The sequence below is a fragment of the Pristis pectinata genome, chromosome 13, assembly GCF_009764475.1.
Source record: "Pristis pectinata isolate sPriPec2 chromosome 13, sPriPec2.1.pri, whole genome shotgun sequence".
Taxonomy (NCBI): Eukaryota; Metazoa; Chordata; class Chondrichthyes; order Rhinopristiformes; family Pristidae; genus Pristis; species Pristis pectinata.
This window is the reverse complement of record NC_067417.1, coordinates 44819754-44891842: the sequence shown is the minus strand read 5'-3', so window position 1 is coordinate 44891842 and position 72089 is coordinate 44819754. Positions and strand designations below refer to the sequence as shown.

At 39.7% G+C, this 72089-nt stretch overlaps 2 protein-coding genes across 6 annotated transcripts; both read right to left on the bottom strand.

Annotated features, from left to right (window-relative positions):
• Positions 1-13730: 13730 nt before the first annotated feature.
• LOC127577176 (natural cytotoxicity triggering receptor 3-like) lies at positions 13731-34338 on the bottom strand. 3 transcript variants are annotated; one of them, XM_052028132.1, is made up of 6 exons: positions 34050-34325; positions 30861-31523; positions 30265-30576; positions 26165-26455; positions 20915-21025; positions 13731-15727 (listed from the first exon to the last, which is right to left on the bottom strand). In XM_052028132.1, exons 2-6 carry the CDS (start codon positions 30913-30915, stop codon positions 15522-15524), a joined length of 975 nt encoding a protein of 324 aa, XP_051884092.1. In that variant the 5' UTR covers positions 30916-31523; positions 34050-34325; the 3' UTR covers positions 13731-15521. The 3 variants fall into 3 exon arrangements, with proteins under 3 accessions (XP_051884092.1, XP_051884093.1, XP_051884094.1); XM_052028133.1 differs by lacking the exon at positions 34050-34325 and adding an exon at positions 33835-33848; XM_052028134.1 differs by lacking the exons at positions 13731-15727; positions 20915-21025 and adding an exon at positions 29427-29524 and having other exon boundaries at positions 26319-26455; positions 34050-34338.
• A 4484-nt stretch (positions 34339-38822) lies between these two features.
• ogfod1 (2-oxoglutarate and iron-dependent oxygenase domain containing 1) lies at positions 38823-64826 on the bottom strand. 3 transcript variants are annotated; one of them, XR_007957339.1, is made up of 14 exons: positions 64575-64804; positions 61438-61586; positions 60524-60570; positions 59338-59438; positions 57667-57783; positions 56511-56602; positions 55517-55645; positions 49751-49864; positions 47300-47379; positions 46355-46665; positions 44499-44627; positions 44091-44299; positions 42809-42867; positions 39540-39594 (listed from the first exon to the last, which is right to left on the bottom strand). XR_007957339.1 is itself a non-coding variant. In XM_052028130.1 (13 exons), exons 1-13 carry the CDS (start codon positions 64723-64725, stop codon positions 39433-39435), a joined length of 1641 nt encoding a protein of 546 aa, XP_051884090.1. In that variant the 5' UTR covers positions 64726-64826; the 3' UTR covers positions 38823-39432. The 3 variants fall into 3 exon arrangements, 2 of the variants coding, with proteins under 2 accessions (XP_051884090.1, XP_051884091.1); XM_052028130.1 differs by lacking the exon at positions 44091-44299 and having other exon boundaries at positions 38823-39594; positions 64575-64826; XM_052028131.1 differs by lacking the exons at positions 44091-44299; positions 61438-61586 and having other exon boundaries at positions 38823-39594; positions 60524-60566.
• Between the last annotated feature and the right edge of the window lie 7263 nt (positions 64827-72089).

Here is a 72089-nt window from a genome sequence, read left to right as displayed (position 1 = left end):
AAAGTCCATGTAGACAACGACTACCACCCTGCCTTGTCAATCTTCCTCCTTACTTCTTCAAAAAACTCAGTCTAATTTGAGAGGCACAATTTCCCACCTATGATGACTATCCCTTATCAGTTCTTGCCTTTCCAAATGGAGGTAGATCTTGTCATTCAGAACCCCCTCCAGTAACTTCCACACCACTGATGTTAGGCTCACTGACCTGTAGTTCCCTGGATTGTCTTTGCAGCTCTTCAGAAATAAAGGCAAAAAACTAACCATCCACCAAGTTTCCGGTACATCACTAATGGTTAAAGATGATGCCATGTTAGAATGGTCAAAGTTAGAATAATACAGCAGGGAAACAGGCCCTTTAGACCAACTGGTTCATGCTAACCAGACATCCTCCATGCTAGTCCCAGTTGCCTGTGTCCGGCCCATAACCCTCCAAGTCCCTCCCCTCCATGTACCTACCCAAATGCCTCTTAAATGTTGCAGATGTACCCATCTCGATCACTTCCTCTGGCAACTCATTTCAGCTACTCACTACCCTTGTGTAAAGAAGTTACATCAGATCGCTTTTAAATCTCTCCCCTCTTATCTTGTATCTGTGCTTCCTATTTATGGACTTACAAATCCTGGGGAAAAGACTATGGCTCTCCACCTTAACCATATCCCTCATGATTTTATAACTTCTGAGGTCACCCGTCATTCTTCTATGATCCAAGGAATAAAGATCCAGCGTGATCAACCTCCCCCTATAACTCAGGCCCTCCAGTCCAGGCAGTGTCCTTGTAAATCTCCTCTGCACCCTCTCCAGCTTGACAATGCCTTTCCTATAACAGGATGACCAGGACTATACACAATACTTCAAGTGCTACCTCACCAATGACTTATGCAACTGCAACATAATGTTGCTATTTCTAAACTCAGTGCTCCTGCTGATGAAGGCCAACATGCTAAATGCCTTCTTCACCACCCTGTCTACTTGCACAGCCACCTTCAGCAAACTGTGCACTTGTAGTCCCAGGTCCGTCTGTTCCACAACACTCGTCAGTACCCTGAAATTCACTGTACAAGTCCAACCTTGGTTTGACTGTCCAAAATACATTACGTCATACTTATCCAAGTTGAAATACATTTGCCATTCCTCAGCCCATCTCCCTAAATGATCAAAATCTCTTTGTAATTTATTACAACCTGCTTCATTATCAACAAGACCCCCTAATTTACTATCACCAGCAAACTTGCTAATCGTGCCATGTACGTTCAAAGCCAAGATATTTACATAAATAATGAATAACAGAGGTCCCTCTGGGGCACCCCACTAGTCACAGACCTCCAATCAGAGAATTGACTTTCAACCATCACCATCTGCTTCCTATCATTGAGGAAATTCTGAATCTACCTCGCTAGCTTCCCCACCCCCACCCCACCAGAATTCCCTCCAGTAACTTCCCTACAACTGAGATCAGGCTCACCAGCCTGTAATTTCCTGGCCTGTCCTTGCTACCCTTCTTGAACAATGGAACAACATTAACCACCCCTCCAGTCTTCTGGAACTTTGCCAGTGGCTAATGACAAAGCAAATATCTCTACATAGGCATCTGAAATTTCTTCCTTGTCCTCCCATAAGCTCCAGGGGTGCCCTTGGTCAGGCTCTGAGGATTTGCCCACCATAATGAGCATTAACGCTGCAAATACCTCCTTCCTCATAATATGCATATGATCCAAGACCTCACTACTGATTACCCTCATCTCTTTGGCATCCATGATATGCTCCTTAGTGAACACCAAGGAGAAATAGACATTAAAAGTCTCAGCCATCTCCTGTGGCTCCACAGATAGGCGGCCCTGATGGTCTTTAAGAGGACCTAGTCTCGCCCTCGTCACCTTTTTACAGTTAATATAACTGAAGAACTTCTTGGGATTATCTTTAGCTATAGAAACTATAGCTACAAGACCTACAGTATGGGAGTCCCAGTCAATATGTGGAAAGTTAAAACCACCTACTATCACAACCTATATTTCTTGCAACTGCCAGCTATCTCTTTTCAAATTCATTTCTCAAAACCCCACTGACTATTGGGAGGTCTATAATATAGTCCCATTAATGTGGTCATGCCTTTTTTATTCCTCAGTTCCACCCATCTTGCCTCAGTAGACAACCCCTCCAGTATGTCCTCTCTGTGCACTGCTGTGACATTTTCCCTGATGAGTAATGCCACCCCTCCCCCTTTAATACTTTCCTCTCTATCATGTCTAAAACATCAGAATCCCAGAACATCAAGCTGCCAGTCCTACCCCTCCCCTGCAACCAATTCTCACTAATGGCTACAACATCATAATTCCACATGCCGATCCATGCTCTAAATTTATGTGCCTTACCTACAATACCCCTTGCATTAAAATAGATGCATCTCAGAACATTTGTCACAATAATTCATTGTTACTTTCTCTGGAATATCCCCTACGATTGCAAAGTGCAATAAACAAGCAGCTCCAACAAGAGCAAATCTAATGGCCACCTTTTAAACTGCTCCAATAATATTATTGCACTCCTTGACAATATTTCTGATCTCTTCTGCATTGACGACAACCTCATCAGTGGCCTGGTCTCATCAACCTCCCAATCATTATAAGAAACAGGAGCAGGATTAGGCCACACAGCCTTTCTGCTCGTGCTCCACCAACATCCCAGAAATCACTGTTGAGTAGACGTTTGACTGGAACAGCCACCGAAATATTCTAGTTACATAGGCAGATCAGAAGCTGTGTATTTTTGGTCACAATATTCCTGCAAACAAGCTGACTGAATATTCACTGAAGTGCCACTTCCTTAATTTCACTTGATTTATTGATGTCCACTACAATACTTCTAACTACTTATCTTGCTGTAGCAAGATTACAATGATATTGATTTAAAACTGATATCCCTCACAAATTTCCCTTCAAGAACATTTTTCTATATTTATTCATGGAACACGTTGTGACTGGCAAGAATGGTATTTATCACCCATCATATTTTCGCTTGAACTGCTTCAATTACTGTCAGGGGTCTGTTTGGTTGGAAAGTTATTCTTTATCCCAGCAATGAAGAGAGAAACAACAATAAACTTCTAACTCTGAATGTTGGAACTTCGAGTGAAGTTTGGAAGTGGTGGTGGTGCAATGCACCTGATATTCATATCCTTCTGAACGATAGAGATTGCAAGCTGGGAGGTGGTGTTAAAGAAGCTTGATGACTTGCTGTGATGTATTTTAGATGATAAACAATGCAGATATAAAACGTTAGTCATGTAAGTGGTTAACCAGGAATGATCCCATGACTTGATAACAATGGTAACGTGGGGGATATGCCGGGCCATGTGGTTAGATTATGGGAGTGTACAGTTCTGCTGTTGATGATGAACAACAGTGCCTCTTGGATGCTCATTTTTGAGCTGAGTATCTATGCTCAACGCCAACAGCAAGACAGAGAGTGTTCCCAGGTACGATGTCAGGACGTTGTCATCATTCATTACTTCTATCAATGTTATCATGGACAGATTTACCTGCAACAGGAAGATTGAGGAGGAGAGCCTTACATTGTCAGACACAATCATACCTTAAAGACAACATACCGGACTCTTCCATCACAATCCCCGGATAGGCAGGAGAACACTTCAGGTAGGTTGGTAGGGACTAGGTCAAATATGTTTATTCCTCCTGTTGGTCATTTACTACCTGTCCTATGGGAACAGCTCTCCCTATTTAGATAGCACTCATCGGGCATTTGTGAAGAGGACTCTTCTATGTTGTCTGGGCTGGAAGTGCCTACATCCATCCAGTTTTATTCTTTTGTTTGAGTATAGAAGCAATAAAATAGCAATGCCTAGGTCATTGAAGAACACATGGGCTGGGTCCAACTAAACGGCAGTATTCCATTCCTGAAGGATACTGGGGTTCCACATGGACTTGCACAACATTTGCTTTCATGTTTATTAAGTAATTGTTTGTGATTTCTAGCTTGATTTAAATTAACTTAACTGGACTTAAATTCCACCGCTATGGTGGGATTTGAACTCATAATCTTTGAATTGTTATCTCAGGCCTCTGTATATCTAGTCCAGTAGCTTACCCACTGCACCGTCACCATACCCCAATACTCAACCATGAGTTATAGTAACTCAAGAAAATGAGGAACCCTGGCATGGACTCTCAGAGGATACAGCCATGTTCCTTCCTTCAGTCCATTGACAATCCATATGCTGTGCTTCACTATATAAGCATTCAGAACTCTTCCTGATTGGTCAGCAGAAAATGTATTTATTTGAATGTTCCAAACATGAGGGGGTTACTGTACAGAAGCTTAAAATATTGGCCGGGCTCAATGGATCCAAAAAGTCTTATTCATGTGTTAGTTGAAGCACACAAATACAAACTTTTTCTCCTGACAAATTAACAATGATCAGGTAAATTCTAGAACCTTGCAAAGTATCTAAGATGGTGAAAGGTGACCCTGATCTACGCCCTGACAATATGAATCTTGGATTCAACCTAAACCCAGCTGGGTGCAGCAGCAATGGTCACAGCTCACTATGCAGTGCATCTCATTTAGTGTGAAGGTAACTAATATTCTCAATGGTTCCATCATATACATTTCATACTGTAATCTGTTTATTTGTACTAAATGCTTTGTGCACACTCTTACTGGTACGCCACACAGCCGATACTGGCTTACTTCCACTTTGTATCTCAATGCTTCTTTAATAATGAGTAATTTACAAATTTGACACGAATGTGCTGATCTGCTGTTCCCTTTAAGATACTGTTCCCTTTTAAGTTTCAGTATCGCTCACACGTGCATTTCTCTTTCATGATTTTCAAACCCACCACAACTACATGGAGGGTTCTGTTCCCATCTCTGCAGCAGATTGATCCTGTCTGAGTTACATAGTAAGTGGTCAAAGTTTGCCTTGAACCTTACCAAAAACAAAATCCCCATAAATATCAATGTGATTGATGCATCTCCCCACCTTCAACTGCACCATCTTTATCTTAATCTTGCCTGCTTGCTGTCAGTCTGCGCAATGTATCAGTGTCCTAGTGTCCTCTGTTAGGAAGGGTGTTTGGCATGGGAAAATTCTTGGTTTGAAAGCATTTTAAATGTTACTGAATGGGTTTCATTTCAGCAATAATTGGAGAAGTAACGTTTTCAAAGGTAATTGGGAATGAATCCAGAATTCATGGAAACATAACTGCTACTTCCCTGTGCAACTGTAATTCTTGGAGACAAACAGATTATGTGATCTGATTACTCTGTTTCATGGCTCCCAGTGAAGTCCTTCTGGGTGGTCAGTGTCTGGAATTCATTGTCTGTAGTTTGGCAGAAGCAGGGACATTCATACATTAAAAAAATGCCTGGGTGTATGCTGGAACAGCACCAATTTGCAGAGGACCAATCAAGTGCTGAAAGTTGCAATTGGAAAAGGCAGTCCTTTTTTGACCAGTGTGGACACAATAAATTCTTATGTGCCATTAATTTCCCACAATATTGGTGCAAGGTACAAATGGGTTGATGAAGTCAGCGAGATAGTTTTGGCCTGCACTTTGAGGACAGGATGTATATGGGAAAATTTCCACATTGTCATATTTTAGCTGTACAGTAAAGGCTTGGCTACAGATGCAGCTAACGTTGAAGTATATATTTTCACTGGTATCATCAGGACGTTGTCCTGACCTACAGCCTTTGCTGCATCTGATGATGTCAGCTATTTCCCAATGATGTTGCCTGGATTGGAGAACTTTAGTCATTGGGTAGGCTGGGCTTGTTTTTTCCTGTAGTGAAGGAGGCTGAGGGATGGCCTGAGAGGAGTATAAAATATTATGAGGTAGAAATATCTAAAAGTCTGTGAATCTCTGCTTAGATTGAGGGAACTTATTGCATGGATGAAGCATCTGAAGTAGATATTGGCCTGTGGCATCTAGTTTAAGTCAGGAGGGGGAGCCCTGACAAACCATTTCATATCTTTATTTCTAAACTGATTGACATCTGCAGGAAAAAGACATCATGTGCAGCAGTTTGCCTTGACTCAACCATGAACTCCAGCCAATTCAATGTTTCTGGGGGTATCATGTTAGGCTGAAGAACTGAAGTTAAATTCTACATGAGCTTTGTTCACACATAATAATAAAGGGAAAATTGGACATCAGTAATCCCCTATCTATTCTCTGCAGTTGGCCTCTGATTTTACTGCAGTGAGGCTGCACTCAGAACATTTAACTGGCTCAGGATGGGAAATCCAGATGATTCTTCCATGGCTCCACCGTTCTAATGGAAAGTATAGTTTAAAAAAAGACGACTATTTGATGTTCCAAAATGCATTACTTCACACTCATCTGGATTAAATTCAATCTGCTACTGGTACAATGAAATCCTTCAGTGGACATTCGGCAAAATATGATGAAAAATGTACTTAACAGCATTTAGCCTGATAACTCACCTATCTGTCTCTCTAAATTTATAGATTCATAGAGTTTTGTACAGCACAGAAACTGACCCTTCAGCCCAACTCCATCCTGCTGACCACGATGCCTATCTATGCTAATCCCATTTGCCCCCATTACGCCAATGTCCCTTTATTATTTTCCTTTCCAAATTCCTGTTGTAATTGCATTTTCCAGTATCACTTCCTCTGGCAGCTCATTCCATATAACCACCACCATCTGCAGAAAAACTCCTTTGAATTTCTCCCCTCACACCTTAAACTTATGCCCTCTAGTTTTAGACTCATCTACCTCAGGAAAAGGACACAATGAGATCACTCCTCAGCCCATATGTTCCAGTGAGAGTAATCCCAACCTATCCAATCTCTCCTGCTAACTAAAGCCCTTCATTCCAGGAAACATCCTGGTGAATTTCGTCTGCACTCTTTCTAATGCTGCAGCATCCTTGCTGTAATGTGGCAACCAGAACTCTACACAATACTCCAAGTGCAGCCAGACCAATGTTTTGTACGACTGAAAAATGACATCCCAACTCTTATACTCACTGCCTTGGCCTTTGAAGGCAAGCATGCCGAATGCACTCTTCATTATCCTTTCCAATTGTGTCACAATTTTCAGGGAGCTATGAACTTGCACACCAAAGTCCTTCTGTACATCATCATTACATAGGTCCCTGCCATCCACTGTTAATGTCCTGTTGGTATTTGATGTATTTGAATTCCATCTGCCACTGGTCCACCCAACTTCCCAACTGATCAATGTCTAAGTCATTTCACAACCTTCTTCGCTATCTACTACTCCATCAATTTTGTTTTATCAGCAACATTACTAATCAGTCCGCCTGCATTCTCATCCAAATCATTTATATGTATGACAAACAACAATGGGCCCATCACTCATGTGTATGCAGCACCATTGGTCACAGACTTGCAGTCAGAAAAGCATCCCTTAACAACTACACTCTACCTCCTATCACCAAGCCAATTTTGAATCCAGTTTGCCAACACAGCTTGGATCCCACATGTCCTAATATTCTGGGCCAGCCTATGTGTGGGCTTTTGTCAAAGCCCTTTGCGAAATCCATGTAAACCATGTTATGGCACAGTATCCTGAGAGAAAGCCTCTGGAGAGGAAAGAGCACATTGTTGAGAGCATGACACATATGAGGATTTTTTTTCTGGATGATGAGCTCAATATGTCAGTACCATGTTCATTACAACCAATTATGAGCGTGGGGAAACACAATATCCAGTATATTCAGGTTGGTGTTTTTCTCGGTGAGGAGATCCCTACATTTAAAATCACTTTTTCACTTCGTTTTTGTATCTATTCTGCTTGCTGACAAGGAGCCTCATTCTATATTGTGTTGTCAAGGGCTCTTAGTTTAAAATTTCCTCAAAGAATCGGGTAGCATGCGAGTTTCTGGTACTATCAACATCAAAACTGTGGACATCAATCTGGCTTTGTCAATGGCTAGTGGAGGTGGTGTTGTAACATTTTCAGTTCAGCTTACCTTGTTAGTCTACAGGAGTGGGAACATGTGCACAAAGGTGAACATTTGCAAATCATTGCATGTATCACAGGGCAATGAAAAATATGGGATATTTTACTTCATACGCTGAGACAAAAAAGTTATGCTAAACCACTTCATACCACTGATTAGGCCTTAAATAGAGTCTTGTGCAGAAGAAAAAGTCAAGCTTTGGAAAAGGTGCAGGAGAGCTTCCAAGTATCATGCAAGGGGTGAGGGAATTTCACTGAAGAAAGGTTGGAGAAATTAGAGTCAGTCTCACCAAAACAGAGAAGGCAAATGGGAAACCAAGTAGAGGAAAGTAAAATTAAGAAACAATTTAATAAAGCAAGTAGGGATAGCCCTTTTCCTGGCAAGTAATTTGGTAACTAGTGTTTTAAGGTGAAGTGTTGTTAAGATCATAGGTGGGTGCACTAATTTATGGATCATCTGATAAAGTCATTACATGGGAATTTACAACAGGCAATTGATATGCACTTGGAGAGGATACCAATTTATTGCCAGTTTATTGACAAAAAGCTAGGCTCTTGAACTATATAAGATCGCTCTTTCAAAGGTCTCATGTGCACCCAGGATCAAGTGACCTCTGTGCTGTAATATTCATTGGTTTGGCTAGATCATAACAGCTGTATGTGTAGCTATTTCATTGCATCCAACAATTTTAAACAATGGCTTTTTTAATAAGGATGCATCCACTGGTACTTTCACCATTGTGCTAATCCATTTGGAAATGACGCAAATGATGAAACATGATATTTGGAAATATTCAAGCATTATGCAGTCTATAAATACATGAGTCCATTACTTTAACAATGCCAAGCCGGAAACCTGCCCTTCAAATTTTGCGCAGTAGCAGCTTTCATTCCATTCCCACTTTCTGTACTACATACAGATGTTGAACTAAACTAAAATTGTGGTTGTAATCAGTTTTTGCATATTTACATGAAAAAAGTGTGTTAGATAAATGGGTCACCCAAATTCTCAACTTGGAGTCAAGATAAATTTGCTTATATGTTAGATTTAAACCAATGATGGAGCAGCTTTCTTGACCATCTGACAGCCTGGCTGCAAATCAGTTACCAATACAGCAGCACAAAACAAAGAGGAAGATTTTGAAATACCTCTGTGTTTGTGGTCATGTGCAGTTTGGTTGCAAACCAATTATTTAACTTAAAAGATCACAGGTTCTGGGGATGTGAGTTATGTGTATAACTAAATTACACCCAAATCTCATCTGTAACAAGCATTCTCAATTCTTTTGCCTGAACATCCATAAAACTATCTGTCTCTCCAAGTCAGAAATCTTCAAGTAAGTTTCCTGCTACAATGGTTGTTCAACAGCAATCTTAAAACATGACCTGGTTTTCAGGTACAGCAGGGAATATGTTTGGTGGTGTATTGATATTTTTAACATCTTTCCTGATCCCCGTCTATTTCTGGAAATGCACATTTATACTGTAAGTATCAGCCATTATAGAAATTTAAAGCTCCTCTCATTGCATAATAGGCAGTACTGAATTGAAACTTCACTTTTCATACTTGAAGGAGGAATATATGATGTCATTTTAGTACTTCCCCTGTTTCACAAATGTTCACACCGATTATCTACATTTTGGAGGCGTATTCTAATTAGTGTAATGATTCCCCATTAATTAGAAGTATATTGTTACAAAGAAAAATCGACTTGTATTTAACCTGAAACAAAATAAAGGAGACAAGCATTTTACTGACTTGCTTTCTTTACTACTTTCTTGGAGACAAATCCAAGAACTCCCTGAAACAAGGTACCTAAAAAATACCCATGTGATCTCACTGCAAGCACTTGATGAAGTTATAGAAATCTTTCCAATATGATTTGCAGGGAATTTGAATACAACATCAGCTGCCAAGGGAACCCATATGTAACTTCTGAACTGTTCTCTGGGAGCAAATCCCAAGTTTCCAAATCCTACTTTCAATGTACCATTAGAAACGGAAAACATGTTAGAGAGATTGATGTGAATTCAAGGCCAGACCTAAATACTTTACACTTGGGAATTAGGATTGTAGTTCTGGGACTCCTTTACAACATGCCTTCTTGCTTAAGGTGGGATTCTATGTTATCTCATATGACGGTTGTTTAGATACTTATGCAGGCTTTGAGCATGGGTTTGGATCTTTGGGGTGCTCAGGGTTTACTTTTTTCATATTTTTGTTGGATAATTGCTGATTGATAATAAATGCTCCTAGTTTGTATCTGAGCAAAATAAATTGAACCACAGCTCTAAAGAGTTTGCTGCCCTCATTTCAATTTTGTCAATTCCTTTTTGCATGTTTTTCAGGGGCATAATAATAGCATTTTCGAAAAGGTCATTGAACAGGGAGTTTGTTTACTCTGTTTTGCAACACAGTAACCCACTTTGACCATCTTCTCAAAGCTGAGAAGGCATAATCATTTCCTTCCTTATTTTGAAACAATTCTGTGTGGTGTAGCAATGTCTCTAGAGCATACTAAAAACCACATTAATTGAAATAGACACTGCACTGGTTCATGTTTTTGGTAAATGTCAGTTTATTCAAAGTTGAAGGGTAAGGTGGCTTACATTTAACTCTTGTGAAATAATGATTAAAGTAATTCACGTATTTCAAAGTGTAACTGTACTGAGTTGAAACTTCACTTTTCATACTTGAAGGAGGAATATATGATGTCATTTTAGCACTTCCCCTGTTTCACAGATGTTCACACCGATTATCTACATTTTGGAGGCATATTCTAATTCGTGTAATGATTCCCCATTAATTAAAAGTATATTGTTACAAAGAACTAGCATTGACTGCTAGTGAGAATTTGTATTTTGATATAAAAAGGAGGAACTGATGTGCATTCTTACATTGATCACTCATGGGAGGTGGGCATTTTCTGGCAAGGCCAACATTTATTTCACGTGCCCACTGATGAAACTGAGTGGCTTGCTAAATCACTTCAAAGAACCGTTGAGAGTCAAACATGATGGTATGGGGCTAGAAACATGTATTGGTCAGTTCCATGTAAGGCCAGTTACTTTTGTATTTGAAAACGACAACAGTTTTAAGGTCAGCTACATTGATGTTGGCTAAAAATTCTTCAATTTTTTTCTCCTGTATTTATGTTGGCAATTGTCTATTAAATATAAAACAAATCGAGGCAGTAGTGGTGGTGGGTGGACAGGTATATTGGCAATGCCAAGTTGAAGACTTTGAGTTCTTTTTCTCATCCAGAATAGATGCCCTGAATGATCTCAGTGCCTTTGGACTTGATTGTATAAGTATATTGTTCTAGTGTCACGTACCAGCAACAAAAGAAACACACCAAGCCATGTATAAGTGTTAAAACTATTTTATTAATAACTACTTCTGATAATAAGAAAACTAATAATAAAAATGTTAGAATGTTAGAAGTAAAAATGTTAGATATCAAACACTAAGCCCAAAATCTCTAAACTCAATGTGTGTGTGTGGCAAATTCTCAAACTTCAAGTCCAGGAATAGCTCTCAAAGTTCAGTTAGGCAAGCCATAAGGTGAAACATGAGCAAAGGCTTTTGCAAAGCCACTGTTGACTGAAGAGGAAATGTAGAGAGAAAATAGAGAGTAATTACGAAATCCCAAATGTTCCACGATGGAACTCATTCAACACCTCAGTGTCTACTCAGCAGTGACTACTCCACTGCTTTGTTCCCCTGAAAGGCATTCGAGACGTGGCCGTCCACACAAATACCGGTTTCCTTCTACAGGTTAACGACAAAGTGGACTCCACTGGATTATTCCAAAAATCCATACGTGGATTGTACTGACAGACACAGTCATTGTTTTTCATCCATTGATACAGAGACCGGCAGGCAGGTGTCTCTCTCTCTCCCTCGCTCTATCTCTCTGACTGACTGCTCCAAAAACGTCATCATGTCCTTATCTCCTGTTGTTATAATCACATCACACACACTACTGTGCTATGTCTTAAAGGGATATTCACCAATAGTAACTTAACCCGTAACACTAGCAAATTCATACAAGAGACCAACACTTTTAATTCTATTTTAATACATTCTTCAAAATATTAATCACAAGAGAAAGTTATGCACTTTGTCACATAAGATAGGTAGATGGTCTCATTCCTCTGTAAATCATTACTTAGTTGTGTTTTTTGTGCCATTTACATTGGCTTAAAGGAAATTACCAACAAGCATAGTGAAAAGTGGTGACTCAATGTGAAAGATTCCCCTGAATATGTCAGATTCTTAAGGAAAGGAGACATGGTTTGGCAGGTGTTGAATTCCTCACTCAGTGGGGCATTTTCAGGCTGGAAGTGAAGTTCCCCAAAGATACACCCTTGACCCTCAATTATTTACCGTTTATATTAGAACCTCAAGGAGGGGGCAGAGTGAAAACTATCCAAGTTTGCCAATAACATCAAAATAGGTGGAAGGGGATGTTGCGATGAGAATATGAGGACTCTGCAATTGGGTATAGAGAGGTTGAGTGAGGGGGTGGAAACTTGGCAAATGGAGTTTAATGTGGGAAAGTGAGGTTATGTACCTTGGTAAAAGGAATCTAAGGGCAGACTATTACCCAAATGGAGAATGACTGCAGATGAACGGAGGGATCTTGGTGTTCCTCTGCACAAATCACAAAAAATATGCAGGCTGGTACAGCAAGTGATCAGGAAACCAAATGGCATATTGACCTTCATTGCAAAAGGGTTGAGTTTAGACAGATGGAGGTATTATTATAGTTGTACTGGGTATTTGTGACACCAATTAGAATACTGTGCACATTTTGGTCCCCTTATTTAAGAAAGGATATATCGGCATTGGAGGCAGTCTAAAGGAAAGTTGGCAGGCTAATTCCTGTGATAAGGGGGTTGAACCGTCGCAAACAGTAGTGTTGCGGTTAGCGTAACACTATTACAGCACCAGCGACCCGGATTCAATTCCCACCACTGTCTGTAAAGAGTTTCTTCATTCTCCCCGTGTGTCTGCGTGGTTTTCCTCCCACGTTCCAAAGATGTACTGGTTAGGAGTTGTTGGCACCGGAAGAGTGGCGACACTTGCGGGCTTCCCCTACCACATTCTCAGTAACGCAAAAAGATGCATTTCACTGTGTGATTTGATGTATATGTGACTAATAAATAAAAATCTTAAATAAGATCCATGATCTTTGGAATTCAGAAGAATGAAGGGAGATATTATTGAAACATAGAAGGTCCTTTGGGAGAATGATAGGCTAGATGACAAGAAATTTCCGCCAGTGGGAAAGTCTTGAACAAGGGATATGGTTTCAAGATTAGAAGGTGGCCATTTAAAAGTGAGGTGAAGAACTTCTTCTCACAGAGGGTGGTGAATCACTGAAATTCTCTACCGCAGAGGATTGTGGAGCTAGGTCATTGGGGGTGTTTAAAAAATTCTTGAATGATCAGGGAATTAAGGGGAAGTAGCACAGGAGTGAAGTGGCCATGGGCTGATCAGCCTTTATCATGATGAATGGTGGCACAGGCCTGAGGGGCTTGAGTGGCCTACTCCTGCTCAGTTCCTTATTTTCTTACGTACTGACCGAAATGCAGAACTTTCACAAATTCACAGGACTCTCTACAAGCATTGAATGAGTTTGATCTCTGAGTTGTTTAAAATTACTTACATCCTCTTTTGGTTTGAGGATATACTAATTAGTGAACCAATTCCTCTTTAATTACAAACACAGACACAGAGTTTTCTCTTTACAAAGGAAAATTGAATTTTATTCAAAGTGAAGTGAAACAACAGCATAAATATCAGGAGACAAACATTCTACAGATTAGCTGTATTTGTGGCTTTCACAGGGAACCACCCATAAAAGCTCTGAAATGATGCAAATGCACAAACTGCCTAATTACATGCATAACTCATATCTCAAGAGTGTGTGAAGATTAATAGCCATTATGTTACCATTAGCTATTTAAACAAAGCATATATAATATGCAACAAATATAAAATAAATATACAGCAAGCAGCGATTCCTTGTTTGCAAAGGTATTCAAAAGAAATCAATGATTTATCACTGCTTTGTTGACTAAAAGAGTTCGGCAATGAAGCTGATTCACTTGTCTCTCTGCCTGCTTGCAACAGTTAGTGTGGGGTGCTGCAGCTGAGGTTAATTCAGCAAAGTACAAGATAACTTAGGAAATCAGAACATAGAAATATTCTCTGCTACTGACTACAAAAAGAAATGTAGCATCAGCACTGAGAGCAATTGTGGCCTTCACAGCCACTGGTAGTGCATGGCAGAAGGTTGTTTGTCTTTGTTATTCCTTATGGTGGATTTTTATTACGAGACCCAAAATATTCACACTATTTTACCCAAACCCTGGAAATCTGAGTCTCAAACATCAATCAAATGAATTTGGAATGGGTTTTTAAGCGCTACAAGTTTATCCATCTGTAATATTAATTGAGTTTTTCTCTCTCCACAGATACTGAATGATCTCCTGGTCATTTCCATCATTCTCCTTTTGGCTCACCTCTCTGCAACAGACCTGACAAACATTTCGTAACTTTAAATGTCCTTTTGTTTCTTCTCTCACTCCCTCTCTCTCTTTAACTTCCGTCATTAATCTAACAATCAGGCTGCTTTGTAAACTGCATATACCCATGGCAACCCAGCCTCACCCAATCATAGATGTTCCCTTGGTCCAATCAATCCCTCTCTGCAATTTGAAACTAATTTCTTTTCTCACTTATCCAGTTCTGATGAAGGATCTTCGACCTGAAATGTTAACTGTTTCTCTCTTCACAGATCCCGCCAGCCTGCTGAGTGTTTATAGCATTTTCTATGAACACTGATCACATTACTATCCCTCATATTTCATCATTTTTGAGTTAAGATACATTTATACTTAGGTTTAGCATAACTGTGTAAAGTTGATTTATAACAAGTTTCAATGTATAATGGATGGGATAGAACCTGATAGCTGAATTTGGGCTTAAATGGAATATTGGCTTATAAAGAGCAGAAAAAGGAGCTTGCATAGATAAAGTATAAACCAAAGGAAGCACTGATGTAATGTATATAAATAAGAAACATGGCAGATAATTTGTAAACATCAAGCTTCCACAAATAAATAACATTCTGAATTCTACACAATGTGCATGAATGGCAGCCAAAGGAGAACTCAAATTCTGTACACAAAATGTGACTAAGGCTATTTAATTTAGATGAAAATCCCATACCAAACAAAGCTCTCAAAATGGGTTTGCACTTCTTTACGTTTTGAATTCCTCCAAAAGTTAAATGTGAATGTCCTTTGAAGACCCATTTCTAACCATATTAAAAAAAGTATTATAAATTCTGCAGTATTACAAAGTAGAATAATATTTTAGTAAGTTAATAAATATAATAAAATGCAGTAACCTGATGATGTCTCAATACAAGATTTTTTTGATTACTCAGTGTATGGTTATATGAACATTGAATGCATTATTTAAAAGCTATAATTACTATAACATGCTTCTTAGATTGTTTTATTTAATGGGATCAAACACCCATTGGTTCACTTCTCTTTTTGCGATGTTTTTTGACCTTTGGCGGGGCATTGATATCAGCTGCTGCTCTGCTTGGGTTCCTCGTTGTCATCTGTGTGCTATCTTTTACTGGTTCCTGTTTCATTCTTTCATTAGGCTTTGCTGTTATTGGTCGAGTACACCGTACACAGGTCTTAGTTTGAACTTTGTCTTTATGAGCTGCAAGTGAAATAATATTAAATATAAGGGGCAGATATTTCATTGTAAAAAATAGGAATTGCAGAAACACTCCTGAAATATCTTTAAATTTATTACCTGGTGCACTAGTAGTACCAAGTAGTGTTGACCCAACAAATGTACATTGCAATATCATCAAGATGATTGTAGGACTACTAAAATTGTCCTTGTGTCCAAGGGCTACTAAAGACTGGAAAGATCAGGCAGAATTCCCAGTCCTGTCATTGTTGATTACAAACCTGCACGTGTGAAACATTTAGTTACAGTGAAATCAGGAACAGCCTCTTTAAAAGTCTGGCTACTGTTACAAGTGGAGAGTGGGAATTTGGAAGAAACACATGAAAGAGGGTGCCATTTTGCTGTGTTCTCCAGAATGGAAGGTCAGGAGTCCAACCTTGAGCTTTTGTCAATTACTAAATGAATCCACTTTATAAACTGCTGCATTTAGATAAAACCTTTCAAAATGAACAAAAGTGCTCTGCAACCAAAGTACTTTAAAAAAAATGTAGACCCTGCTACTCTCTGCATATCAGCTATTATACCCATGCCATTGTTCCATGAACAACAACAAAATAGTACGAGTGGGCAACCTGACCAGACAACAACTTCCAGTGATTTTGAATGTGAGATAAACATAGATTGAAGATTCAGAGAGGAATTACTCTGATTTTCTTAAAATGTTATTTGGAATTTTTTGTATTCAATTGAAAGAGCTGATGAAAAGTCAATTTAAAATCTCAGATGAAAGACACTGAGCACTTCTTTCCAGTGGGTTGTAAGTCAAGTTTCTATGCTCGAATCTCTTTCCTGTCACAATGGCAAATATGTAATTATATTCCACATGGTCATAAGTTACAGGAACACAATCTTAAATAATTGAAGCTGAATATTAAGAGTGGAGTACTGCAGTAAATGGGGTGAGAGAATAGAAGTTATTGCATATTGTCAGAATCAGATTAATTATCACTGACTTTTGTGACGTGAAATTCGTTGTTTTACAGCAATGTACAGTGCAAAGACAAAGTTACTATAAATTACAAAAATAAATGGTGCAAAAAAAAGGAATAATGAGGTAGTGTTCATGGGTTCGTCATTGTTCAGAAATCTGATGGTGGAGGTGAAGCAGCTAGAAAATCCAGCCAACAAAGCCTGTAAACATTAAAAATCAACGCTACTGAATCAAAAACATTTTCACTGAATGTGGCTGAGTCAACTATTACTTTTGTTACATTTCAATGTCTGCATACTTCAATGTTTTTCTAATTAAACAATTATTAAGATTTTTCCAGTTCTGTTCTGTATTCTATAAAACAAAAATGACCAAAATAAGGGAGCTGGAAAAGAGTGACACTAAGTTATTGAGAAGCAATATGACACTGAACATAGGAGCCTTTCTATTTATTAGGATGGGCAACTGATGCTGGTCTTTACAGTGACACCTACATCAGCAGAAATGAATAAATAACAAAAATGGAATTTAAGTCTTGTGCGCTAATTTAAACCAAGAATGTGTAAAAAAAAAGGTGTTTGGCAGTAAAGAGGAAATTAAGCTTCCTGGAAGTAAATTTAGTGGTGGAGGTTTAAGAATTTTGGATAATACAGTGATAAAGTAAGATTTCACAGAATGAAGAACAGTAGATTTAATAAAGGATAAAAGGTAACATTTTTTGATTTATAAGGACAGGAAAGATGGAATATTAAAACTGTACACAAATTCAGTTCTAAAGAGATAAGAGACCAAGATTATGGGTGGGGAGAGAGTGGGGAGCAGAGCAGAGAAAATCACCCAGAGATTCCCCGAAAATATTCAATGTCCTTTAAATATCTAATATGTCCACCTATGAAATAACGTGTGCCTGGTGGTCAACAAGTGGGCTGGGGTGTTTTAGATGTAAAATTCAGTATTACTGCAAATTGGCAACATAATTATTTTAATACCCCTTGACTGTTAAAGGGTTAACAGCACAGTGAAAATCCAAGCTATAAAAAGCTAGCAGGGTCTTCTCAGTTACAAACACACACTCACAGCAAGGAACAGCAATATAGTACCGGTTCAGCCTTGAAGAAATAACATAAACAGGAGCGGAGGAAACACATGGCAGTGTCTGATAAATATGATTGACGACTTGTAATCTTGGTTATTATCCTTGCACATGGCTCCAATGGTGAAAACAATTGGAAACAGGGGTAATGAGTTCAAAACATCAGTAGGCTAGGAGACAATAGATGTAGTTCTTCTACATCCCTATAATTTGGATAATAGAGTTTGATGATCAGTCAATGCCTAGGTAAAATTGTGTTTGGTTTAAAATGTATAAAGTGCATGATTAATTGTCTCATAACTTATCTGTACAGTCAGCAACTCTATACAAGATTCCACACTTTGGTGAGTACGATGAACCAGATGTTATTCACAACTTTACTACTTCCACTCATGAGCCCAAAAAACAACAAGATGGGTGACAATTAATTTGTGAATAACGAAAAGGGTTACAGCATTGGGTTTCTCTGATATGAGTTGATTTTGGTTCTCAGCAGGCCTACCTACTGGACAATTGAAAACTTCCATTCCTCCATTTTAAAAATGCTGAACATTTTTTTTTATTGCACAAAACAAAAGCTCTATTACACAATTCAGGCCTGAAGAAATACTGATACCAAATTAACTTTCACCTAATTTAACACTCTGTTACTTTAGTTTTGGAGTTATAATGAAGATAAAAGTTGGGTCATTGTATCGAAAAAAACATGAGCCAAAGTCCAAAATTATTCAGAGTTTTGAACCTTCATAAGTCTTTCTGTCAGAAGATAGAGCAGTGAGGGCATAATGAATTGTAACACGTGCTTTTTTTCCCCCCAAGAACCATTTTCCTTCAGTAGCATTTGGACACCCAGCATTTGTTCACCATTTACCCCTGACATTCAATGCCATTACTATCATTAAGAGCCCCACCATCAATATCCCGAGGATCACCTTTGAGCATAAATTCAACTGGACCAAACCGATAAATCGCATGGCTAGAAGAGCAGGCTAGAGGGTGGATATCCTGTGGTGACTTTAACTCGCACTCCTGATATGCTAAGATCTTTCAAGCGCTTGCCGAGCACAAGTTGGGAGAGCGATGGAATCTTCTCCCATTGCTTAGGTGAGTGCAGTTCCAACAAATTCAACTCTATCCAGGACAAAGCAGTCCACTTGACTGACACCCTATCAGCCACCATGAACATTTCTCCCTTGGTGGCTGCAGTGTTTGCCATCTACAAAATAGACTATTCCCCAGGCTCCTCTGACAGCACCTCCCAAACCCATGACCTCTGCCACCAAGAAAGACAAGGGCAGCAACTGTATGGGACCATCATCATCTTCAGATTCCCTTTCAAAGCACACCTGATGCTGACATGTAATGATATCGCTGGCCCTTCATTGCTGCAGGTTGTAGAACTCCCTACCCAACAACCACGAGAGTGAATCTTCACCAGAAGGATGGCAGTGGTTCAAGACATTAGCTGCCCACCACCCCTCAAGGGCAATTAGGAATGGGCAGTGAGTGTTAGCCTTGCTGACATTTACTAGATGCCAAAAATGAATAATAAAGGGGGGTAAGTAATAATGTTCACTTTTCTAATTGTGAACGTAGCCTCAAGTGGAGAAAAAAATAATTTATAATGAACACAATAAGTTGTTAGTTGGTGCAGACAAATAAAAAGTGGCTTGTGACATCAAACACTCTAGAAGGATGGGCTGAAATCATCTGCTGGCTATAAGAATGCCAACAGTAAGTGCTAACACCACAGATAAATTAGTAATCCAGAAACCTGGACTAACAAATCCCATACGGCAAATGTGGAATTTGGAATGACAACAACTAGTCTTAGTGCTGCTGACAATAAATATTAAGGGACTGTCACTAAGAACCCAGCTACATAACAGGCAATGTGCCAGACTCCTCCATCACAATCCCTGGGTACAATCTTGTCTCATTGGCAGGACGGGTCTACCAGAAGTGGCAGCACAGTGGCATACAGGTGGAAGGGCGCAGACCTCGGAGTTCTTAATATTGACTTCAGATCCTGTGAAGTCTCGTGACATCAGGCCAAACATGGGCACAGAAGCCATCTCCTGATTACCATCTATCATCCTGTCAGTTGATGAATCAGTACATTAATTAGAATTCCTTCACATTGAACAACAAATGGAAGAACCATTGAAAATAGCAAAGGTACAAAATATATCCTGGGTGGGGACTCTCCATCACCAAAGATGGCTTGTAGCACCAGTGCTGGCCAACTCCTGAAAGACTAGGACTAGGGCAGATAGTGAACCAATACAAGCGATAAATTGATTTGACCTCCTTCTCACCAGTCCGATCACATACAGATACAAGTACCTGTGGCACACATATCTGTACATGATAGCATTGGTAGAAGTGACCACAGCATGGACATCATTGAGACAAAGTTCTTTACTCACATTTCCCTCTCCCTACAATTACAATTAAGTTGGGGCTTGACACTGGTTCAGTGAGGAGTGCAGAAGGGCATGCCTGGAGCAGGACTGGGCATGTCCAAAAATGATGATGTATTGGCCTTGTGAAGCTGCAGCATAGGACTACACTTGTGCTAAACAGCAAAAACAGCATGCCATGGACAGAACTAAGCATTCTCAAACAAACAGATCAGTCTGAAGTCCTGCACTCCCACAAAATCTAATTGTGAATGGAGATAGATAATTCAATGATGACATATGAATGCTAGAGTCATAGCTGAAGCATTCACAGCTATGTTCAGTCAGAAGTGCCAAACAGATGAGTCTTCGTCCTAAGATACCCTTCATCACAGAAGCCAACCTTTATCAATTCAGTTCTTTCTGCATGATATCAAGAAATGTCTGAAAGCAGTCGATACACTGGATACTTTGCCTTCAGATGTGCTACACCTAATCTGAAAACTCAATGTCCATCATGGAAGTGTACAATTTACAAAACTAACCTCTTTTACTTGGAGCAACTCATGGGGGGAAAAAAAAAATCACACAGAACAGAATTTTTGATCCTGAAGCCCAGCTATTTCAGAATAATAGAATGGTTAATTCACAATAAAATTCTGATTATAATTCCTGAACCAAATAAATATTAAATTTAGACTCATTGAAAAGAGATTGTCTCTTACCTTTGCGTTTACAGAATTTACAATAAACGATTATTGAAGTAATCAGAAGCAGGACAAAAATTCCTCCACAAAGATAGATCCACCAGGGAAGATGGGCAGTTTTACTGGTGCCTGGAGAGTAGATATAATATGGAGAAATAAAGTCACTCATTCACTCACACAAATGATGATTCAGGAGGTTACTACTTTCTGGGAGCTCTGTACAAATTATGTTATGAATTTAACCTGCTTGCGCAAAAACAGCACAAATGTTCAAACCAATATTTCATCTAACAAAGATAAATATTAGTACAATGAAGCCTAGTTAAGAAAAACCTCATCAGCTTTACATGTAAAGAGTTTGAGAATCTCAGTCCTGTTGCTGGTTGGTGTGGTTCAAATCCTTTCAGAGTTAGGTCTGAATTTATAGTCAAATGGTTAAGGCCAACACAGCGGTGCAGCAGGTAGTGCTGCTGCAGCACCGCTCCAGGGACCCGGGTTCAATCCTAAACCCTAGTGCTGACTATGTGGAGTTTGCACAGTTTCCCTATCACCATGTGGGTTTCTCCCAGGTGTTCCAGTTTCCTCCTACACTCCAAGGACATGCAGGTTGTTAGGTTAATTGGCTACTCTACATTTCCCTAGAGTGCAGGCAAGAGGTAGAATTCAGGGAACTGGGATAGGGGGGTGGGGATGGGGTTGATGGGAATGTGGGAAGAAGGAAAAAAATGGGATTAGTGTACGAATAGTGCAATTGGGTGCCTGAGGGTTGATGCGGGCTCACTGGGCCAATGGGCCTCTTTCCATGTTTGATGTGTATGACTTATCTCATACACATGGAAGCACAAGGTTGGCCAAAAGATACAAAAATTATCATATATTTCATACAGTATGGAAACAGGCCCTTCAGCCACCAAGTTCACAGCAACCACCCATGCACAACACCTACCCTACTCCTATTTTAGTTTCCCCACATTCCCATCAACTACCCCAGATTCTACCACTCACTCACACGCTAGAAGTCACTTAGCATTGCCACTTGACCTACCAACCTGCACCTCTTTGGAATGTGGGAGGAAACTGGAACATGCCCAGAGAAACCCATATGGTCACAGAAAGAATCTGCAAACTTCACGCAGACAGCACCAGAGGTCAGGATTGAACCAGGGTTGCTGGAACTGAGGCAGTGGTTCGATGATTTGCACCACTTTGCTTCCCAGCTGGGTCACTGTGCTCTTCTCAAATCAGAGCAATAAATATCTTACATTATCAAGCATTTGAAGTGTTTGATGCTCAAACAAGGAAACTGCCTAAGCAACATAATAAAACATCTAATTTGTGTTTTTCTTGTGAATGCTGCTTATACGATGATATGTGCCTGTGATGCTGCTGCAAGTAAGGTTTTCATTGCACCTGTGAACACGTGCTTGTGCATATGACAATAAACTCGACTTTGACATCTGAAAACTAGCTTCAAAATAATAATACAGTAAATGAAACGATGATAGTGGCATACAAAATATGAAACAATAAATTTATGAAAACAAGAAATAACAGCAGTCCTATAGTGCCAATATTTTGCAAAAATCTTCCATTTTTAAAGAAATTAAGAAAACGTTGGTAAAGAACACAAATGCTATAAAAATGTGGAAGAGAGTAAACTTGAACTCTCAAAATGATGTGTCTTAGCCCAACTGCACTATATCTTGATATATACAAAATATAATACATAAGAACACAAGAAAATAGGAGGAGTAGGTCACCTGGCCCTTCAAGCCTGTCATGCTATTCCAAACGATCATGTCTGATCTTCCCAGGTCACAATTCCTCTTATGTACCTGTACCATTATGCCCTCAATTCCCCAATCTTTCAAAATATTAAATACCTGCAGTGATATACCTTTCTCAACCCTTCCTTGAGGGAATTCCAGAAATACACCACCCTCTAAGATTTCTCAACATACTTCAGTTTTAAATGACCATCCCTTATCTTGTAACTATGTCCCCTCACTCAAACTCTCCTACTAGTGGAAACATCTCAGACTCTACCCTGCTTAGAATCTTGCATGTTACCCCTCAACAGTAGAAATTGAGACTTTAATCTTAAGTACAAATACTTTGGATCATTATTATAATATTTCCATCTACCCAGCATAATCAAAGAACTTTTCATCATGTTAGCAAAGGACATAATTTTAAATTGTTTCAATGTGAGGAAAATGGCAGTCAATTTTCACACATAAAATTTAAACAATTAAATATTTGGCCAATTTATCAATTTTATTAATGTTGGTTGCAACACTGGTCTTCTTCAAAAATTCCCTGGCAAATTTAACATCTACTTGTAAAGGCATACAAAACTACATGATTCCTGTCGAGTAAATATAAAACAGTTAAGAGGAGGTTGCTGGGCTCTGACATGTAAGGGAGTCTGGGTGATCGAGAGCATGAACTGCAACAGGCTAGTATGCAGTTAGGGCAAATAATTATCAAATGTATCACAATGCTATCTTTTGTTGCTGGGGAAATTGAATACAAAAACAGGAAGATTATGTTTAATTTATATAGGGCATTGCTGAAACCACACTTGGAAAACTGTGTACATTATTGGCCTCCTTATCTAAGTAAAGGCAGTGAATTCACAGAATTTAGAGAAAGTTTACTCAACTAACGAGCGAACTGCCTTATGAGGAGGGGTGGGACAGGCTCGGCTTGTATCTGCTGGAGTTCTGCTGAATGAGAAGGGACCTGAATGTCAAATAAAAGATCTTGAGAAGTCTTGAAAGAGTGAAGGTGGAAAGGATTTAGAACTCGATGGCACTGTTTAAAACTAAAGAATCACTGAATTAATACAGATGAGGGGATTTTTTTTTCTTTCCAACAGCTGCAAACTTTGGCACTCGCTTCCTTAAAGGGCAAAGGAAGCAGTGTCTTTGAATATTTTTAATGCAGAGGTGGAGAAATTCTAGATAAGCAAGGAGCTGAAAAGTTACAGTGGATAGATGGGAAGGCAGAGTTCACATTACAGTCAGATCAACCATGATATTTTTAATTGGCAGAACAGTCTTGAGAGGCCATTGGCCTACTGCTACTCTTAATTCACATATCCATATGTTAATTCTAGGTTTAGTCTTCAACAATTACCATCAATAATTATCATGTCAATTCCATGTTGTGGTCCTCACTAATCATCTGAGAACCTAATTTAACTACATTGGCAGTCAGACTGGGGCAATAAGGGTCCGATTCTGGTTCCACTTGGATATGAACTCTTGAGTTAATTCATCACAATGAGTTCTGTTGGTATAATTTTCTTTTTTATTCTTGTCTTCTTCCTTTTCATCTTGCAAGGGTTAAGAACAAATTGCTCAACTGATTCATGGAAAGTTCCAAACTAATTTTGAGTGAGCAAGTGGGTCTGTGATTTTAGTATGAAAACTGAACTAGATTTGGTTACAGTGACTCAGTGGTGGGAAAGCTATTAGAAGCATTGATCTGGGACAGGATTAATAGTAACCTGGAAGAAAACGCTTAAGGCATGCCAATAAGGATTTCTTCAGGGTAAATCATGTTGAACCAATTTGATGAGGTGACAGAGTTGCTGACTGTGGCAAATACAGAAGCTTTTGGTTAGGGACCACATACCAGGCTTATCAATAAAGTTGAAGCATACTTCTTAAAAAGGGACATTAAAAACATGGATATGATGTTGGCTAAGTAATAACAGAGGGTTGTAGTGAATGCTTGTTTTTCTGACTATTAGACGGTGAATAGCAGTGTTTCCCAGGAGTCAGTTTTTATATAATCTATATTAATGACGTAGAATTGGGTGTTCAAGCTAAAATTTCTAATTTTAGAGATGACACAAAAGTTGGTAGTATTATGAACTGCAAAGGAGGTGGTGATAGATTGCAGCAAGATATAAACCAACTGGTGGAATGGTCAGATGTGTGACAGATGAAGTTTAATGCTGAGAAAAATGAGGTAATGCAATTTACTTAGAAGAATGAGGAGAGGCAGTATAGAATAAAGGATAATCTTCTAAAAGGGTGCAGGAGCAGAGAGACCTAGGGGTACATATGCAAAAATCATTAATTGTGGCAGGGCAAGTTGAGAGAGCGGTTAATAAGGCACACACATTTCTATGTCTAATTAATGTAGGCATAGAGTATGAAAGCAGGAATTTTGCTGAACCATTATAAAATACTTGCTTGGCCTCAGCTGGAGTATTATGTTCAATTCTAGTCACCATGATTTTGGAAGGATGTGAAGATGTTGGAGAGGGTTCAGAAAAAATTCACAACATGAGGCACTATAGTCACCAGGAAAAATTAGATTGGGTGGGACTGTTTTCTTTGGAGAAGAGAAATCTCAGGGTAGATTTGATGGAAAAATACAAAATGTTGAGGGATAGAGAGTGTATAGAGTGGATAGTGAAGGGCAAGGACCAGAGGCCACAGTTATAAAACAAAGGGGAAAGAAAATTAAGAATGGCATGAGGAAAAACATGTTTATGCAGTGAGAGGTTGGAATGCAGAATGCACTGCCTGCAGATGTAATGGAGGCAGGTTCCATTGAACCCTTCAAGAGATTAATCGGATAAATATATAGTGCAGAAAAACTTGCAAGGCTACAGAGAATGTGCTGGTGTGTGGAGACTAGAGATTTCCTCTGGTAGAAAGCCAGCACACACACGATAGGCCAGATGACCTCCTTGTGTGCTGTAATCATTCTATGATTCTATGGCATATCAATCAAATATACAGAGTGAGTAATTCACTGTGGTATGAAAATCAAAAGAAAAAACTTCAGATGATGGAAATTTGAAATAAAAACAGATAATGCTGAAATGGTTTTATGTTAGAGACTATTCTTAACTCTATTTCTCTTTCCACAGATGCTGCCTGACCTGCTGAGTGTTTCTAGCATTTTCTGGTTTTTTTTTTATAAGTGGGGGATCACTGGACTTAAAACAATGATGTAAGAGTGCATCAGCTAATGCACCCAAGGACCAATTTACAAAAAGGGAAATATTGAATAAAAGTGGACTTTAAGTAGCAGTCAAAAGGTCCCATCACTGAGTTTAGCAGCTGCAGCTAGTATAACGTGCTATCAACCTAAAACACTCCCAGCAAACTCAAGTTTCTGCAAACTCGGATTGAACTCACTGCCTGCTAAGTATTATTACAATGCAAAAACAAAGAAAAGCATTCAACCAGACACAGTGTAATCTATGCAAATTGAATCATACCAAATAGGTAATGTTCCTACCTGCAATGTTGACAGTATAATTGGTCGAAGCTGGAACTTGGAGCGTGGAGTGAGACACCTTACACAGGTAGACAGTTCCATGCTGAGCTGGCTGCGGCTCTTTCAAAATACTGGAAACTACAGTTAGACCCTCATTATTTGTCCCCTTTATATTCTTTACTCCAGTCATAACTTCTTGACCATTTTTATACCAAGACAAGGTATAGTCAGTAGGATAGAATCCAGATGTATTACACCATAGAGAACCATCTGCAGGTTGTCTTTGAGAAATAGTCAAAGGCTCTGGGGAAGCTGTAGAAAATTTTAAAGAAGAAAGATAAATTTTGATTTCAACGTTGGATACAATGTGTGAACTGATATATACTGCTGGGCTTTGTTTAATAATATTGCTTTTTCTAATATTTCATTCCTACAAAATTAATAGCAACCATTTGCTGGTGTTTGTGAACAACAGAACATTTTGGCATAATAATCTAACAGCACCACACACAAAAATGTAATTGTACAGACTCATTGGATAAATGTGTTCTGTTCTACACTGTTAAGTTCTTCTTCAGTACAAAATGATAGATTCAAGTCCAATTGGAGCTTGGGTACTTTTTTTCCCTACACCACCGAAAAGGACACTTTAAGACATTTGCTGAAAGAGGGAAAGATGCTTTTGCCAGTGCGTACAATGCTTTTGATCAAGAACAGCATGTACACACGATAAAGTAAATCAGCCTGACCAGATTAAGTACTGAGCTAGATTGGCACGGAATGGCATGCCCTGACCTGAACCCATATGTTTTATTAACTCAATCTAAACTTAATGCATTTATCTATGATTTTTTTTTCTCACACATCACTATTTGTGTGCAGTAACTGAATAAGGAATATTCCCAAAAGGAGACTTTCAGCAGAACAAGAATTCAGATATCAATTAACTGGAATATTCAGAAAGTTGTGCCTTCTGAATTCTAATTATGCCTTTCTTGCACTTAAATATACTTTGTTCCCTTTGAGAAATTAAATATGAATACATTTTTAAAGTAGGCCACCCCTGTTCTCCCAAAAAATATCTTCCATTGTCACATAAAATTCACATCTCTGTTAAAACAAAGCTTGTACAGTGTACAAAAGCACTTGACAATATTGAAATACAAAGCAAATTTCCGCAATGTGAAACAAAATAAATTAATGAATTTTTATGGTATTAGTTGTTGGTAAATAATATAAGATGAATAGGTCATGATGGCATCCTTTACTTTCAGTCAAATAACATTCATGTACAATGCTTTTTGCTCCAGATGGAACTCAGGTTTCAGGTTAAGTCTATAAATTGCAGGTTATCCCACATCCTAATAACTCAGAACCAAAGATGTTGCCATAAGCAAATTGACAGGCTCTGCATTCAGCATACACTATCCTTTGTGCTTATTAGAAAAGTACTGTCTAATTAAGGAATGATTCACAGTATTGAAAATACATAACTTACAATGTAGAACTGTATAATAATTCCTAATGTGGGAAAATGGCTGTCAGGATCATTCAGATGATACGAGTCTTTATTCACGGGAATGCTGGTTTTTATTCCAAATCCTCACACTGTTTCCACTAAGTCCACACCAAACACACTTCTAATAGTTAACGGGGTCTCTCCTTTAATCATACATTTCAGCTGTGCATTTATTCTGCTGCATCCGCAGTCAAAAAAACACTTAATAAACGTCCAGATTTAAAACAAGTCAATAAAATTATACGTCATTAATCTGAAGCCAAAGAATATTATTGAAGGGTAAAAAAAAGTTGACAGAAAATGCCATGGAATAAATGCATGTATTTTCGAAACATGAAGCGCCCTTTCATTAAAGAATACCCTCCTGTTGCATGCTGACAATAGTTTATCGGTTGAACGCAGGGCTAGTTGATTTGCTTTTGATAAAGCAGTAAGGCTAAGACTATAGTTTGGATGAAAGCTGTCACATCCCTTGCATTTATAATAAAATAATTAACCTCGGGCCAGTGCCACTACTTTTAAACTGCACCAAGATCCCAACCAGTAATGGCAATGGGAAACTGGTAGAAACGACGCCAGAAATGAACCATTTTTTGTTGGAATCCGAAATTACAGATCATAGTTTACATAAGGATATACACTCCAGAACTGACCCCTAAAGGAGGCGATTCAAATGGCGATTAAAACTCATATGTCCAGAAATTAGATTTCTTTTTGTCGCCGATCGTTGGTTGGCACCTCAAATCATCCAAGCCACACGTTTTGAAACACCAGTGCTCGGATTTGTATCCATCTAGTGGATGGGAAGAGAGGGGAGTGGGCACGTTTCAACCTTTAACTGTTAAAAGTTCCAATTGGAATGAGATTAATATTTCCGTGATTGGAGGATTTGTGGTTTAGATTTGGGACTAATCAAGTAAGACCAGAGGAATGGAATTTGAGAAGGCGGGCCAGTTGTATTAGATAGCCTTCATCATCCCTTCCCCGTTGGGACATCCACGACCCCTTAAGTAACAGCGCAATGCCAACACATTAAAATATTTTTGTAACATGGTTCAAGGTGGAATTGCTCCAATTTACAGTCCTGATATCTCGTAGCTCGGCTTTGAAATTCTCTAACTACGGCTCTCCAATATATTTTGTAACGTGACCCCAAGGCGGTCTGGGCTTGATTGGTAATTCGACTTTGGGTGACACTGGAAAATGAAAAATGTGGATGGAAATAAAACTCAGGAGAAGTGTAAAGTAAAATGACGCGCTTCTTGCACAATTTCGCGGTCAAAATTGCCCCACTTCAGAAACAACCGGGCTACATAGAAACGCATCTCTGATGCAGCCAGGTGGCTGGGGGAGAACGTTTAATTTCAAAGAATGTGCGAAGTATCTGATTGACTGGCTGATATACGCTTGTTAGCATTAGAAATAAACAAATTAAATGAAAGTAGCAGATCTGCAGACATACTCAGTTCAGAAGGTACCAACTAATAGCCTCGCTAATATGTTTCTTGCCAGGTTGACAGCACCGACTGACGGCATATGTGGAACATCAACTGAAGACAGCGTAAGGCCATTATCCCACTACAACCCCCCTTCCACGAATGATTGTTCTGGTCTCCGTGTGGGAGTACATTCCGAGGGGAAAGTCAACACGTGTCCGTGCTGAGAAATTCTACCCCAGCATACTCGAGAGTCAATCAATATTCCACTCTCCCTTTAAGCAGACCTATCTATATTATTAAGATCACTAATAATTTAGCAATATACATCAATAACTTGCATCGCCGTTTTCGGTCAGTTTAGTTCATTCGGCCTTCAATTCTTATCGCAGGTCTTCCAATGCATCCTGGATATGGATTTCCTTTCTGCAGAATGCAGCAAATAAATCAGAATTGCTTAAGGCCTTGTTCTCTAGCAAGTAGAACAACTGCACTTGAAAGAAACAATTCAAATTTGTCTGTAAAGAAATCGAATAAACGGCTGTCGAGATTTCTGATTTTGCATTGCCCAGCGAACAGAAACCCGCGACTAGTAGTTTTAAGGGTCAACAATAACAGATAACTAAATTGCAGTATTTCGTTCTAATGTATGACAGTGAAGGTCTAGGGGACGACAGGAGGAGATGGGTTCTGGGAAATGTTTAATACATTTCACATCGAAGTTTTGTAAATACAGAGCACAGCATATTGCGACATATACTTAAAAAGTAGCAAATGATTTCGAAATAAATGTTCAGCCGATGCCTGCGGTTACACAATTAGAGAGGAATGCTGATGGATGAAACGAGATATGCACTCTGCACTCATTCATTGTTCCAGTGTCCCCAGACTTTATTGGACCAGAGCCGCGCTCTCCCCTGGTAACGAGTACGGTTGCACCAATGTTCCCTCGGAGCTCCTGTCACTGCTATAAGGCTCTGCCCGGCACGGAGCACTCTTTAGTGTACTATATGAGCCGCAAATAAAAACTTGAAGGAGATTCGTTTAATCCACTTTTCCCCACCCCACCCCGTCCCTCTCTCCCGCCGCACTACACCCGTACCCCATCTCCCTGGCTCCGCTTTATAAACAGATGCAACTGCAAGACGCCCAGAATTATCACTTACCCTTTACAGTGAGAGTTGTGCCTGTTCCATTTCCAGTGATTTCACCCTCCACTCTGCAGTAATAGACTCCGGCATCTCGGAATCTCACGTCCCGAATCCGAAACACGCCGTTCGCTTTGGATTCCACTTCGAAACTTTTCCTGGGATCTTGCCTCGCTTTGTAGAATTCCCGCTCTCCATCTTTCCACCAAAAGATCCTGATTTTAGATTGATCTCTAACCAGCGGGAACGAGCAGTAGAGACTCGTATCCTTTCCCACGAGCACCTCCACTTTCTCCGGTCTTTGCTTCACCCTAGCAGCCTCGGCGAGTGCTATAAAAATAAACGAAAACAAAACGTGAATGTTTGTGGACGGGAGGTTCGGTACAACCACCACCTCTCCAGTCGCTGAGGGCTGCTCAGCTGATTTCAACAATTCCCTGGAAATAGTGAATTGCCTTAATATACAAACACCGGAGGAATGTATACCCTGCAAAGAACGATACAATACGGATTCAATCATAAACAGCAAATTAATTTGAAACAATTTTACATAAATGGTAATTAGTTTGCCAAGTTAATTTTCGGCTTCTTGTGCAAGAATTTTTAAAGAATACCTGTGCAAACAACGGCCAGAATGAAGAAGGTGTTAAATTCGCTTTTTCCAAACATATTGAGCACCGACTTTCGAAATTGAGGACCGGCGAGACAACAGACCCTGCGTTGTTTTGGGAGGGTGGGAGGGGATATCGGTGGGGAGCGGAGAGTATTTTTTTGATTGGGGGGTGCAAGCGTAATGTACAATCGAAGCTAAATGTCAAACTAGGAGCCTTGCGGTTTCAGCACTGGCGAGCGTCAGTTGAAACCTGCAATACACGTGCTCAGTGCTAGAAATGTAGATTGAGGCCAATTCAAAGAAGTTTTTAAAAAAAATCCACAGCAGTGTTAATGTCACGAGATGTGTGCGGCGGGAGTGTTGGCGTGGAGGCAGTGAGCTGTGTGGCTCAGCAAGTTTCTGTTCTTCGGTTCCGTGATCTGCAGACTCCCGCCCTGCGCAAATGAAACGTTCACAAGTACGCGAGAAGCCAAATATACACAAGTGGCTTAAAACAGCCTCGGCAGGCAGACACAGCGTGCGGCGCTTGTACTTATTTTTTGCGATCTTCTCCAGGCGAAGAGGATCTGTTTTGCACTTTCAAGCGAAGTGTTTCCCCACAAATAGGAATATTGGAGAGGCAGCTGAAACTCGAATACGTCCATCACCATCGAAAGGCAAAAAACTGCAAATGTTATAAATGATAATGATCATGGAGCGGCTGAATTGCCTTCCCCTGCAACTATTTTCTTACGACAACAGAAACAGTCGATACTGGAATCTGAAATTAAAATATGACAGAACGCTGGAAGAACTCAGCGGGTCAAGCAGCATCTGTGGGGGCAAATGTTGCAAGTGTTGTTTTATATCCATAGATACTGCTTGACCCGCTGAGTTCATCCAGTGTTGTGTTTTTTTTAATATACGTAACATCTCACATTACATCTCTCTGGGTATTTTGAAGCTTCTGTGCAGGGGGTATCTGGAAACAATTATATCCACACAGTTCAATTATAGCTCACGTTTAATAAAAAACATTTCCTACTCCTCCCTGACCTAAAACACACGCACAGTCTGAGTTGTGCTGTACCTGCACAAAAATATGTGGGTGACCAACCCGTCCACAGATCCTATGCAGAAGATACCAAGAGTGTAGAACATTGCCCCCTCTGATACTCCACATTGTAGCCCAGTTCTCATTCTATCTTATTTCTCATGCGTTTTCCCCACACCATGTGGTGATAAGGACTCTGTTGGTTTCTGTTCCATCTTGTGAATGTAACTGGGAAGGAACCACCATCAGATTAGTGTTTCACTTGGGGCGGGGGGGGGGGGGGGGTAGCTAGGTGGATAATCCTTTATCACTCCACTGGAGGGGAACAAGATCACAATCCCTCACTTTAATTCTCCATCCCACTATCACTGTGCCCCATCTGTTTGTGGTCTCCTCCACTGTTAAGACAAAGCCTACAGCTTTAGGAATAACACTTCATCCTTCCTCTGGGATCACTCCAGCTTTCTTAACTCAATATTGAACTCAACAACTTCAGGTAACAACTTTCCTCTGCTTTTATCAGAAATGGTCAGTTCTGCTGTAGGTCACACATTTGTGACATTGACTCAGTTTTTCTCTCCAAGAATTCCCACCTTGTGTAGTTTATTACTATCACCTGTTCTCCATATTTGACTCCTTAGTTTACATGGAGTCATGATGAATGAATTATATTAGTGCAGATTTCAACAGGTGGTAACTAACCTTAAAACCCGACACTCTCAGAAACAATAATAATTCCCTGATCAGTTCTTCCTCATCTTCTGCCTTTTCATAATGCCTGATATTTCGTGCTTCCATCCATTTCAAAATCCTGAATCCAAACATCTACAAATCAGCTTAGTCCAACAAAATTCAATTTTGTTTCCCAATTAATACCTTGATATGCAACAAGGACGACCCTAGCCCCACCCTCAGAATTCACCTCTCTGTTCCAGTCAAGATTTGATGATCGTCTTGGACTTTCTCCTTATTGTAATGTGTTTTGGGAAAGGACCACTCTAACTGGCAAAGTTTTACATTCAAATTGTCAAACTGTTGTGTCATTTGGCATCTAAAGTCGATTTCTTAAATTCTTAGAATTTCTGCTTCAAAAAAGTTGTTACCATCTGTTTATACAGAGGAAAAAATAATCTATGGCTTTTTAAGGCCCCAAAGTGTTAACTGGTCACAAGTAAAACAACAATTTAAATTAACCACCATAAACAGAGCAAAAGAGCTGTCAACAGCAAAGGTCAAGTTCTGTTGGTTTATACACACAAATAGAATCACAACGTATATGACCTAAACATTGTATTCAAATAAGCATGTTCTTTTATGTTGCTTTCTGACTTTCAAAACTTATAAAAACACTACATTAGGTATACAAAATCAAACTGAACATCAGAAGCCATAATTAACATCATGTTAACCCAAGGATTAACAATCTTCATTCCAACAATATTTGAAATTACACAGTAACTGTTTCAAACTTTTTCACATAACACAATTAAAAATAAAAGTTGCCACTTTTCTTTAATACATGTGCATCTCATATCCAGAATTAGAAATTCTGACATATTTCACAACATTAACTGGAATTGCACAACAGGCATTGTGGAACTCTGGTCCTTATTGCTTCTAAACTTAATCCATATAAAATAAGACATGAAATAAAGAAAGAGTGTGTGTTTGCTGTCAAACACTGTAAATTAGAACATGTCATTCTTTCAACAGGTACCTTGGGATTCTGTTAGATCTACTACCTGTAATAATACTAAATAAAAAAAGTTACATGATCAAAACTTTTAAAATTCTTGTACAAGGGGGATAAAAGTAGTAGAGCTTTACAGAGCTTCACCCAAGAGTTTTAAAATTCACCCCTCCTTAAAAGCTAAAAAGTAATGATTTTATCTGTTAAGACCACATTGAATTAAATAAACAAGGCCACTTAGTATTTCCAAACCCTCTTAATTCTTCACAGCTGTCATTAAGTTCTTTGTTGATAGAAAATATACAAATGTCTGCAAACAAAACTTCAATCTTAGCTCAAAACATCCCCTGAGATTGGGCATGGAAAAAATCCACACTGTTTTACATGACTTAGAAATATCAGTCTTTGCAATGGGTTAGGAATTCACAAGTTTACAGTCTTTCAAGGAACATTTAAAATACTCATACCATTTAAAATTGTTCCAATCTAAAACAGCTTTGAATTATCTCAAGAAAAAGAATGCCTGCATTCAGAACACAGTTACAATAACAACTACTGCAAGGGGTTAACAGCTGTGAAGAAAACAGTGGCTGAAATTGAACATAAACAGCACACTCCTTTTAAAGATGTATTTTCAGACATGGAATTCCAAGGCAAACATTCAGACAAGTCTTTTGAAAAATTGAATCTAGCTTCCCTTTTACTACCACCTGTCTTGTTTCATCTTTCTCAGCACAGGCTTAACTGACACCTAACGGCTTTTTCACTTCCTCCCTTGCTCTCTCTCTCTCTCGTCACTTAAAGAGGAACTCAAAAACTGTCAAGCAACTTTTTAAAATCTCGCAGAGCATTTACATATTCTTACTCAATTCAGAACAAAGATAGGACTCACTCTCAAAGGTTAGAGAGGCCAGACAACAAAGATATAATCAATACATGTTTAAAGGAGACTTTAAAACTTTAAGATTATAAAATAAAGGAACCCACAGAGTTATTGATCATGCAAACACATACAAATATTCTACATAAAGGAGACTTTAAAACTTTAAGATTATAAAATAAAGGAACCCACAGAGTTATTGATCATGCAAACACATACAAATATTCTACATGAACCAGATTCTATCCAAGCTTTCTTGCTTTCCAACAATCCTGGGCAAAGTGTCTGGTCTTGCCACAATTCAAACCTCAAAGAACTCCCTTCATTTCTGATCTCTTTTTGGAAGTGACCTATCTTTTCTTGAGATTGACTGATAACAAATTGCAGCTCACTTTCAAAATATTGTTGACTCCACAAGATGTGTGAATAAGAGGAATTGCAGCTATTTTGACGATTGATCAAACTGTGATCAGAGGACTTAGTACAAGCTACACAGGACCTACAGCGTAGAAGCACAATATGCTGTTCCATAGAAGCCTTCAACCAGCCTCAATGAAACTGGCCCAGCATATTACTATCGTCTAGATTCCAGCAGCTGCAGTCCTTTGTTCTCTAATGTTACTTTCCGTCTCTTGCTTTTTACCAGTTGCCACTTCCACCACCCATCATGGTGTGTTTCACATTCTTACTGCTCCCAACATCATTAAGGTTTTTTTTGAATATTTACTGAACTTATTAATGACTATGTTAAACTTTTGGCTCCCAATGTTGCTCTATCCATAAGTCTACTTGTCTAACTTTTTTCATCTGAGACTTTTATCAAGTCACTCTTCAGCCTGCTCTTTCAAGAGAAAAATAATATGTTTGTTACAACTATCCTGATAGAATAATCTATGATAAAAGGACAGAAATCAAAGTAAACAGCTAGTGAGTCAATTATCAGAGTTGATAAATCGCTGGCAACCCTTGGCCTCTGAAGCCCGGTGAACATAGGTGATGATGTCTTCAACCTATTCTGTTTCCTGTCCTCCCATGTGGTCCTCAGACTCATGTGAATCTTTCTTCCATATATCCTTCAATCTTCAAACAAAACCCACTCAATCAATATATGACTTCTAACAGAGCACACCTCATTGGCAGACAGCTTGTTGAATACATTAAACATTTTCTATTTGGAAGATCTCCCCTCCAAGTCTCTGTTCAATTGTTTCTACTTTTCCATCCCTACCTCATTCTTCCTGAAGACCGAGTCTTGTGAACAATTGCTACTATCCCCTTGTCTCTGCCAACTTAATGACCAAACAGGTTTGATTTATCCTTGTTCACAAACTTTCTCAATAACAAACTGACAATTGATTCCATTAATCGTTATTGCATAAAAAGTATTTCAATAGAGGCATTTACACCTCATCTCAGTTCTGTAGCATCTGCTAAGGTAATTACAAGACCAAGGACTCACTGCTATTAACAGAACATATATGGTTTACAATTCTTTAACCCCTATTTACTTAGCTTTAGGATTTGCAATTTTACAAACAAAAGACCAAGAGGGATTTGCTTGACACTACACCCACTTGACAATGCAACCAGGATAATCCATGACCATTTGTCACCTGAGCAGAAACTAAGAATTTGTGAACCATCAAAATGATCCTTTTGAGGAAAAGCTAGATAAACACATTTGAAAGAGAGAAAAAAAATGATATTCAGTTAGAAGTATGACGAAAAGGGGTTTGCATGGAACATAAACCCAGTTATAGGCCTGTTGGGCTAAATGGCTTGTTTTCTGTGCTGCTACATTTATCTTAGTCTATATGATACATTGATTAAAAAAAACAGGGAAGTGGGAGGGGGAATTGGACATTACTCCCTCGATATGATCCAGTCTGATAGCACTGGCTTCAGCCCAGATACAGCTGCCAACTCAAGACTCATTCAGCATATTACTCATCAAATAACATGATACACAAAGCTCTCCCACCAAAGGATATTCTTAGAAAAGATCCAAAACAAAAAAAAACATTGGCAAATTTAGGGGGAAAAAAGTCTGCAATTAATTTCCAAGAGCCATGGGTCCAAAACTGAGTAATAGGAGAAACAATGGCCATCATTCCATGTCTCCAATATAATGTAGATAAACAAACACTGCACATACCAAAAATATGAAATAAGAATGTAAAATTCTAGATGCACTCAAACCATTTTGACAAAGGGTCTTTGACCTGAACTGTTAATTGTTTCTCCTGTCACAGATACTGCCTGATCAGCAGAATGTTTCCAGCTGTTCTGTTTTGGTTCCAATAGACTGCAGTTACTCAACACCATCCAAAGTTGAATCTGATTTGCTTGTTAAAAGTGAATATGTGGAGAGCTGTAGGTTCAAGTATAGTCTTTATCCTTTAACTGCTTTCCTTAACTGTACAACCTGTCCACATACTGCTGCCTGAATTCACTATCATCCATGTCCCTCTGCTTGGCAAATACAGATGAGAAGTAATTATATAGGACCTTATCCATATCGCCTGGTTCCACACAAAAATTAGCCCTTTGGTCCCCAAGGGGATCCACTCTTTCATGGCTACCCTTTTGTTCCTGATATACTTGTAGAACGTCTTGGGATTCTCCCTAATCCTTCTTGCCAGGATTATTTCATGGTCCTTTTTTGTCCTAATTTCCTTCTTCCTCCTACACACACAAGAGACTCCTTCAATTTCAGTTGCCTATACCTGCCATATGTTCTGCTGTTTTTGCTGATCAAACCTTCAATATCCTTTGTCATCCAAGGTTGCCTGATCTTTCCATCTTTGCCTTTCACCCTTACGAGAATATGCCATTCCTGAACTCTTACTGTTTTCAAAGACACCCACTTCTCAGTTGTCATTTTACCATAAGCTACAATGAACAATTTAGTCACTGTAAACAATTTTGTTCTTTCCACATATCAAAGCACTTGGTTTTCAATTAATGCTTCTTTAGGATGACATGGTTCACTCCTCAGTAACTTGGTGAAAACTAGAAGTTTACTATATTGGTTCTCGTTTTTTGAACCCTGCTGTCCCACTGCAGCCACACATTAGGGATCTGATACTTAAGGACAATGCCCTTCCATTCCCAAGACATTATTAATATTGCAAATCTTTTTCTGAGACTTTACTGTGAGTGCACATGCTCCACAAGAAAAAGACAGATTTATCCTTGTGCTCAGTGTCAAGCCTGATGTACAAAATGTTTCCAGCACTTTGCATTCTGATTCCAAGAGACTGTTGGTTGTCAAGCACCATCCAGAGTTGAATCTGACCTGTTTTCTGTGAAAGTTAAAATGAAAGTATGGAGGGCAGTAGGTTCAATTATCATCTTTATCCTTCAACTGTATAAGCTGATGGGCTGGCTGGAGTATCTGATATTAACTTGAAAGGTGTTTTTTTAAAAAAGTTAATTTGCACAATCTTAGTTCAACTCCTAACTAATTAGAACAAACTCTGCAGAATATTTTGCTAATGGAATTGTACTATGATATTAGTTTAAAATTTTCTTGACTTGTCTTTGCTAGGATTTCATTGCCAGTTCGTCTCTGAGCCTTCCTGGTCAGTCATTCATTATTCCAAACAAACACAGAGATCCATTATACCCAACCTCTTCTGATGGAATCCTCTTACCCTAGGAATCAATCAGTAAATTAGTAAACCTTCGTTGCATGCCACAAAGTCAATTTCCACCACCACCACCCCTCCACCCCCCAAGGTCTGGAGACCAAAACTGTGCACAATATTCTAGATTTCATTTTGCCAGAGAACCATGTAATTGCAATGTCTTCCTTACAGTTATACTAAAGCTCTTTTCCAGTACAGGCTGACATCCCATTTGACTTTCCCAGTTTTATAATGTCAACAGGGCTGATATCGCAAATCTTTGTTTTGTACCATTCTTTGCATAGAAGATTAGTGCCCAAAATCAAGGCAGCCACACCAGTCAGTTAACCAACTGAGTGCATTCTTTACCATGTGGGATGATTGCAGTGAGAGGTTGGGATCCATTTTCTATTCTGTGCACTGACAGCCAGCATCAGGCTTCCTACCATTTTTCAACAACATAATCAGATGAAGACAATGTATCCAAATCCCTATGCTGAATACAGTGGCCTCTTACACATCGGTAACAATTGTGCTTCCCAATCATCTTTATTGCTTCTGAGTGACACCATCAAATTCACGTTACTTTGTGCATCATTTCATTATGGAGGGAAAAGCAAAGGAACAGTTGCCTTGGCTTCCCACATAGCATTCAGAGCTCACGGGGCAGAGGGCAGACAACTTAGCTACCCACCCTCTCAGCCAAGAACTGGTGCATGACAGGGAACAAAGTTAGATAGAAAAGAATATAAACCAGAGGAAACACAAACAGAAAAAATACATCCAAAAAGTATCTACCATTACAAGATTATATCACAATCAAATTAAGCAGATATTAATAGCAACATCACCAACTTTGCTGCAAACAATTATACATTTATTGCGATATTCTTTTTATGAAGTACATGAAACCTACGGGGCTCCCAAAGCTGAATGTACACTTGCAAGCTAAGGATGGATGTTTGCAAAGTGCAGCCAATGTTAGACAAGAGAAATTAAGTGAGACTTAATTCACTTCTGTTCAAACATATTTTTAATAGGGAAGTAGAAGGCCACAGTTGTTCAAAACAGATGTCAGTGATTTATATGAAATTGGGACTTTAACAGTACCTTTTCCCAGTCCAAGTAGGTCCTCATTCAAGTCAACCAACTGGCAAAGCCAATTATCAGCCCATCTGAAATCCAGTTGTGATCTAAGTGCAACCATCATGTATCAGGTTTTTGAATGGCTTCACACATATTGCTGCAAAAACCTTTTTCAGGAAGACCATAGTGTTGAACACTTTTATGCTTCATCCCACATCAGATGCAACGACTTAGGAAGAGAAGGCAGATGTACCATCACTCATAATACACAAAGGAAAAGTCCCAGAATCCCCTCCCCTCATGCTTCCCGTTAAACTGAGTGATGCTCCTCTGGTTAACATGTTTCACAAACTTCAGTGTTTCTTTATCTCGGTAGATCAATGCCAATGCGTTGTCTTCTGGACAAAGGGCAAGTAACTGAAATGCAACATAAACAATTAAGAATGAATAATGTTATAGTAAGATGACATTTGATTTATTTTCCTTTCTTCTGGAGAAGATTAAAGGTGCATGACCAAACCCCAGGCTCCTGATGTTTTGCTGAGAGCTGGTTAGTGCAGGGATTTCCTGTGCAGGTCATAGAGTCTGAGTTGTGCAGCACAGAATTGGGTCCTTCAGTCCACCATGCCCATGCCAATCTACACTAAGCCCATTTGCCCACATTATGTCCATATCCTTCTGTGCTTTGCTTATTTCAGTGTCCATCTAAATGGTGCTACAATTGTTTGCCACCTCCTGTGGCAGCCAGTTCCAGATATCAATGACTATCTGTGTAAAAACCTTTGCCTCAAACCCCCTTTAAAACTATTTCCTCTCACCTTAAACCTTTGCCTGCTTGTGTTTGATACTTTCTAGCGTGAGAAAAAGATTATGACTATCTATGCCCCTTATAATTTCATACACATCTATCGGGTCACCCCTCTGCCTCCTTTTCTCCAGGGAAAACAACCCAAACCCATCTAATCTCTCCCCATAACTAAAGCTCTCCTATCCAGCTAATATCCTGCTGAATGTACTCTCCCAAGAACAACCACATCACTCCTTTAATGTGGCAATCAGAACTGTACACAATAGTCCAACTGCGATCCATCCAATGCTTTGTAAAGTTGCAACAATAACATTCCAGTTTTATATTCTATGCCCCAACTTATGAGGACAAGCATGCAATGTGCCTTCTGCACAACCCTAACACTCTGCGTTACCACTTTCAGGAAACTATGGGCTTGAACCCCAAAGTCCCTCTGTTCATCAGCATCCATTAGCACCCAACCATTTATTGTCCTGCCACTATTTGATCATTGAAAATGCATCACCTCGAACTTGTTGGGGTTAGATTTGATCTGCCTACGCTCCATCCAACTTTCCATCTGATCTATATCCTGCTGTAGCCGTAGATAGCCTTCCTTGCTATTCACAACACCAAGAACTTTCATCCCATCTGCAAGCTTACTAATCATAACCTCCTGCATTCCCATGCAAGTTGTTAATATACATCATAATCAACAAGGGTCTTAGCACGGAATCCTGAGGTACATCACTGCTCATAGACTTCCAATCAAGAAAGCATCCTCCCACCAATACCCTCTGCCTCTTATCACCAAGCAAATTTTGGATCCAATTACCCAGCTTGACTTGGATCCTATGTGCCTTAAACATCTGAACCATTCTGCCATACAGGACCTTGTCCAATGCTTTACTGAAGTCCATATAGACAAAGTCTACTGCTCTGCCTTCATCAATTCTTTTAGCTACCCTGTCAAAAAGCTCAAACAAATTAGTGAGAAACGATTTTCCCTGCACAAATCCAACCTATCCCTGATAAGCCCTGTCTTTCCACGTATACATAATTCCTCTCCCTTAGGATCTACTCTAATAATTTCCCTATCACTGATGTAAGGCTTACTGGCTTACTTTGTTTATCCCTGCTGTCCTTCTTAAATAGAGGAACAGCATGAGCTATCTTCTAGTCTTCTGCCACCTCAGCTGTAGCTTACAAAGATGCTAAATCTCTGTCAGGGCCTCAGCTATTTCCTCCCTTGCTTCCCATAATAACCTGAGATAGATATCATCTGGCCATGGGGATTTATCAACCCTTATGTGTCAATGACATCTCACACCACTTCATTCTTAATATTGACCTGTTCCAGATTATCCACATACCCTCCCTGAACTCACTATCTTCCACGTCCTTCTCCCTGATGAATACAGATGCAAGGTATTCATTTAGGACTTGGCCCACATCGCCTGGCTCCACACATAGATTGTTCCTTTGGACCCTAAGGTGGACAACTCTTTCTCTGGCTACCCCCTGGCTCCTGATACAGAATGTCATGGGATTTTCTTCAATTGTACTTCCCAAGGATCTTTCATGGCCACTATTTGTCCTCCTCATTTCTTTCTTAAGTTTTCTTCTACACACTCAATATTCTTTGAGACTCCCTTGATCCCAATTACCTGTACCTCCCATATCTTTCCTTTGTTTTCTTGATCAAACCTTCAATATCTTTTGTCATCCAAGGTTTCTTAATTTTGCCATCTTTGCCTTTCACCCTTAGCAGAATGTGCTGGCATTGAACACTTGGCAACTCTCTTTTACCCACAAGCATCTACTGCAATAAACAATTTAGTCACTGTAATGAATTTTGTTCCTTCTACATGCCATAATACCTGACCTTGAATTCATGCTTCTTCAGAATTACATAAGATATCTTTATTAGTCACATGTATATCGAAACACACATCTTTTGCATAGAGTGTTCTGGGGACAGCCCGCAAGTGTCGCCATGCTTTTGGAGCCAACATAGCATGCCCACAGCTTCCTAACCCGTACATCTTTGGAATGTGGGAGGAAACCGGAGCACCCAGAGGAAACCCAAGCAAACACAGGGAGAAATACAAACTCCTTACACACAGTGGCCGAAATTGAACCCAGGTCGCTGGCGCTGTAATAGTGTTACGCTAACCGCTACACTACCATTTCTCAGCAACTTGGCTAAAACTATGAGTTTACGACATTGGTTCTTGCTTTTTGAATCATGCCACCCCACTGCAGACACAAATTAAGCATCTGATACATTTAAGGACAATACCGTTCCATTTCAAAAAGACACTATTAATATTGCAAATCTGATCCCACAATATTAATGTGAGTACACATGCTCCACCAAGAAAAACAAATGTATTCTAGTGGTCAGTGCAAATGTTGATCTCTGGCAGGCTGGGTTACAATGCTCTCCTTGGTCGTAGAATGTTTGGGTTACTATTGAACAGAATCATTGAAGTAATTTATGCTCCTATGCATATGTCTGTTTGCACTGAAGTACACTTTCATACCAAAGAATTCCACAGCACTATTTTGAAGAGCAGTGGAGTTCTCCCTTGTATCATTATCAATATTTATCCCTCAACCAACATTAGTAAATCTGACTTTCATGTCATTACCCGATTGGACACAGAATGCTATGTCTGTGGGAATTTGCAGACAATTAGCTGCTGGGATTCCAAAAATCACAATATTCATTACAGATCTATTATTTCATCAATTTCAAATCTCCTTAGGACATCCACAAGATTGTGAATGCAAGTTCTTTCGTTCTTGACAGATCAGAATTTGAATGAATTTATTTCATACCTCTTCATCTTCCCCTTTTGCAATGTATGAAGTGACACCACCAAATTCCTCATCCCAGCCTGAAACAGAGTAATACACATAAGTTCATTCTTCTGATCAGATCACTTGCTGGTACTTCCCAATGCCATGTTTCCCTCTTCCCCACAATAGCATGAGACAAGTTAGGTATCCAATAACGTGACCCAATGATTATTGGATAGGATGGTGGCTTTTGCAGCGCAAACTGGGCCCTGTCCTCAATATACTAGTCTCCATCACTAAATTAATCAGCAAATCTACTAAGCCAACCACCTTATACAGGTAGTCAATTCAAATGCAACCATTCTAAGGGCACTATCTAATTTAGGTTTCTCAGGAAGGGATTCCCAACCCAAATTGTTTAGGCCAGTACAACCACCATTCAATCCTCTCAGTTCCTGATGCAATGTAAATTATAAACTACATTCCAAACAAAACAAAATGACCATTCTTTTTTTAAACATGGTTATTACAGAAGTATGTTATCCAAAAATTGCTACGTACTACAGTAGAAACAAGTTAGCATGAGGAATTCCATCTCAAAAGACATTAAAATGATCTTAGCTCAAGTGCTGATTATAGCATTGAGAGTAATGGTTTGAAGGAATCACCCAAGCCAATTGTAATATCAGAGAGAGATTACAAACCATCCTCCAACAGTACCATCCAAGAACGATTTGTATCAATTGTGCTTGCATCACACAGCTAATTTCAATATTTTTTTGACCAGGGCAGTAATTAATATTTCCCCTATTGCTCTGTTTTGGCACCCTTTAGCATCATCAGTCCTGGTGATATCAGTGTTTGCAGTTCAAACAAAAATATTTAAAACAAAACTGAATGTACATAATAAAAAAAGGATGTTATTGTTGAAAAATTCTGTGCAGTATTTTGATTTTCAAAGTACAGCTAGTAAAAAAAATTCTCATTAGTTTGTTGTATCATGAATAACATTTCCACCAAAACCAGTTAAATCTATAATTATATCAACAATATTTATGTACCAAGTAATGTTAGTCAACAACTATCAACAAGTTTAAGGAACTAACCCAGCAGTCTGTGAACTGTTGCCAATTACTGGCACTGCACAACTATCAAGAATATTACTAGTTTCAGTAATCAGCCAAAGGTATGAAATGAAGGAGAAATGTACATAATAGTCATCTCTGGAGAATCTGGGTTGGAGGAAGAATGAAATTCATCAGAAAGGAGTGGGCGAAGTACAAATTCAAGATACAAGAGATTACTCTAGGGAGGTATTTACATTCATTGGAGAAAATGTAATGTCTTCTAACGAGTGCAGTTCCATGACTTCTTGGAAAAGAAGACAACTGATCACACAGATGAAGAAAGCCTCTTGCGCCATCTCAAATTCATCCATCCAGAATGGGCAAGTTCCTCCCTTTTCAGCATCCAATTCATAAAAGATCCAGCATTTTCACCTCCACAGCTCTCCACATAGTTCTGATTAATCTGCAAGAAGCAGACTGTTAATGTTTGAAGTAGAAGCTTTCTCTTTTCTGAACTGTACTCTGAGAGAAGTTTTTGAAGTAGTTGTTTGGTCAGCCAGCTTGATGACATCCAGTTGCTGTACAACAGGGATCTCCTTAATAATCACTAAAATCACACTAGATTTGTAATGCACATGTAGACTAAAATCATCAACATTTACCTTCACAGCCACAGCTCAACAACAGGTCCAGGGCAAATTCTGTGTTTTCCACATTGGTGTCGTGGATAAGGGTGTAGTATCCATTCTTCCAATGCCGTAGTTCTCCTTGGCAAACAGGAACACTTGACTCTGAAAAAGAAGAAATGACTGATGCACCTTCATACCCTTTAATTTGCTATTCATTGAGTATGTGAGGAACCAAATAGAGTCTCCATCTGTTATTTTTAATTTCATCATCTTTTCTTTTTTATTTAGTTGCCATGGAATATTCACCTATCAACACATAGAAACCCTGGCATCATTCCAATGTCGGTGATGCTCAGATGTATTTAAATAGCCTGCTGGATGACCTACAGCTGTGGCTTTCTGCTCCCATTCTTAATTCCACATTACCCCATCAGTGATATCACATTGAAGCACGAGGTCAGTATCCTCACATGCCAGCAGCATTAACCTGGGTACCACCTGTGCTGACTGTACCAACTATGTTGATATGCTGAATGATTGCTTATCTTATATGAAGTCTCATTGAAGCTAACACTTCTTGCAGTCTAACAATAAGATGTCAACTTATTCAACATCTCCATCTGATTTAAATCAATCTCCCTGGCGACATATCCAGACAGAACCAAGTGCCACTTCAACTCAGTGTCTTGTTGAATCTTTATTCAGGCAGTTGAATATCTTCTTCATTCTCTTACACAAATTGACCTGCTAACTTCACACCATGGTTGCCATTAAACATTTCTCTGTACCTTCATCAATCACAGACTGATTTCTGAAACTCCACGGTCAAGCAGGAACTCTAATCTAATCTGCCACTGAATAACTAACAAGCTTAAATACAATTTTGGCTTTAAACCCCATCCAATTTTATTCTCCACTGAATTCAAAGGAGAGCAATATTAGACAGTGCAAAACCTACATTACACCTAATTACACGAACTTCCCTTTAGTTAAAATTCAGCAATGGTCTCACCAGCTTCACTAATATCATCTAATTCAGACAATTCTTTTTGATTTACCACAGTACCACCAGGACATGACATTATCCATCCATGCCACTGAGACACTCTCAAATATAAAATAAAAACAGAAAGTATTGGAAACATTCAGCCAGTTGAATCTTTTCAGATTTCTAATATGTGCACCCTTTTTGATATTTACTCTCAAATGTATATTAAATCATCCATTGAAATGCACACAACTGAATTCCATGCATGCAGTATAGATGTAATATCTTCCAAATCTCAAGTTCAGAGGTCACCAACTATTGTTTTATTTTGACTTTCACTGTATACGTCCTATATAACAGCAATAGGAATACAATGCTTTTGCTACTGGTTAAGTAATGCAAAGGATTGGAAAAGAGATTTGGATGAAGTTTTCACCTGGGTCAAATCACACCAAAACAGATGGAGAATTTAGATTAAGTTAGTTAAATAAATGTAGTATACAAAAGGCAGTATTAGAATTAGTGACCATGAAATTCTGGGTTTGTTGCAATCACTCATCTGGTTCCTCAATATTCTTCAGTGAAGGAAAACTGAACCCCTATGCAGTTTGGCTGACAGCAACATGAGCCAATGTGAAATGGTCTAACCAGCCACTGACTTCAAGAGCAATAATTGTTGGCTTTGCAGCTGAAACATACATTCTAATAACTAATAATAAATATCCTACACAGTTTACAGTCTTAACAGAAGTCCAAATATAAAATATTTTCAAAGGCTAGTAGCGGCTTCTGAAAGCAGAGATTAATTACAAAATTCATTTCAACATGCCTTCAAATAACATCATTTATGAAGTCCCTATAGGATCTGCCATATCTAAAAATAGTTTTCAATATATCTTACCTGGTGGACTGTCCCCTGGCATTGTTTTTTCTGTTGTTTTAGCTTTTTCTCCCTCTCTGCTCTCATTGCCTTCAGGATATGTTGAATCTGATTTGCCATCCTTTTCAGTGCTAGAACATGCATGTTCATTTCCACTGGACAGCTCTAGTTCATCCTCTTGCTCGTCTTCATCATTATCTGAGGCTGCGAGGAAATGCAGTTTTAAGCCAGTAAAATTGGACAGAAGCAGGAACATGGCCTCAGAACGAAAGAGCTTCATACATTTGGCAAGAATGTCAGGAAGGCCATCTTCCTCTGCTTGATCATAGCATCTATGAAGCAAAGAGGCACTATCAGAGAGCATGTCACAAATCCAGGACATAAAAGGTCAGACACCTCAACAATAACAAAGGTTGGCAATCCATCTGCTACGAGCAGAAGCTTAAGTTAGCTCCTGTTGTAAAAATACAGAAGCACCACATTATAGCACCTAAGGATGGTAGCACAGAACAGTATGAAAGATATTAAATTGTACAATTGTGCAGTATTCTAAGAGCACACTGTTGTGGAGAATGACATTTTAAACAAAGAGTCAAAGCCAGGCCAGTTGCATTACGTCAGCAACATATTGGCTGGGCTTTGATCCTATGATCTTACTTAATAGGACGAAAAAGTGAGGGATTCAAAAAAAATGGTGCATTCAATGCTTCAATGTGCATTTTGTGGTACGCACAGTAATTTCCCTATTCCTGAAATAATGAAGTGTAAGTGTGGTGACGGTGCCCTTCTCTTCCATTCCAGATCTAGATGCCCTTAATTTTTGGAGTGATGCAGTTACAGAAATGCCCTGCTATAAATTCTACACAGGTGTTTTGGGGCAAAGCATACCATTGATAAGTGTCTTCAATCACTCAACAGCTTCAATATTCATGAATGCCAATGTATTCAGAGTTCTGATCCATCTACCTTTTATTGGCAGGTCCTCTTCTCTTCCATTTAATCTTCGGGTTAGATAGAGCCTCATATATCATCTGAAATTTTTCTTTCTGATCAGGTGCAGAAAAATGTTTGTGTTATGGTTACGCTTACGCTCTGTGGTACCCACACATTAATAGTAATTGTATGATATTTTGCATTTCACAACTTATGTTCCTTTGTAATCTCATTCTCTAACTGCCCTTATTTCATAGGTTTTATTCATTTTCTCTCTCCCTCTCTCTATCTCTAATTATCCCCATTAACCCACCAACCAGATGACCTTCATAACTTATTCCTACAGCAACCAGGGCCTCACCCTATCAGAGATATTCCATTTGTTCTATCCATCCTTCCCCCACCTTCTCTGCAACTTCAAACTAACTTGCTTGCCCTTTTTCCCCAATTCTGATGAAGAGGTTTAAATCTGAAGGGTTAACCCTGACTCTCTTTCCACAAATGTGCAGCGCTATATGTTGAGTGCTGCAAGTCTTCTCTGTTTCTCTTTTGTATTTCCAGATTCTGCATTTTTTTTTAACTAAAAGGTTTTAATGCGTCCTCGTGAGAAAACTGCCACAAGATGCAAGACAGTTAATGGATTCTTCTATTTCAGGCTAAAACATCACCATATACAAATCATTTATTAGGGTCAAGCCTAATCTATAGTTAGGGTCAGCATCAGTTCATTTAAAAAATGAACAGTTAACTGGTCACAGTTAATAATTAGCCCTGGACCAATAGTTAATCAGGATAAACTGCTTACTTGAGAAGACTAAGGATGCCCAGTAACTCTCCCTTCATTTCAAAAGGAAAATTATTAATAATTAATGACTTTCAACAACTGAAACCAGCATTCAAATTTTACCGTGACAACTTTGGCTCAGGCACAGCATTCTTACCCAAGTCAGATGGTTGTGCGATTTCGACAAATTAGATTAAAATGAATGCTTGATGGTCAGTGCAGACTCAGTGTGTTGAAGTTCCTGTTTCTGTGCTGTATGCCTCCATGACTATGCCTTTAAATAATCTGAGTTGACAGGACAGTACTGATTGGGGGAGAATCGCACTGAGATGCTATTTTTCAGATGATACTGTAAATCAAGGTCCCATCTCATCTACCTCCACAGAACTCTGACCAAAAGCTCACACAAGCAGAGAAGAGGCCTTCTCTTGCAAGAGGCTTTTTCCTGGCTTACATTTTTCCACGAACCAACATTACTAAAAAGGGATTATATCATCATTATTGCAATTTATGGGAGCTTACCATGCAAAAATTAACTGATACATTCCTCTACATAACGGGTACGCTCCAAGAATACTTGAAGTAAAAACAGAGAAATGCTGGAAATACTCAGCAGGTCAGACCTCATCTTGCCACAGACATGGCCCGACCTGTTGAGTACTTCTACATTTTCCGTTTTTATTTCAGATTTCCAACATCAGCAGTTTTTGATTTTCACTCCAAGAATACCACACTGGCCGTGAAGCACTTTGGGACATCCCAAGACCACAAATGTTGCTGTGTAAATGTGGTTTCTTTCTAAATTTACTAATTCAAAGAAGCAGAAATGCAGGAAAAATCTCAACCAGTTCCTTGTATACCTTACCCTACATATAACAAAGATGACAGTTAAGGATGTTTGCGGTCTTTGTGTAGCTTTGAAATCTGAAAATGTGACACACAGTTTTGGATTTACTGGCACCAATAGTATTTGATTTTGAGGATCTTATTTTTATGGCATTGACTTAGACTGCCCTATGGCCACTTGAAGCAAAACCAAGGGTTGTAACGAAAGAATTATTTTGCAATCTAGATTAGATTTCTGTGCCTTTTAAATTTTTGTTTCTTTGATCTCTCCAAAGATGGTTTGACATAATCTGGGTGAAGCAAAGATTGCTTTAAATTCTTAAACTGAAATGTACAGAATAAGTTTCAGTAAGTTCAAATGTACAGGAAAAGTCACTTACTTTAAATCCATACAAACAGCTTCACATAACATTAAAAAATACTCTGTTCTACATAGGTCAATCAATTGACATTATCTAAACAGGTTAAAACTCTGCATTCTCCCTACAACCCAGGATAGGACAGTATCTTCCCTGAAATCACCCATCTCTGCCTTTCACTGCCTGTAGCAATCAGTAACTTTCCAAAATCCAGCAAAGCTTTCAACGTCTACAATCTTTTGACTGTCAGCATTCAATCAAATAAAAAACTTCCTAGCAACCAGATGTGGATTCCACCATCTGTGAATGATAAACATCACAAAAATAGTTAACAGTGGAAAAAAAAGGCACCATAAACTGACATTTTAACAAAGGAACGAATTTACTCCAAAGACTTTCCCAAGGACAATGTGACATAACCATGTCTATTTTCCTGTTCATTCTCCAGAGGCATTTTCTAAATTCAGCTGAATTTATCTACTGTTAAATGCTTACCTTGAAAAAATTCTTTAGAAGAATCTCAGATTTTTCTTCAAACTGCTCCTGGATATTAGCTTGGGCTGACATATCCATGTAAATTGGATTGATCCATTCATAAAGAATTTCTTCCTGAAACATTGTAAGACAAAACATAACAGAGGATTAGTGTCTCATAAATATCGATTTTGAACATCCTGCTGTGTTCTTTGAAGACACAGAAACAGGCCATTAGGTCTCTTCTGAATGCTAATATCATCATAAAGATCACATCTGATCGTTTACCTCACCATCAACCTCATACACTAACCCTTATCCTTTAATTCTCAATATCTTAACATTAAACCATTGTTGTCTTATTTACACAAACAACTGTACTTTCACAGACCTCTTGGGTATTCCAAAGCCTTATTGCCCTTTAGTCAAGGAATTTATTCTCATCTTAGTTCCAAATGACTGATTTCTTTTATTGTGACTCTGACCTTCAATTCTGGACCCCCCAACCCACCACCTACCCCCCCCCCCCACCCCACCAGAATGCTGCATTATTCTGTCAAAGCCCGTAAGAACTTTGTACATTTCAATGGGATCACCTCTCATTCTTATAAACTCAATGCATCACTAACCCAGTCTATTTAATCTTTATTCATATAAAAAACCCCTTCATCCCAGTAATCAATCTGGTGAACCTTCACTGCACTTTCTCTACTGCAAGTTTTACCTTCCTTAAGGAGGAAAACCTGGCCGGCAGCGGTCTCACAAGGGCCCGATTTAATTGCAGGAAGATGCTTCTACTCTTGTACCCAAATCCTCTTGCAATGATGGCAAACGTACTGTCTGGTTTCTGAATTGCTTGCATGCTAACTTGCAATGATTCACGTACAAGGACACCTCTCAACTTTTCACTATTTAAAAAAAAATCTGCCTTGCAATTTTTTCTACCAGTTTTTTTCCACATTATATTCTACCTGCCAACTGTGTGCCCATTCATTTAACTTGCCTGTATCCCCCTAAAGCCTGTCTTTGTTATCCTCACAGCCCTTACTGCCACCTAGCTATCATCAGCAAAATTACATAATCAGATCTCTCAGTGGGTGAACATTTTGGTGATAGTGATCATAATTCTATCTCCTTTACGTTGGCACTAGAGAGAGATAGGAACAGACAGGCTAGGAAGGTGTTTACTTGGAGTAAAGGGAATTATGAGGCTCTCAGGCAGGAAATTGGAAGATTAAATTGGGAACAGATGTTCTCTGGGAAAAGTACGGAAGATATATGGCAAATATTCAGGGGATATTTGTGTGGAGCTCTGAACAGACATGTTCCGATGAGACAGGGGAGTCATGATAGGATACAGGAACCGTGTTGTATGAAGGCTATAATAAATCTAGTCAAAAGGAAAAGAAAAGCATACAAAAGGTACAGAGGGCTAGGTAATGTTAGAGATCTGAAGGAGTACAAGGCTAAAAGGAAGGAACTTAAGAAAGAGATTAGGAGAGCCAGAAGGGGACATGAGAAGGCTTTGGCAGGCAGGATCAAGGAAAACCCCAAGGCGTTCTACAAGTATGTGAAGAGTAAGAGGATGAAATGCGAAAGGATAGGGCCTATCAAGTGCAGCAGTGGGAAAGTGTGTATGGATCCAGAAGAAATAGCGGAGGTACTTAATGAATACTTTACGTCAGTATTCACCACGGAAAAAGATCTGGGTAATTGTAGTGGGGACATGCAGTGGCCTGAAAAGCTTGAGCATGTAGATATTAGAAAAGAGGTGGTGCTGAAACTTTTGGAAAGCATCAAGTTAGATAAGTCGCCAGGACCGGATGAGATGTACCCCAGGTTGCTGTGGGAGGCAAGGGAGGAGATTGCGGAACCTCTGACGATGATCTTTGTGTCATCAATGGAGGCGGGAGAGGTTCCAGAAGATTGGAGGGTTACAGATGTTGTTCCCTTATTCAAGAAGGGGAGTAGGGATAGCCCAGGAAATTATAGACCGGTGAGTCTTACCTCAGTGGTTGGTAAGCTGATGGAGAAGATCCTGAGAGGCAGGATTTATGAACATTTGGAGAGGTATAATATGATTAGGAATAGTCAGCATGGCTTTGTCAAGGGCAGGTCCTGCCTTACGAGCCCGATGGAATTTTTTGAGGATGTGACTAAGCACATCGATGAAGGGAGAGCAGTAGATGTAGTGTATATGGATTTCAGCAAGGCGTTCGATAAGGTACCCCATGCGAGGCTTATGGAGAAGGTGAGGAGACATGGGATCCAAGGGGACATTGCAGTGTGGATCCAGAACTGGCTGGCTCACAGAAGGCAAAGAGTGGTTGTTGAGGGGTCGTATTCTGAGTGGAGGTCGGTGACCAGTGGTGCACCTCAGGGATCTGTACTGGGACCCTTACTATTTGTGATTTTTATAAATGACCTGGATGAGGAAGCAGAGGGGTGGGTTAGTAAGTTTGCGGATGACACGAAGGTTGGGGGTGTTGTGGATAGTTTGGAGGGCTGTCAGAGACTACAGAGGGATATAGATAGGATGCAGAGTTGGGCTGAGAAGTGGCAGATGCAGTTCAACCCAGATAAGTGTGAAGTGGTTCATTTTGGTAGGTCAAATATGTTGGCAGAATATAGTCTTAATGGCAGGACTCTTGGCAGTGTGGAGGATGAGGGATCTTGGGGTCCGAGTTCATAGGACACTCAAAGTGGCGGCGCAGGTTGACTCTGTGGTTAAGAAGGCATATGGTGTATTGGCCTTCATCAATTGGGGAATTGAATTTAGGAGCCGGGAGGTATTGTTACAGCTATATAGGTCCCTGGTCAGACCCCACTTGGAGTACTGTGCTCAGTTCTGGTCACCTCACTACAGGAAAGATGTTGAAGCCATAGAGAGGTGCAGAGGAGATTTACAAGGATGCTGCCTGGAATGCGGAGCATGCCTTTTGAAAGCAGGTTGAGGGAACTCGGCCTTTTCTCCTTGCAGAGACGGAGGATGAGGGGCGATCTGATAGAGGTGTATAAGATGATGAGAGGTATTGATAGGGTAGATAGTCAGAGGCTTTTCCCCAGGGCTGAATTGGTGGCCACAAGAGGACATAGGTTTAAGGTGCTAGGGAGCAGATATAGAGGAGATGTCAGAGGTAAGGTTTTTTACTCAGAGTGGTGAGTGCGTGGAATGGGCTGCCGGAAGTGGTGGTGGAGGCTGATATGATAGGGTCTTTCAAGAGACTGTTGGATAGGTATATGGAGTGAGTAAAATAGAGGACTATGGGTAAGCCTAGTAAATTCTAGGGTAGGGACATGTTCAGCACAGCTTTGTGGGCCAAAAGGCCTGAATTGTACTGTAGTTGTTCTATGTTCTATGTTACAAGGAAATATGACATTAAATTCTATTTATGATTCTTTTCATGCCTGCTTCTTCCCACTGCATGCAATAGGCCTGCAGGACACATGCAACATAAAGCTTGAATTGGCTAATTGAACATACTTTCCATCCTAAGTAATTGGTACTCAGCTGGATCCAGGAAGAGCGAGCTAAGTGGATACATAATTGGCTTAATGGTAGGAAGCAGAGGGTGATTGTAGAAGGTTGTTTTATGGACGGGAGGCCGGTGACTAGTGGTGTACTACAGAGATCGCATTGTTATTCATTATTTATATAAATGATTTGAATGAAAATGTACAAGGCATGGTTAGAACTTTGCAAATGACACTAAAAAGATGGTATCGTGGACAGTGAAGAAGATGACCAAAAATTACAAGGGGATCTTCAACAGCTTGGTAAGTGGGCAGAGGATTGGCAAATGGTGTTCAATCCAGATCAGTGCAAAGTGTTGCAATTTGGGAAGGACTTTCACAGTGAATGGTAGGGCCCTGGCAAGTGTTGTAGAACAGAGGGACTTCGGAGTACAAGTCCATAGTTCCCTGAATGTGGCGTCACAGGTAGACAAGGTGGTGAAAAAGACGTGTTAGTTTTAACCTCAAAACTCTCTAACAAATTTATCAGATGCAATTTCCCTTTTATAAATCCATGCAGGTACAGTTTGGTAACCTGGCCTTCATCAGTCAGGGCACTGAGTAAAGGAGTGGGGATGTTGTACAAGATGTTGTTGAGGCCGTACGTGGAGTATTATATACAGTTTTCATTACCCTGTTATAGGAAAGATGTCTTTAAGCTGGAAAGAGTGCAAGGGAGATTTACAGGAACGTTGCCAGGACTTGAGGGCTTGACTTATAGCAAGAGGTAGCGCAGACCAAGACTTTATTCATTGGAGTGTAGGAGCCTGAGGGGTGACCTTATAGAGCTGTATAAGATCATGAGGGGCACAGTCTTTTTCCCAGGGAAAGGGAATCAAAAACTAAAGGCCATAGGTTTAAGGTGAGAGGAGAAAGATTTAAAAGGGACCTGAGGCGTAACTTCTTCGAACAAAGGGTGGTGAGTTTCTGGAATGAGCTGAGAGAGGAAGCGGTTGAGGCAGTTACAATGACAATATTTAAAAGACATATGGACAGATACGTGGATAGGAAAGGTTTAGAGGGATACAGGCCAAATGCAGGCAAATGGGACTAACTTAGATGGTTATCTTGGTTGGCATGGACAAGTTGGGCTGTAGGTCCTGCTTCCATGCTGTATTACTCTATGACTCGATGAAGCAGAAGTTAGAACTGCATTCATTTCTGGTCAGCTCACTAGAGGAAGGACGTGGAAGCTTTAGAAAGGGTGCAGAGGAGATTTACCAGGATGCTGCCTGGATTAGAGAGCATGTCTTATGAGGATAGGTTGAGTGAGCTAGGGCTTTTCTCTTTAGAGCAAAGGAGGATAAGAGGTGACCTGATAGAGGTGTACAAGATGCATAGATCCAGTGAACAGCCAGGGACTTTTTCCCAGAGCAGAAATGGCTAACACAAAGGAGCATAATTTTAAGGTGACTGGAGGAAAGTACAGGGGGGATATCAGAGGCAAGTTGTTTTTTTTATATTATATATACACACATACACACACACACACACACACACACACACACACACACACACACACACAGAGTGGTAGGTGCCTGGAACGCGCTGCCAGCAGTGCTGGTAGAGGCAGACACATTAGGGACATTTAAGAGACTCTTACATAGGCACATGGATGATAGAAAAATGGAGAGGTATGTGGGAAGGAATGGTTAGATTGATCTTAGAGGTTAAAAGGTCAGCACAACATCATGGGCAGAAGGGCCTGTACTGTTCTATGTTCATGCAGCATTTGACTGAGCCAAATATTTGCCTAGCTCAGTAGGTAAAAACCAGCAGATCTGAGCAGATATGGTGGCTTTCAAGCAGAAAACTGAAAATATTGTTGTTTCTTGTGGAATTTGGGTCTCCCCTTCCTTGGCTTTGAGTTCTCCAAGCTCAAAGATGACTTGCATCCATTACTGAGTGTATCAAAGTAGCCATTAAGCCATATGTGGACCTGGCAGACTCTGCAAATGCTGAACTGAAGGACTATGATGCACAGGGTGGGTGTTAAAGAAGGTTCAGTAAACAAAATAATCAAGGGGTGTTAACCACTGTATCAGTATGGCATTGATTTAGCACAAACTGGCTCTGATTAGAAAGGCTTCAAAGGTGGCTGGAACTGATAGGAAAATATCAGATTGATACTTCAGTGCAGTTGAAGTGTGTTCTTGGCCAGAGTAAGAGAGGCTTTACGCTAGGCCTCAACAGTGTTTTTGCCTTTTCTGTGTGTATTTGATAACAATGACGGTTATTTGAAGCAGGCTGTGAGTGAGATAGATCTTAACTTACATCACACGCAATATGTGGCATTCGAGGAGTAGGAGATTCGATATAACGAGGGGGCCTCTCCAACGATGGCCCATGGAACCAGCCACTGACAGAAAGACGGCACTTTCCCTCTACCAGGACTTCAGATACCTGGATGGGTAAAGCACGAAGTGAATGCTAAAATACAGCGAGTCATATTACATGGTGCACTGAAAATAAATCATTTATAGTTTCATTAAACTACACTTTGACAACAAGCCAAATCTTGAAGGTCATATGGGAATTAAAATGTTCCTCATCTTCGCAAAGACTGGCGGTAGTTTTAATGCATATTTTAACAGCTGCTTGGTTAACAAAAATGTCAGGCAAAACACACTCGCTGGCAGCAAATCAGAAGGCTTGAAGCAGAGTGCCTGGCCAAGTGAAGGGGTGAGGCTATAGTCCAAACCCCACTTAACTGCTGTGGGAGTGGATAAAGTGCAAAACGAGCTCAAAGCAAAGATGGAAACCTCCAAGGTTCTACATCTTTGGGATAGCATTACCAAATGCCTGAAGGAGGCGATCATAATGGTAGCACAGTTAACCCTTGGTAGTGCCAGATTTTCTGCTACTTGTCAGCTATCATCCATGTATCAGGTGGCACAGCTTCATGTTGATACTTTGTTAACTCCAATGTTTACTTAGTCAGTTCAACAGAATTATCCCCATTATCCCCAGTTGGAGGATGCATCCTTCTCTGCAAGACTGGATATTGCCTGACTCAGGTGCTGCCTGTACTAATTGGCATTCTCTATTACTCTTCCTTTCCTATACGTTTATACAAAGCTGATTCTTTTTCTTATAATATTGTGGACATATTGGAAAAGCACATCAATGACAGAATACTTGTCACAACACCCTTAAGCCAAGTTCATGGAAACAAGAACAAAGATACAGTGAGTCTAAAGTATTTATCTGAAACGTCTTTGTCTGTTTGTCCACAGTTAGCTTACATTGAACTTTTTCACCTCTGTACCTGATGATGAGAGACAGGAGAAACTTCAAAGAAAACTAATGTGTTCCACGAAGGAGTTAATGACTTGACAATCTGCCAAGGCTGGTAATGGTCTGTAAAAGACAATTAATTCAAAAGCATAATGGTAAGCCTGCAATTTCCACGCAATGAAACTAGAATATATTTATTTAGCTAGAAGTAGCAGGAATACATCACTTCAGATTTGCCCAAATACCACTTCTCACACCCACAAGCAAGATCATACACCCTCATCTTCTGCCCTGACATTCCACTGAGGACTAGAAGTGAAAGCAGAAGTCTTATCAACTAGTGAAGGTGTTCCCACTTTGCTGTAGGGAATGGAGTTCCATGATCTAGAACCAGACAATGAAGCATGTGCAATATATTTCCAAAAAGAATGGTAGCAAATTGGTGCTGAATCTGCAGGCAGGGCTGTTCCCTCGTGACTGTGGTAAGATCATGGGTTTAGAGGTGATGTTGGAATAGCCCACGCAAGTAACTGCACTACATTTCATCGACTTCAATCACTGTGTGCTGGTGATGGAGGGAGTCAATGTTTAGGATGGTTGATGAGATGCAAATCAGATGAACTGCTTTGTTCTGCATAGCATCAAACTGCTGGAGAGTTGTTGGATCCACACTGATGAGAGTGGTTTGATTGACACTCACCTGCCAATACAATCAGGGACCATGGGTAATTTTCTATTTTACTAAACCATTCACTTCTATATCTAAATGGAGACCTTCATATTAAATGCCAAAAAGAGACTTGAAAAATAGTAAATAGCAGCATCCTAAATTCACTGTACATAAATAATTGTTTGTTCCTTCTTTGTTTTAATTTTGTCACAATAGTAATTTTGATTTTGAATTCCACCATTAGAAACTGGCTTGAGTCTGCTAGGCCCATTTACCCTGCCGCAGCCCCACAGTAAATTCTATCAACATCAATAACACATTATGCTTATATATATTTGATTGTAGAGTGTTGCCAAGGCATTCATATTATTAATTACTGAGAACCAAAAATCACAAAATCAGCACAAAACATGCCCATCGTAATGATGAATATCAGATAGACACTTCTTGGGTAGAGTCACCAGGAAGTCATGGCAAAAGCAGTATACGGCATTGATACATCATAGATCCTACTCACCATCTGCATCAAAAAGGTCCAAGGTGCCGCCATCACTTGCTTGCCACTCAGGCACAAGATACAAGATGAATGCTATTCTCCGCCCTTCTAACTCATCATCATGACAGAGCAACACATCTGCAACAGCATTGGGTTCAAAATTTCAGTGTTGTTGCTAGCTAAATGATGTTTGATTAAACAGAGTATTGAGCACTGAGTGCTGAGTATTTCATTTTCAGTTTAACAAATGTCACTGTTAAATATGCAGTTTTTTTAAAATTAGTTCCTCGAAACCATGTAACCTCTGTTGATGGTTTGGTAACATCCAACATTCTGCGCACCGTCACTTAAACCAGGCAGCTTCCTTAATCCAGTGTTGGTCTGTATTATGTTTTCTCCTGGCAACAAGCAAGTCTACAAACTGTCCTCACCTTTCAATTCAATGGACCCTGTGACAAGATACATCAGCAACAGCAAAACAGCTGCAATTGCCTTGTGATTAAATAAGCTGTTTACACAAAAATTCCAGACTCAGATGAGCAATAATAATGTGTGCAAATATGGGACATGAGGCAAAACACAGGGATTATTGTTTTTCAGGGAAAAGAAAGAAGTGCTTTCTCATTTATCTTCTAAGGATCCCTTGAAATACAAAGGGCCTAGAAATTTGTCTTTGCAATGCTGTAAGGAATGGCATTGAGAAGGTGGAAATTAGCCTTAAACATTTTTGTACATTACTGGTTTCTTGATGCCAGTTGTTAAGATTCGAACACTTGATTTTTGAGAGTTGACAGTGTAATGCTACATGCAGTTTTCTCTGTACACTGATCAAACTGAATATCAATTCTTCCCTATATTGCCAAAACTTTATAATGACCACTTATCTAGCTCTAACAATCCTCTTCATGGATGACATGAGCTTGCGAAAGGTGGGCATGATGACTGCAAGGGCTCTGAGTGGATAACAGAGAAAAAAACTCTGGTGACCCAGTTATCAATGCTCACTCAACCAAAACCAAAAGCAAATTAATTGATTACTTACCTCATGAGTATATATAAAAGTACTGTCAATTTTACCTATCTAGCAAGACAACCACTTTATGGCAAGTCAATGTATGCAAAGCATTTTCTAACATTTCTAAATGATGTGAGAAAGCAGAAGTCTATCTCCTTATCAAAAACCCAAGTTTTGTCAGGCTTTCCACCAGTTAAGCATTAAAAATAGTATTAGATGTAAACCGTACTTTTCTCCAGGCACACCCAGTACATTAAACACAGCTTCCAAACCGACTTTTAAAATTGGGATATCTCTTTCCTAAGGACTTTCGTATTTGACTATTCTGATAACTTTAAAGACCCATCCGTAAAGCAGTCTCAAATTAGTTAATTGTATGCAATATTTCTACTGCATGGTTTAACATACCATTATCATATATGTTATGTCTAGTTTACATCGCTGTTTTGATACAGCGATTATAGTACACCCAGTGCAAGACATTACTTGGATATCTGCAACTCAGCAAAAATATTCATTCTGTGCATATCAGAGTCAATGAAATGCATATTGTCATACAACATTGCAACTGTGACACCATATGTCCCATGTAATAGAACATAGGCAGCACCCACAGTAAAATGACATGCAATCAATATCCCCAATATGTACCACATTATACATTTATCACTGCATACCTGTGTATTCATACTTAGCGCTGGATATATCAACCGTGCTTTCCAGTTTTACACCTGCAATATCTGAAAGCCATGTACGAAAGTCTTCATAAAGTATTTTCCTGGAGAGATATTGAGAAAAAGATATGAACAGCTTAATCTCAACTAAATATGTTAGATCACAAATTAACTAAATTTAAAGACTGATTGGGTGAAAACATATTACATGCGAACAATAAGCAACTGCAAAACATTTTTTGCACATTACTGGGTTTCTTGATGCCAGTTGTTAAGATTCGAACACTCAATTTTTGAGAGTTGACGGCACAATGCTACATATGCAGTTTTCCCTGCACACTGATCAAAATGAATATCAATTCTTCCCTGCATTGCCAAGCACTTTTTGCAACCAAAAAATGGGTGTAATTGGGCGGCACGGGCTTGTTGGGCTGGAAGGGCCTGTTACCGTGCTGTATAAATAAAGTTTAAGTTTAACTCTGAAGTTATGATAAATTATAATCACAAGGCATCCAATGCAAAATAATAACATAAAATACTGGAAATAGCAGATCAGGCAGCACCTGTGGTGCGGGAAACATTTCTAATTGATCATCTTTCATTAGAATTGAGAAAAGTTGGAAATAATAAAAATTATTAGGTTGCGGAGACAGCAGGAAGAGGCAGAAAGTTCCAGAGGGAAGGTCTGTGCAAGTGTTGAGATTATGAGAGACGGAATGACACAAATCATGGTGTTACCAGCTACAGAGGTGTGGTAAACATGAAGGAATACAGTAAAACTCCAATAATCTGCTATTTGATTGCTCAGAAGTCCCAGTGGTTAGGTATCTGTCACACTGGGGCCCCACTTCCTGTGCTCCCTTCAAACACACTGCAGTCCCATTTTCCATGCTCCCTCCTACTCACCAGGGACCTATTTTCAGTGTTCTCTTTAACCTCACCTGGGACCTGTTTCCTGTTTTCTCTTTTGACGCTCTGGGCCCCATTTCCCATGCTCCCTTTCTACAGCTTGTTGAATATGTATCCTAAAATGCATTATGCCAAAACCCATAAATAAAATACATGTAAATTGAGGGATATCTGTAATATCTTCCATTACTGTAACAGGGCAATGTATTTCACTGGAAGTGTCAATGAACTTTACTAGGAACTCCACAAGAGGATAAGCTCTGGGTTCACAGTAACTTACCTTAGTGCTGAGATATGGTACTCTTTCCTCCTCCTGAGATCATCTGACTATCAGGAAACAAAACATAACATTAACATAGAAAAAAAGTCAATCAATTCTAACTGTATATTTACTACTAGAACTGTCCCTTCAATGGCTCCATCAAAATGTTAGCTCTGAATACTCATCTGGAACCTCATTCTGTTAGCTCAGTCAGAATAGTTACATTCAGAAATGCATCTCATCACTTCAACTAACAGTCATTTTTGGCATCATTGCATGGAGGTTGGCTGTGTCTTATGCTATCCAGATTTAAGCTCTCCAATTTACCTTGAATAAGCTAATAAAGACTTCTAAATAATATTTTTAAAATGCTCGCAACCTGCTGTCTCTGTTAAGAAACTAAAAAATGCCAGCAACCATTATAACTGGAAAGTAATGTGATTGCCCCAGGTCACTGCAAAATTTAAAACTGCACACCTCATCCTATGTTTCAGGGTTTCTGCTCATTGTCTCAGTTTATATCATTCCAAAGCTTTGTATGAAGTTTTTTTCTGACAGCATAACAATGACAACACGATAAAAGCAGTCATTTGGCTGTAAAAAAGTTGTGTAAGTGAAAATTGATGAATTCTTTCTTTCTTTTGTTCATACATCTATCACTTCAAGAGTCAGTTGTACAATGATTCTCTTGTCTACACTGGGCAACTAGTTCATTTACTGGTGAGAACCCCACAGTCTACACCATTCTTAAGTATCTATTGCAGCATGACACACAGGCTTCATGCATTCAAAGCAATAAAATCAGTAACTCCTCAGCACAAAGTCATTAACATGCACACAGCAAAAGGCCTTGTTCTTTTGGTATATCAGTTTAATTTTGTTCTCCCTACAATCAACCCTTCTATTCGCTCCCTGCATAATCTGCTTCTCACCTGCTTAAATTTATAGAGATCATTGGATTTTTCATGAAAGTTTAGTTGCAGAAGCTCATTTTGAAGCCCTGTCAGGAACGACTGACTCTGGATAAAATCTGGTATCACACAGTGTGTGAATGGCTGAGTGCTGACCAGCAGACCCTGCTCTGTAAAGGAAGGCAGAAAGGCAGAGGTAAATATCCTGTCAAGGAGGAGTCATGCTGCAATAAATTAGGCATAAGAATGTTTTTCTTACAATTTAGATTGTTTGCAAAAACAAAAGGGAATTTGAATGATCACAGTCATCTAAAGAATATAAAAGGAAAATATTTGTTGTCTATCACAAGTACCAATAAATGCAGTATTGGTTTCACTTGCCTTGCCTGGTCTACACTTGAATTCTTCTTCTCAGCATGTGCAGAGCTCTACACCTAGGCATGAATGTTTGAACATGCAAGATGTGCAGATCACTGTGTTTGTACTCCACATCAATTTCAATCAAACCTTGTGCGCTAATTTTGGCTTCTCATGCCTGTTCCAGCCTCAATCATATCATGGCTGATAGTTAACCTCAGTGCCAAGTTCATGCACTTATCCAAATATCCCTAGATTCTTCTAACATACAAAAACCTATCAATCTGAGCGTGGGCTACTGAGTTCTGTACACTCCTCTTAGTCAGTGAATTCCAAATATTCACCGCTTCTGAGGTGAAGAAATTTCTTCTCATCGCCAATCTGAATGTCTGATCCTATTTTGAAACTGTGACCCAGGTTTTAGATACTGAAGTCCAGGGAAAGATCAACTCCTCATCCCCACTCCAGTATTCTGTTTTCCTTCTAGAGAACATCACATCATTTCCATCCAAGGTAAAATGAACCCTAGATTCATACTGCAACCATAGTTTCACTGTGAAGCAGAAACTATTTTTCAGTGAGTCAAAAGTTAGAGTAAAATATATTCCAAATCATTTCCAACTTGCATGTCTTATGTATTAGAGTCTCCAACTGGAAACAGCTTGCAAGTTGTGAAAACACCACCAACCTCAAACAAAAATCATCTGCCTTTCTACTTTGTCTATTACAGTAAATGAGCTCGCATTTTTTTCACGATATATTCCATCCGCTATAACCTTGCCAATTCACTTAGGCTTAAACTGGTAAACAACCCCTCACAGTCCACATTGCCACCTAGGACCAAGAATTTTAAGTCTTTCAATGACATCATCCCTCATTCCTCTAAATCCAGGATGGTATAGATTCTGCCTACTTACTCTCTGCACATATGGCAAACCTGCCATACCAGGTATCAGTCTGGTGAATATTCACTGCAAACCCTTTGTCACAAGTGTATCCTTCTGTAGGTGAGGAGACCAGAAAGATGCACGATATTCCAGCTGTCTCACAAGGAACCTGGAGCAAGATAACCCTGCTTTTACACTGAAATTTTCTTGCAATAAAGGCCAACATAGCATTAGCCTACTTACATTCATACACATGGACAAACAAGTCACTCTGAACAAGCATTTTGATTTCTCACTGTTTACAAATTACTCTGCCTTTCTATCTTTTTTAGCAAAGTGGATGAGCTCATATTTTCTCTATATTATTCATTTCATTTTCACCCATTCATTTAGCCTGAAGCCTCTATCATCCTCCTTACAACTCACTATTGCCACCCAGCATTGTAACATTAATCACCTTGGATAAACTAATATTGATTCCATCTGAACTCTTGATATTGCGTGAAATTGGACCTCACCACTAATTCCTGTGGCACCCACTATTTGGAGGAGTTAGAAGTTAAAAATTCCATGAAACTTTACATTTAGAAGATACAAGCCAAATTGTAAAGATAGACTACTTTTAAACAATGATATCAAGGTAGTTGTGAGGAATGATCTTTGAGCAGACGAAAAATAAAAGCAATATACAGCCAAAAATACAGGGGACACTCAGCAAATGAGGGAGGAGGAGAGGAGAGAAACTGAGTTAATAGTTCAGATTGATAAATATTGGAAAACGAAAGGATGTTGTTGCACTGGTTCTTGAGCAGAAAGTAAACAAAGATACAGCAAGAAATTCAAGGCAAATGGCACAATGGGAAACAAAAGAAAGACTCGCTCTAATTCTGTGACACTTTGCTGAGACATCAGTTTGAGAACTATGTGCACTTTTGTTCTCTGTTCCTATAAATGAATATACTTGCCTTTCAATATGTACAGCATAGACTCATTAGATTAATTTCTGGAATGAGAAGGCAGTTCAGTGAAGAAAGACTGAGTAAGAATGGCCAATATCCATTGAAGACTAGAAGAATGAGGAAATTTCATTTAATCGTACAAGATTCTTTGATAGATTGGCAAAGTAGATCACAAAAAGCTCTTTCCCGAGCTTGAGAATTCAGAGTTAGTGGGGAAGGTGTCAAAATAAGGGACTGGCTGTTCAGGTGACTGAAATGATGACAGGTTTCATAATGCAGAGCATTACAAACCTTCAGAATTCTGCAGCCCATAGGGCCATGGCTGTTCAGTCATTGAGCATATTAGTTTGAAATAAATAGATTTTCAGACACTAAGGAAATCAGAGAATTTGAGGATCAGGCAGGAATGAACCAGGGATAGTATCAGCCAGCTGTTTCATCGTAACATTTGGTGAAACAGTCTCAAGGGACTGTTTAGTCCACTATTGCTTCCACTTCACGTGTTTTTTTTATATATTCCACCGCACTAAACTGTCAGCCCTGATTAGCTCAAATCTTTGCATGGGATTCGAGTATGACCTTCCAACTGATACAAGATTACGCCGAACTGACACTTGAAAAACAAACTGCTGGAGCAACTCAGGGGGTCGAGCAGCATCGGGGTGGGGTGGGGTGGGGTGGGCGCAGGAAGAATAGTTGCCGTTTCGGGTGGAGACCCAGCCCGAGTCCTGATGCAGGAGTTCGACTCGAAACGCCGACTGTTCCTTTCCCCGCACAGATGCTGCCCGAGCCGGAGTTCATGCAGCAGTTTGGTTTGCTCCAGATTTCAGCAACTGCAGTCTCTCGTGTTTCCGACCTCGACACCTTTGCCTGTCCTGCTTTGAAAACCCCCCTGCCGCTCTTTGCAGTCTGAGAGCTGCAGCCCGTCCTCCGGGGCCCTCAGCACTCCCCTCACCGTGTGAGTACTCGAGGCCCCGGCTCCAGGCCTCGCTCACTCGCTCCTTCGCTTCCACCAACAACGGGTTGAGTTCCGCAACCTCTCGCTTCAGCTGCCTCTTCCTTCCAGCCCCATTCTCCGGCTCAGCCCGAAGCCTCTTAGAGCTCATGCCAATCCCACAGCAGCGATTCAAATCCCGATTAACTCCAGCGTGCGCAGTTCCCCCTCAAACTACATTACCCGGCAGCCCCCGCCGTGCGCCAACGCTACGTCACTCCCTGAGCAGCGCCGCTTAAAGGTCGGACACTTGCAGCCACTCAGATTGCGCCTCCCGTCCCGCTGTGCCCCCACTGATGGTCAATGACAACTGCGCCACCAGTCACGGACCAATTTGTGCGATGCAGTGATACCCTCCCAGCTGTAGTAAAAGAAATGGAAGAGAAATAAAGGACTGCAGATGCTGGGACCTAGATTAAAAACACGATGATGCTCGAGGAACTTATCAGGCCAGGCAGCATCCGTGGAGAAAAGCAGGCGGTCAACGTTTCGGGTCAGGACTCTTCTTCAGGACTGAAGATAGGAAAAGGGGAAGCCCAGTATATAGGAGGGAAAAGCAGAGCAGTGATAGGTGGCCAAAAGAGGGGAGGTGGGGTGGGCACAGGGTGGTGATAGGTAGAAGCAGGTAAGAGTTAGTGATAGGCAGGTGCGGGGGAGGAGGGGAGAGCAGATCCACCGGGGGATGGGTCAAAGGTACGGAGAGAGGAAAAAAAGGTAGAAAAAAAGAGGCTAGGAAAGGGAATAAGAGAAGCATGGTGGGGGGGGGGGGGGGTGGTGTGGAGGGGGGTGGGGATTACCTAAAGTGGGAGAATTCAATGTTCATGCTGTTAGGCTGCAAGGTTTCAAGACGGAAAATGAGGTGCTGTTCCTCCAGTTTGCGCTTGGAATTCTCCTTGCAGTGGAGGAGGCCGAAGACTGTCGTATCAATGAAATGAAAGAACACCATGACAAGTCTTTTTATCATTCTGAGAACAAATCAGTCATGATCATAACAACTGATGAACATCTGCGATAGAATCTAACTCAAATGTATGAAGTAATACATTTTGGGAAGTTAAACCAGGGCAGGACTTCCACAATAAATCACAAGGCCCTGGGGAGTATTGTAGAACAGAGAGATCTAGGGGTACAAATACATATTTCCCGGAAAGTGGTGACACAGGTAGATAAATTGGTGAAGAAGATGTATGGCACACATACCTTCATCGGAGAGGGCATACATGTACTTGTGCATATAACAATAAACTCGACTTCGACTTTGAAGCCAGTGAGGGTGCAGAAAAGATTCTCAGGGGTGTTGCTGAAACTGGAGGGCTTCTGTTATAAGTAGAGAGTTATAAGGACAGACTCCCCACGGTAGGGGAATCTAAATCTAGAGGGCACAGGTTTAAATTGATGTGGGGTGGGGGGATTTAAACGGGACTTGAAGGGTAAGATTTTCACACAGTGGTGGGTATATAGAATGAGCTACCAGACGAAGTGGTAGATATGGGTGCAATTACAATGTTTAAAAGACATTTGGGCATGTTTATGGATAAGATAAGGTAACTTTATTAGTCACGTGTACATTGAAACACACAGTGAAATACACATTTTACATAGAGTGTTCTGGCAGCCATGGGAAGAGAATAAAAAGTCAACGTTGAGGGTCGGAGACCCTTCATCAGACCAGAAAAAGAGAAAAAATAAGCTCGTAAAGCTGCAACGAAGATGGGGAGGGGGTGTCTGTAATAGGGTAAAACTCGGATGACCATGGCGATAAGCAGTAAGTAAGGTTATCTGGGCACTGAGTGAACGGGAACAGTTAGAGAGTGAGACATATACTTTCATAACCCAGAAGACCAAAACTGCACAGAATACTCCAGGCGAGCTGTCACAAAGACCCAGCGTAATTGCCATAAGATGGTTGTCCCTATAGGTAGATCCTAAGATAATTGCCTCTATTCCTGCAATTCCATGGTCTCACCAAGGCTTCCTGGTCACATGCTGCAGGGCATTTTGTTGTCCAGTGATGTAAGTTAAAACACACTCAAGTTTTTTTGAAGATCAAAATGACTCAGTTTCTCACTATTTAAATTTTACTCTGATTTTCTGTTTTGCACACCAAAGTGGATAACATCACATTCTCCATATTACATTCCATCTGCCATTTCGTTGCCCATTCACGTAATTTGATTATGTCCCCCATGAAGGCTATTTACATCCTCCTCCCGATAAACCAAATTCTTTTGTATCATCAACTTGATTCCTTGAACATTAATTACCAACAATAATAAATTACACAAGATCAAAGTATATAGAGTTTACAACACAGAAAGAAGCCAAGCAGGCAACTCATCAATGTAAGTGGCTTTAGTACCCCAGCTCTTTAAATGCAGAAACATTATTGTTATTTTAATTCTATAATTCATTTGTTCTTTCCCGTCTCAATAGCTCCATCCAGCCAGCATCTCCCGCATCATTCTACACCTTGAATGTTCAATGTAGAACCATGCCCTAACATTGCCTAAACTACATGTTTGAAAATTCTCTTACTAAATTTGCATGAAATTGCGTTGTCTCAGGTCTTCTTAGCTTATCCGTTAAACCCATCTCTTTATTGCAGGTGGTCGGCACAACATGGTGGGCCGAAGGGCCTGTATTGTGCTGTATTGTTCTGTGGAAAGAAAATCCACATGCTGCAAATCTGCAATAAAGACAGAAAATCCCTAAGGCACCCGGCAGGTCCAGCATCTGTGGAAAAAAACAGGCAATGTTCATGTTACAGATCAAAGACACTGCATCAGACCTAAAACATTAACTGTGTTTCTCATCCCATGGATGTGGCCTGACCTACTGAGTATTGTAGTGTTTTTGTTTTAAATTTCTGTAATGAAGCTTTTGGCTTTTCCACATATTCCTTGATCAGGTGAATTTTGTTCACAGTTGGGAATTTTGAAACATTTTGGAGAAGTCTTCGAAATTTAGAGTCATAAATAGGCATTCTTGTGTTCCTTTTCAAATGATGTTTTCTTTTCCGGGACTTCTGAATACTTATGCCTGAACTACCAATTTGTCTGACAGATATTCACCAATGAAATAGTTCCCGCAACAATTAAAGGATATAGAGTTTACAACACCAAAAGAAGCCACGGGAACACAAGAGCACGAGAAAATAGGAACAGAAGTAAGTCAGAAGGCTCCTTCTGCGTGTCCTTCCATGAAAGTATTGGTGTGACAGGGGTGAATATAGTTAATATAACAAAAAATAGGGGTGAAGATGAACACTGTTTGAGAGGTGAAAGTAAAATCCACAATCACAGTGAATGTGAGGAGATTTTAGATTGGATCTTACTGATGCTGTGGCAACACGGAAACCTAATTGGAAAGATAGAAAAGTAGAATGGGCGTGGAGCAAAGGGACAGGTGAGGGAAAAATAGATATATGGGTGAGGGAAGAGGCAAGTTTAACTTCCTCAATGTCTGTGTGTGCACGCCTGTTTGTGTACACATAATAGGTGCTTGGGTGTGCTTTTCTGTACACTTGTTGCGTCCATAGGTCTCTTGACCTGTACTAACAATGTGTGCATTATACGTAGCACGTCCCGTTCATCCATTGCCCGTTTGCTCGTCGGTTTGCTTTTGCGTCCAGTCAGCAAAGCCTTCATTGCCAGTTTTGCGTTCAAATCCTTCCATGGCCTCGCGTCTCCCTATCTCTATGTCGTCTTTCTCAGCCACAACCTTCAGTAATCCTCATAAGGCCTCTTGGGCACCTCCGATTTTCATCTCTCTGCAACTGATGACGATTGCAAACCTTAACTATGAACTTTCTTCCCTAAATCTCCGATTTTCTCTTCAAAAGGACGCTACTTAGAAGCTGCGTTTTGTTCAGGCATTCAATCACATCACTTAATATTATCGTATGTGGCTCAGATCATAGTATTTCTGTAAAACGCCATCGAGTAAATGTGATAGTTTAAAATCGTTGTGTACATCAACGTTGATGCTGTATGTGTTTGTGGGAAGCATTGTGCAGTATCACGTCAATTATTAAATGTGTGTTCGTGCATTTCCGATTGTCTGCTTATTTGCCTCGCTTTACGGTTTGTTCTGTTCCTTTTTAAACTTCTTATCTTTCTAATTTGTTGCATTATGATGGAGGGGCACGTCCTCTCGAATGTGTCAACTAATTTTGGTTTCTGTTTATAATTCGAAATTACGATTGCTTAACTGCGAACATTTTCAAGAGAGGGTGTGTGCAAAATCAAGCACATCATGTTGCAATTCCCTTGGGTTTTGTTTGGACTAACTCCAGTGAGGTACACATTTTTGTCCTCCATAGGAAAGAAAGCTTGTCCAGAAAGTCGTACTTCGTTGAGCTCATTGATTCATTCCCGGATGATTAGGCTGTCTTTCGAGAAGATATTGGCTGGCATGAGTCTAAAGTCACTGGAGTAAGACGAATAAGAGACAATCTTACAGAAATCGATAAGATTCCACAGAGATATCCAGAGAGATGGTGCAAATGAGGTTCATAATCAAGAAAACACTTAGTTCTTTAGGATTAAGATGCGGAGAAGTTTCACTCTCAAAAGTTTGTGTGTGTTTGTAATTCTTTACCTCAAAGCACTGCGAGTACACTGATATTGAAGACCGAGATAAAACGATTTTCGAACAAACGGAGAATCGATATCTTTGAACATTAAGGAGGAAAATGGGTTGTTACTGACGGTCAACCAAAATGGTTAAGGGGTCACATGATCTAATCCAGTATAGACTTCGTGGATTTGTATCCAGTACAAAGTGTCCATATTTTTTCAGATTTTTTTCACTTTCCACATTTAAATGACATCATGCTCATCCATTTCCGCACACCGTGCCTTCAGCTATTAATACTCTAAACACAAGAATTCCTTGTTTAACTCACTTTGACACACCACCCTTTCTTAAAATGTTCATTAACTGCACTCGTTTCACCAGTCACTGTGTCATCTTCTCCAATATCTCCCAATGTATGGCATGGTGCCCAATTTCGTCGTTAACTCTCATTTCGGTTGTCATATAGTGATGAAAATAATGGACTACAGAAGAAATAATTATTTTTGAAGCTTCTATCCACTGGAGTAGCAAGCTAACAGAAGATGTTTTTCATCTTCAGAGTCAAGTTTTGAGGAATGAACAATTGGTTAATAGGACTTCATTAATTTGCAATCAGTGTCACTTTGCATATCTTATACTTTTTGTACAATGTGGATTGACAGACATATTTGAAATGCTCTGTTCCGGCGATTCCCAACTCCCGTGTGCGTATGTGTGTATTTCTATAAATATATCTGTTTCATATGTTTAATACGTGGTTCCTGTAGGTCTTGATGCAATTACACTGACTCCCGTACATGTACAGGGCGGATTGGCAATCGTAACGTTGTTAATAATTTTTGCTGAACTAATTACAAAACATCATGTGGTAAGAACGCTACCTATTTTACCCAGTGTTTTTATTATTTTAATTCGAATGTTCAAATAGAGGAGGCATGGATTAAAGTATTGGACCATCCAAGAATAAAGGTCATTATAAAATATTCTATATCCATAGCATTATGTAGTTACTAACCGACTACGAAAAATGTAAACTGAGACTTAAAATACAAGTATTTTACCTTGCCATTCGAACTATTTTCACTCATCTTCCACACTTCTAAATTCAATTTTCCTTGGCATTATTCGGCTTTTACACATGTACGTCGAGATCATGCAGCATGAAAATGGTCCAGATCTTGAGTTTCTTTGGTGATGCAAAATAGGTGACAACTTATTGAGCATGTGGTATAGTCTCTTTGGTCTTGATTTTCACCGTAATTTTGAGGGATAACGTAAATGCTGACACGCTATCACCATTATGCAATTCCACTCAATTCAAGATCCATTAAATGGGGACAGCATTATTACAGAACATTAGAGACAGTGAACAAAGTAAGATATTGCGACAACTTGTACTTCTAAACTCATTCAGGTAAACGTGCACCTTCAGGAAGCCTTACACTTTGAAATAACTTCGATTAGCATCAAAATGAGAGAACTTATTTTCTCTGATTATTCTATTTTGCCTGCGTATTGTCTTCTATCTAACTTGTGTTCCTTTATGTTTTCTGAAGGGGTTCATGGACATTCTGTGCAAACAAGTCATGTGACGGTGGAATCATAGAAACAGTATTACATTCAGCAAAGAAAAGCATAATTGATTTTCATAGAATGACGGCATGTTATACAGAAGGAAGCTATTCTTTCTGTGTAGGCTTCTAATGTTCATGTTAGTATCCCATCATCACCTGACAAATCTTTTAGAAGCTTGTATACTTTCAGAAATATACTCCAGATCGTAAGTATTAATGTATGCTTATGCTTAGAATATTAACATATTCTTCATCTGCCTTGTTGCAAAGGAAGTCAGATGGAGGAGAATGTGTGACATATGCGGTTATTCATTCTGCTTGGAAGAAAAGAGACTTAGATAGTGAGAAACTAATAAATATGAGTGTAAGAAATGATCGTGATGAACTGGCAAATGGAAGAGAATGCATAGCAAATAATTAACGTTCGAGCCAAATATCATGGCTCTGAGAGCAGGGTGAGGTTGCCTATCCCGCAGCACGTGAGCCAACTCCCGACGCACCAAGGCCTTGCCATCATTTAAGAAACACGAGTCAGGACCGGCAACTCCGAAGAGGTTCGGCATCATCCAAGACATAACAACCTGCTGAATCCCACAACATTAACCGCCCAAAATATTTATTCGCTCCATAAACATTGCGGCGTCACTGCAGTGAATAACATTCACAAAATGCACTTTGGTTACTCAACTAAGAACCTCCAAAGACACTTCCAATACCCCCTCTTCTACCACTAAAAGGACACAAAAGCAGGTGTATGGAAACACCACCACCCTACAGTGTCCCCTCAAGGTCGTACAACATCTTGGCTGAGTCTAAATCCTGAAATCCCTTCCCAATGTCACTCTGGTAGCAATTTCAGCAGAAAGAGTGCTGTGGTGTAAGAAGGCAGCTCACCACCACCTTCTCAAGGGCAATTAGTTGATGAGGAAAAGATTCTGGCATTGTCAGCGGCATCCCGACACCAACGCGATTATTTTAAAATCTGAAACTGATAATTGATTAAGGCATTCTAATTTTATTTTCCGCAGCTTGTGGGTAATGGATTAACGCTCCGGTTGTGTGGACCACTGATGATGGCAGCTTAGAAGTATTGCATATAATCATGTATTGCTGCAGTTAAAGGAGGTAAAGTCTCTAACGCACGTACAATGGTAGGACGTGAAATGATAATTTTCACCCTAGACACCCATAGGATAATCTATCAGAATTGATAGCTGATCCAATTAATAATCGTTGCTTTTAATACAGGAAGCATGGACAATACTCACACTTTTACACAAGCTGCAAATTCAAAACCTGCTTTCTTCCATTTACAACGGTATTC

Coding starts and splice junctions, on each gene's coding strand:
- ogfod1 (XM_052028130.1), bottom strand. CDS start 64,725: ATGAGCTCTAAGAGGCTTCGGGCTGAGCCGGAGAATGGGGCTGGAAGG. Junction 60,571..61,437: donor ATCTCTATAAATTTAAGCAG/GTGAGAAGCAGA, acceptor GTTTCCTGATAG/TCAGATGATCTCAGGAGGAG. Junction 44,628..46,354: donor GCCAGGGGACAGTCCACCAG/GTAAGATATATT, acceptor CTTCTTTTTCAG/AGTCAAGTGTTCCTGTTTGC.
- LOC127577176 (XM_052028132.1), bottom strand. CDS start 30,915: ATGTTTGGAAAAAGCGAATTTAACACCTTCTTCATTCTGGCCGTTGTT. Junction 26,456..30,264: donor CACAACTCTCACTGTAAAGG/GTAAGTGATAAT, acceptor AATTTTCTACAG/CTTCCCCAGAGCCTTTGACT. Junction 15,728..20,914: donor TAAATTCTGTAAACGCAAAG/GTAAGAGACAAT, acceptor TTTCACTTGCAG/CTCATAAAGACAAAGTTCAA.